This window comes from Ictalurus punctatus, chromosome 24, assembly GCF_001660625.3.
Source record: "Ictalurus punctatus breed USDA103 chromosome 24, Coco_2.0, whole genome shotgun sequence".
Classification (NCBI taxonomy): Eukaryota; Metazoa; Chordata; class Actinopteri; order Siluriformes; family Ictaluridae; genus Ictalurus; species Ictalurus punctatus.
The window spans coordinates 3,074,078-3,143,851 of record NC_030439.2 but is presented as its reverse complement, the minus strand read 5'-3'; the positions used below and the strand labels follow the sequence as shown (position 1 = coordinate 3,143,851).

General features: G+C 36.8%; 10 protein-coding genes, 1 long non-coding RNA gene and 1 pseudogene across 11 annotated transcripts in view; 6 read left to right on the top strand and 6 right to left on the bottom strand.

The window, feature by feature from the left end:
- The window catches only part of LOC108257036 (hemoglobin subunit beta), an 800-nt gene extending 543 nt beyond the window's left edge, over positions 1 to 257 (bottom strand). The window contains exons 1-2 of the mRNA XM_017454432.3: positions 120 to 257; positions 1 to 10 (exon numbers count right to left, since the gene is read on the bottom strand). The exon at positions 1 to 10 is cut by the window's left edge and continues 213 nt beyond it. Of these exons, the coding sequence (XP_017309921.1) occupies positions 1 to 10; positions 120 to 211 (102 nt within the window). The 5' untranslated portion in view covers positions 212 to 257. The remainder of the gene's footprint in view (positions 11 to 119) is intronic.
- A 928-nt stretch (positions 258 to 1,185) lies between these two features.
- On the top strand, positions 1,186 to 1,938 carry hba (hemoglobin subunit alpha; the record flags this gene model as incomplete). The annotated part of the gene is given in 3 exon segments (NM_001201272.1): positions 1,186 to 1,314; positions 1,419 to 1,626; positions 1,733 to 1,938. Coding segments are annotated over 3 exon segments (432 nt in total). The 3' UTR covers positions 1,862 to 1,938.
- A 3,996-nt stretch (positions 1,939 to 5,934) lies between these two features.
- Positions 5,935 to 7,755, bottom strand: LOC108257043 (uncharacterized). Its single transcript, XR_006980966.2, has 2 exons — positions 7,508 to 7,755; positions 5,935 to 6,413 (listed from the first exon to the last, which is right to left on the bottom strand). It is a non-coding gene; the product is annotated as an uncharacterized LOC108257043 (long non-coding RNA).
- Positions 7,756 to 27,596: 19,841 nt separating this feature from the next.
- On the top strand, positions 27,597 to 28,324 carry LOC108256962 (hemoglobin subunit beta-like; annotated as a pseudogene).
- A 6,044-nt stretch (positions 28,325 to 34,368) lies between these two features.
- Positions 34,369 to 36,413, bottom strand: LOC124626259 (hemoglobin embryonic subunit alpha-like). Its single transcript, XM_053675466.1, has 3 exons — positions 36,410 to 36,413; positions 35,891 to 36,042; positions 34,369 to 35,766 (listed from the first exon to the last, which is right to left on the bottom strand). The coding sequence occupies exons 1-3, from the start codon at positions 36,411 to 36,413 to the stop codon at positions 35,638 to 35,640; spliced, it is 285 nt and encodes a 94-aa protein (XP_053531441.1). The 3' UTR covers positions 34,369 to 35,637.
- Positions 36,414 to 36,464: 51 nt separating this feature from the next.
- On the top strand, positions 36,465 to 37,382 carry LOC128629067 (hemoglobin subunit beta-like). The gene is made up of 3 exons (XM_053675311.1): positions 36,465 to 36,665; positions 36,775 to 36,997; positions 37,135 to 37,382. Exons 1-3 carry the CDS (start codon positions 36,574 to 36,576, stop codon positions 37,261 to 37,263), a joined length of 444 nt encoding a protein of 147 aa, XP_053531286.1. The 5' UTR covers positions 36,465 to 36,573; the 3' UTR covers positions 37,264 to 37,382.
- A 2,994-nt stretch (positions 37,383 to 40,376) lies between these two features.
- LOC128629070 (hemoglobin embryonic subunit alpha-like) lies at positions 40,377 to 41,471 on the bottom strand. Its single transcript, XM_053675314.1, has 3 exons — positions 41,287 to 41,471; positions 40,988 to 41,195; positions 40,377 to 40,863 (listed from the first exon to the last, which is right to left on the bottom strand). Exons 1-3 carry the CDS (start codon positions 41,379 to 41,381, stop codon positions 40,735 to 40,737), a joined length of 432 nt encoding a protein of 143 aa, XP_053531289.1. The 5' UTR covers positions 41,382 to 41,471; the 3' UTR covers positions 40,377 to 40,734.
- Positions 41,472 to 44,158: 2,687 nt separating this feature from the next.
- On the top strand, positions 44,159 to 45,080 carry LOC128629066 (hemoglobin subunit beta-like). The gene is made up of 3 exons (XM_053675310.1): positions 44,159 to 44,363; positions 44,473 to 44,695; positions 44,833 to 45,080. The coding sequence occupies exons 1-3, from the start codon at positions 44,272 to 44,274 to the stop codon at positions 44,959 to 44,961; spliced, it is 444 nt and encodes a 147-aa protein (XP_053531285.1). The 5' UTR covers positions 44,159 to 44,271; the 3' UTR covers positions 44,962 to 45,080.
- A 2,962-nt stretch (positions 45,081 to 48,042) lies between these two features.
- Positions 48,043 to 49,157, bottom strand: hbae1.2 (hemoglobin, alpha embryonic 1.3). The gene is made up of 3 exons (XM_053675312.1): positions 48,968 to 49,157; positions 48,669 to 48,876; positions 48,043 to 48,544 (listed from the first exon to the last, which is right to left on the bottom strand). The coding sequence occupies exons 1-3, from the start codon at positions 49,060 to 49,062 to the stop codon at positions 48,416 to 48,418; spliced, it is 432 nt and encodes a 143-aa protein (XP_053531287.1). The 5' UTR covers positions 49,063 to 49,157; the 3' UTR covers positions 48,043 to 48,415.
- A 4,125-nt stretch (positions 49,158 to 53,282) lies between these two features.
- On the top strand, positions 53,283 to 54,219 carry LOC128629065 (hemoglobin subunit beta-like). Its single transcript, XM_053675309.1, has 3 exons — positions 53,283 to 53,502; positions 53,612 to 53,834; positions 53,972 to 54,219. Exons 1-3 carry the CDS (start codon positions 53,411 to 53,413, stop codon positions 54,098 to 54,100), a joined length of 444 nt encoding a protein of 147 aa, XP_053531284.1. The 5' UTR covers positions 53,283 to 53,410; the 3' UTR covers positions 54,101 to 54,219.
- A 3,013-nt stretch (positions 54,220 to 57,232) lies between these two features.
- On the bottom strand, positions 57,233 to 58,334 carry LOC128629069 (hemoglobin embryonic subunit alpha-like). The gene is made up of 3 exons (XM_053675313.1): positions 58,143 to 58,334; positions 57,844 to 58,051; positions 57,233 to 57,719 (listed from the first exon to the last, which is right to left on the bottom strand). Exons 1-3 carry the CDS (start codon positions 58,235 to 58,237, stop codon positions 57,591 to 57,593), a joined length of 432 nt encoding a protein of 143 aa, XP_053531288.1. The 5' UTR covers positions 58,238 to 58,334; the 3' UTR covers positions 57,233 to 57,590.
- A 7,663-nt stretch (positions 58,335 to 65,997) lies between these two features.
- Positions 65,998 to 67,005, top strand: LOC108256960 (hemoglobin subunit beta). The gene is made up of 3 exons (XM_053675467.1): positions 65,998 to 66,210; positions 66,320 to 66,542; positions 66,680 to 67,005. Exons 1-3 carry the CDS (start codon positions 66,119 to 66,121, stop codon positions 66,806 to 66,808), a joined length of 444 nt encoding a protein of 147 aa, XP_053531442.1. The 5' UTR covers positions 65,998 to 66,118; the 3' UTR covers positions 66,809 to 67,005.
- Positions 67,006 to 69,774: the final 2,769 nt, after the last annotated feature.

Below are 69,774 nucleotides of genomic sequence, written 5' to 3'. Positions count from 1 at the left end.
AATCAGAAGTCTAGACAACAAGACACACACGTATGTTATCTGCAGTCTGCACCGAAAGAGAAACATGCGAAACTGAAATTTTTGGAGGTATTTCGAATTTTCACATAGCATAAGACTACCTGGCCAGGGCCTGTCCTCCGATTTCGTCATGGTTGATCTTTCCCCACAGGTCAGCGATGATATGGCGCTCGGCGTCTGTCCAATGAACCATATTAATGTCTTAATGAATTTTTTAAATTCTTGAGCAAAACCTGTTCCGAACGAATCTTTACCTATTTTGCAGCGGGGCTCTTTTTATTGACGCTGAAAATGCCCTCCCTGGACTGAAGGAAAATACTGATTGGACGAGCTCCTGAAGTGGGCAAGCTCCAAATAGATCGGCGGTGCGCCAAGCATCCAACCCTTTTGGCTAATAGTAGGGTAATTAGGGCGTTTCCTTTTCTACTCACATGCACGATCAGATATTTTTAAAAACTGGATGGTGTAAAAAACAAACAAAAAAGTAAGCTGCATAAAAAATAACAGACCATCGAGCCATTTAATTTAACGAATAATAAAGCCTGATGTAACGTTTTAAGTTTTACATTTCACCTACTATACTACAACCTACTTAAAATACTTAATGTCTTTAAATATAAAATGTCAACATTAGGCCTATTAAAAAATAGGACTGAAAGAACAGTTTATCTAAAATTTCAGATGGCCACACCCTGTGGTTCCATTAGATTTTTTTTTAAATAACTGTAATAGCTTTCAGTATAGATAGAGAAACAAAACATTTTTATTATATTACACCTTTGATTAATTTAAGACTAATCCTAAATAATGCTTAAATAATACTGTGCTTCTTCTTCTTCATCTTCATCTTCTTTTAATAATAATAATAATAATAATAATAATAATAATAATAATAATAACCGCTGTTATTGTTCTAATGTATTGTTATGTGTTTTAGTCATCTTATGCATTTTCTTCTGTGTGTAGACTACATTTGTACAACTAAAAGTTATCTGAGGTTATTTTTCTATGCAGTGTATTTTTTTTTTTTTTTTTTTTTGGAGAAGTTCCAAAACTGACTAGTCCAAGAGGTGGAGCCTAGATTTGATATGGCAGGGTGTGCCTGCTATCAGACTCAATAAAAAGCGGCATGCAACACGAACATGCACAAAATTCTTTTCTTGACATATTTTTAGAAGTGAAAAACTGGACCAGGGCCGCAATGAGTCTCTCAGCTAAAGACAAAGCCGTCGTCAAAGACCTTTGGGCCAAGGTCGCTCCGAAGGCTGATGACATTGGCGCCGAGGCACTTGGCAGGTAAATTAATTGCTCTTACTGACTGGACAATAAATTGTTGTGGTAAGTATTAGCTCCTTCTGAAGGATATGTTTCTTATTTGCTTCATGTGTTTTTTTATGCAGGCTGTTTGAGGTCTACCCTCAGACAAAGACTTACTTCTCTCACTGGTCTGATCTTACTCCTGGATCAGCCCAAGTGAAAAAGCACGGAAGCGTAATTGTAAGGAAAATTGGAGAAGCCGTTGGCCACATTGACGATCTTACTGGAGCTCTAAGCTCACTAAGCGAGCTGCACGCTTTCAAGCTCCGTGTTGACCCTGTTAATTTCAAGGTATGGAAATTAATACGGATATGTTTTGCGTTTAAGTTAATACAGTTTGTATTGTAATAATGGCGTTAGACGGATTAAATCAACTGTTTGTGTTTCTCCGTGATAGCTCCTGTCCCACACCATCGAGGTGAGCATTGCCTTGTTCTTCCCCGCGGAGTTCACTCCTGAAGTTCATGTGTCTTTTGACAAGTTTCTTCAGAACCTGGCCCTTGCTCTGTCTGAGAAGTATCGCTAAATGAAGTAGCAGTTTCAGAAGACATCATTAAAATGACATCCATAAATGATCTTGACAATAAATATAATTGAACAATACACAACTGTCTCGTCTTATTTATACGGTTTAACAAATCTTTTATTAAATGTATAACAGTGTTGTGCACCTACACCATTAAAGCATATTACAGTGCACACACACACACAGTTATTTTTAATTGGGGTTCTTTGTAAAATTAAGGGTACAATTGCACTTTTTGCAGTACACGATTATAGAAAGGAATGATTTATAATCGTACTGTCCGTGGCGACGGTGGCGAGTAAAAACTCACTATGATGATATATGAGGAAGAAACCTTGAGAGGAACCCATCCTCATCTGGGTAACAACGGATAGTGTGAAAGTAAAGAGAAGTTCATTATGGTTTCAATATGACGTCTATCTCGTTGAACTAGTCCACTATTCACTAAAGGAGAAATATTTGTTAATTACTGTTGATACTTCCCATCTGTGTCCCTGTAATATATTTTTTGACCTTTCAGTAGCCTATAACAAACAAAATGGGCCTAGATATGAAAAGAAAATGTAAATGCCATTAAACATTTTAAAATGTGAAATTAAACATCAGAATGTCTTGTCAATCTGTAAGTGGCACTGTGAGAAGGTGTAGTATCATTCTGAGGTGAACGTGGTCTGTGGAATCAAGGAGTTTTCCTTTTACGGGTTTCTAAATGTAAAGACAAAACAGCGTATATATGAGTTTTGTTTGGCTCTTATTTTGTAATTCTGCATCAGACAGTCCAGAATTTGCAATCATTTATTTTATTTAACAACATCAATTTTCCAACTCAAATAGGGAACAATATTATGCATATGAAAATATACACAATTAACATGTGATTACATCTCCACACTGTAAAAAATATTACTTGACTTTAGTAAGTTCAACTTATTTTATTCAGTTGATCCAATTAATATGCAATTTAGTTGTATTGACATGCAGTATCTCACAAAAGTGAGTACACCCCTCACATTTTTGTAAATATTTGATTATATCTTTTCATGTGACAACACTGACACTTTGCTACAATGTAAAGTAGTGAGTGTACAGCTTGTATAACAGTGTAAATTTGCTGTCCCCTCAAAATAACTCAACACACAGCCATTAATGTCTAAACCGCTGGCAACAAAAGTGAGTACACCCCAGATTGGGCCCAATTAGCCATTTTCCCTCCCCAGTGTCATGTGACTTGTTAGTATTACAAGGTCTCAGGTGTGAATGGAGAACAGGTGTGTTAAATTTGGTGACATCGCCCTCACACTCCCTCATACTGCTCACTGGAAGTTCAACATGGCATGCCATGGCAAAGAACTCTCTGAGGATCTGAAAAAAAGAATGGTTGCTCTACATAAAGATGGCCAAGGCTATAAGAAGATTGCCAAGACCCTGACACAGCTGCAGCACAGTGGCCAAGACCATACAGCGGTTTAACAGGACAGGTTCTACTCAGAACAGGCCTCGCCATGGTCGACCAAAGAAGTTGAGTGCACGTGCTCAGCGTCATATCCAGAGGTTGTCTTTGGGAAATAGATGTATGAGTGCTGCCAGCATTGCTGCAGAGGTTGAAGGGGTGGGGGGTTGGCCTGTCAGTGCTCAGACCATACGCTGCACACTGCATCAAATTGGTCTGCATGACTGTCATCCCAGAAGGAAGCCTCTTCCAAAGATGATGCACAAGAAAGCCCGCAAACAGTTTGCTGAAGACAAGCAGACTAAGGACATGGATTACTGGAACCATGTCCTGTGGTCTGATGAGACCAAGATAAACTTATTTGGTTCAGATGGTGTCAAGCGTGTGTGGTGGCAACCAGGTGAGGAGTACAAAGACAAGTGTGTCTTGCCTACAGTGAAGCATGGTGGTGGGAGTGTCATGGTCTGGGGCTGCATGAGTGCTGCCAGCACTGGGTATCTACAGTTCATTGAGGGAACCATGAATGCCAACATGTACTGCATGGCTGCAGGGCAGTATTCCAGCATGATCACGACCCCAAACACACCTCCAAGATGACCACTGCTTTGCTAAAGAAGCTGAGGGTGAAGGTGATGGACTTTCCAAGCATGTCTCCAGACCTAAACCCTATTGAGCATCTGTGGGGCATCCTCAAACGGAAGGTGGAGGAGCACAAGGTCTCTAACATCCACCAGCTTCGTGATGTCGTTATGGAGGAGTGGAAGAGGACTCCAGTGGCAACCTATGAAGCTCTGGTGAACTCCATGCCCAAGAGGGTTAAAGCAGTGCTGGAAAATAATGGTGGCCAAACAAAATATTGACATTTGGGCCCAATTTGGACATTTTCACTTAGGGGTGTACTCAATTTTGTTGCCAGCGGTTTAGACATTAATGGCTGTGTGTTATTTTGAGGGGACAGCAAATTTACACTGTTACACAAGCTGTACACGCACTACTTTACACTGTAGCAAAGTGTCATTTCTTCAGTGTTGTCACATGAAAAGATATAAACAAATATTTACAGAAATGTGAGGGGTGTACTCACTTTTGTGAGATACTGTATTTAAACGAGTTGGCTCAACATTTAATTATTTATATGGAATCACAAATGAGTTCAACACTATCAACCAATTACATCACTGCTTACGTCACTTCCGCAAGCCTTTAAGTTTCCTGCACAAGCAGGATTGTGCTCTTTTTCGTCCGTGGACATCTTGGATCCAAGTCAAGGAATTTATTTTATTTGATATTACTCTCAATGTCTCTTGTTAAGTTTTTTTTTTTTTGACACTTTGCTGACGGATGAGGTGCATTGCGACCATAGAGGCATTTGTAGGCGGTAAACTGCTTCACAGATGGTATTTCTCCACAAAACATTTTGAGGTAATTTATGTCACGTTTTTAGGTAACATTTTTTTTAGCGAGTATTGTTCTTTTTCCGTGTGTGATTTGTGAATAAAATAATCCAGTTACATGCTGCCTACGTCACTTCTCAAACCGTTAATTTTCTCTCAATCCGTCCCTCATTTTTGTCTCTGAGCATTTGATGGTAATCAGACCGATTGCTGCAGCAGGATTCTTGTGAACGTCTTTGATATGCGGTGCATAATGTAGGTGTGTGTTTAAAATATCTGTATTGGAAGTGTGAATTCGTGTCCCATTCGTCTGAATGCATCAAAAATATTAAGTTTTAAAATAAATAAACCTGAAATTCGGTTGGCGTTGGCTTAATGAGCGATTTGGTTAAACGAAGAGTCTGTTCAACTGATTCAGTTCGTTCAAACCATCGAAAGAGGATAAGCGGCTTTGGTAGTTGTAAAATCATGTAGATTTGGGTGTGGCCTGTAGTGCCACCCATGGGCTCATGTGGGCCAATTTTTTTGTGGCAGCTACTCATGGCCTGTAGTATCAATGTGCCAAATTTCAAAACTTGCCCTTCAGATCTTGTGCTATTAGGCACTTTTCTATGTTACCTCAAATAATAATAAAAAAGAAAAGTTGCTTGGATTCTCTTCTCCCTCATGAAATAAGGTGGCCCTGAAGAACTCCTTCCCTATTCTTCTGATTAGAGATCTGCAGTTATTTAAAAACAAAATGATAAAAAGCAATATAAAAGCACCAACAGAAGACCCAGAAGCACAAAGGCAAGTAAGGATAATTGCAGAAACAAAGTCACATTAGAGATGCCCACAGTGTTCTCCATGACCACAGTAACATAGTAAGCTTCACCACAAACCAATCACCAATTGTTGTAGGAAGGTGAAAGTGGCTTCCTTAAAATGTTTTTACCTCAAAGTGATTTGTAGTGCACGTATACACAGTGGAAATGGTGATGCAACCATTGTGGAAAAAAAAGAAAAAGGACACACAAAACAAACACACCCTGGTACTTTGTAATTGATGAGTCATCTTATAATTGTGATTAATGGTCTTTTAAAAAAAAAAAAAGTAAATTATCCATGCATTACTTATTTGGCATACACTGAATCTTCATACTTTCCACATTTTAAGGCTATGTGGAACAATTTCCAAAATGCATTTAAAATGTAAGTTGTGTAAAATGAACCCGAGAGTACTAGACATGTAAAAGCAATACAAAGGCTTTATTCACACTGCAGGAGTTATTTTTAAATGTTTTCTTTCAGACTGACTGTTCAACTGTAAATTTGTTTGGGCGAATGACAGGCATTCAAAATCTTTCTGCAGAACTCTTGAAGATTCTGTACAATGTTATCTGAATTTCAACAAAAGATTTTACATTTATAGAGTCTTGTCTACAGTCAAGTAATCACATAAGTTTATCAATCACAACAGCTCTACTGTGCATGTCTATTACATAACAATCAGTGCTGTTATGCTGGATGTCGGCACATTTCTGGAGCAGAACAAACTGAAGTTCGTTAGACTTGCCTCTCTCAAGGCAAGTCATCACGTTTTGGATTTCTGGTATTTCACTGCCTCTCGGTGTTATACAACTGCAGGAGCCATGGGAGGTGCTGATCAAGCCCTTCAAATGATGCCTTCTTTAAGTCCAGTGACACAAGCCTGCACAACTCACACAACCTGTTGAAGATAACCAAGTTTAAAATAGTTAAGAGCCAAATCACCACCATTCTGAAGGCATAAAGCATGTATTCATGTGTAAGCAAACATTTGTTTTATCTTTGGAAAATAAATGAACATTAGAACATTAGGGTTTGTAACGCTATACTTCATCGCTTTCTTAAGAATGTTCTTTAATTAACAAAGATTTCCCGAAAACATTTGTGTTTAACATAGTAGGCTATGTAAATGCCTTCATAACTTAATGAGTTACCTAACCAATTTGTTATTCAATAAGTACTTTGTTATTTGGGGTTTGGGTGCAGTTTTATGTCAAAAAGTCAGAGTCCGCTAATTTCTATATAAAAATCCTCACAGGTAAATAGCGTGAATGTGATCCATTGCGCTAGCATTAATCTGATTAGCCAAGTTATCCACAGCACGGTGGTACAGTTGTACAGCCTGGATACCTCACGACGCTATAGTGTCTTAGTTTCTAACTTCTTTTCAAGTAATTATCTCTGCCGGGTTATATAGGTTAGTTCTTTTATTAGGGTGAGTTCAGCAAAATTGGTACATCAGGTAAAGTGGGGCAAATACATTTCATGCTAGCTAGCCCTTTAAATATCAGGAGAAAATACATTTATGTAGCCAAGAATAATTAGCACAAGGGTCTTTATTATTGCTCAAATGTTTTCATATAGGGGTTGTCCGGTTTCAAAATCTACCCAGTATCAGTAAGAAGTTGGTAAATCCACTGACAAATGAGACACCATAGCAACCAGCTGGGATTCCTTACCGACAACCTTGCAAACAACTGGGAATCAGAGGCGTAGTTTTCAATAATCAGAACTAGCAATTATAACCCCTCCCCCAATATGTAATCCATGTGGAAGTTATTTATTTTGTAGCATTATTGATTGAGTTTGTCATAATAAGTCAGATAAAATACTAAAAGCCCCACTCAGATGCACAAGTTGGTTGGAACCAGTTAATCTGGGCAAAATGAACCCCCCCCCCCCCCCCCCCAACGTCAGTGTATAATTCACACCCTGCATATATGTAGGCCACAAATTTTGGGACGTTTTTCGCATTTTAACATAGCATAAGCCTACCTGGCCAGGGACTGTGGTCCGATTTCGTAATGGTTGATCTTTCCCCACAGGTCACCGATGACATGACGCTCCGCGTCTGTCCAATGAGCCATATTGATGTCTTAGTGAATTCTTTTCATTCTTGAGCAAAACCTGTTCTGAACAAATCTTTATTTATTTATTTATTTATTTATTTATTTATTTACAAGAATATAGCTAGTTAAAACTGTACTGCTACCTATACAACATTTCATGTATCTTTAACTATCTTTAAGTATAAATATGTCAGAAATATGTCAAAGAAAATTTTATATAAAATTTCAGATAGCCACACCCGTGTTTATAATATAATGTAATGTAATATAATATAATATAATATATAATATTTCTGTTGTTATGAATTATTTATCTTACTTTTTTCGCATGTAGGCTATTTACCTAAAAGTTATCTGAGGTCACTTTTATATCCAATGTTTTAGTCCATTTTAGAAAAAAATCCAAAGCTGTCTGGATAGTCCAAGTAAGAGGTGGTGTCTAGATTTGATATGGCAGGGTGTGGCTGCTATCAGAAAAGAAGTGTACAACAGGAGCATACACAAAGTTCTTTTTCGGGAGTCAGTTCTCACTCCCACCGCATCAAATATTGAACCATGGCCAGAAGCCTTTAGCGCCACTGCACACACGCAGAGGGGCGCCTTTGGCTATACTATACTGACGCGTGCGTCCTGATGTTATCAATGAACTCTTAACTTGCTTCAGCTCCCAAACGAAAAAGTAAACGCTTTGCACTTTGAGGATGAACCTTGTGCTTCAACGGTCTAACGCGAAAAAAAGTAGGTGAATGAACAAAGCACAGTCCAAAATAAACGATAACACTTTCGCGAATGTTTTTATTGTTGTTCTTTAATGCAAAATCTGCATAAGTTATATTTTCAAAAGTGTATATATTATCCGTGCTTTATTATTTCTAAGTAATAAGATAGTGATAGAGTGCAACAGTGTTCGATTTTTCCCCCCAGTTTTATTGATTTATTACTGAAAAACCTAGAACAACATATTTAGGCTCTGTGTGTGTGTGTGTGTGTGTGTGTGTGTGTACGTGTACACTCTTAGAAGAGAAGCTTCTAAGCTATATTCTTATGCTATATTCTTGTGCTTATTAGTCTAAATTAAGTTATGTCTGCGTTAAATGTGAGATTTCAAATGTGTGATTTCATAAACCTTTGGAGTTTATGAAATTATGAACATTTAACTATCAAAAAGGTTCAACATGGAACTTAGAGCAAGGCTCTATAGCGATCCCTGGGTTATTTGGCATTTATCGTCAGTCCTTGTTAGAACGTTACTTGTGGCAAAATGGTTCATAATATAACCTGGCCTGTTGTCATGGTTCCTTTATGAACTTTTTCGAAGATGGACTGTAAAGATTTTGCTTTCAAGTCTGTAAAGATGTTAAGTTATTAGCTAAGGCCTGTGCGTTGCTTTTAGCCCTACATATTGATCATATTTTAAACATATATATATATATATTTTTAATTTTTACAGATTCAAATTCTTGCCTTTAATTACTTGAATAGTTAAAGACTGATCACCCCATAATTGTTCATATTTTAAACTAGACCTTTGACAAATGCAAACTGGTACTTTGTTTTATTTTAATAATTTCTTGTCTTTTGTTATTATTTTATTACTTTGTGTTTATGTTGTCTGTTTTGTTATTTTGTAAGAAATCCCTACTGGGTTACATGGCACATGCCACCCATATCATGTTTTTCCAGGGGGGGGCAATAACTACCTAGCTATGGCCTAGGCCAGTGGTTCCCAAACTTTTCCAGGGCAAGGCCCCTTAAATGGCATTACAATTTGACCGAGGCCGCCCTTTTGCAAGATGTCTTTAAAACACATTAAAAATACAGACTTCTGTATATATCCCCCTTTTTTAAATTAATAATTACATCTTACATCTTTACATTACATTAGGAATTTTTGTGTGTGTGTGTGTGTGTGTGTGTGTGTGTGTGTCAGAGCGAGAAAGAGAAAACATACATTTATTTATTTTTCACACCAAATTGTTGAGGCCCCCTGGTGGCCCCCACTTTGAAAACCACTGGCCTAGGCCATACCAAAGATTCAGATCACTCATCTGCAGTTAGTATCAAAAAGCCAGATTGGAATTTGCAAAGAAATACAGAGTTGAGCCACAAATGTTGTCGAACCAAAAATAACCTCTACCAAAGTGATGGAAACGCTAACACGTGGAGAAAGAAAGGATCTGCTCATAATCCAAAGCATACAAGCTCATCAGTCAAGCATGATGGAGGTAGTGTCGTGGCTTTGGCTTGCATGGCTGCTTCTGGAATGGACTCACTAATCTTCACTGATGGTAACAGAAGAATTAATTTAGAAGTTTATCGATACAATCTGTCTTCTAATTTACAGAGAAATACATCCAATCAGATTGGGAGGAACTTCATCATGCAGCAAGATAATGATTCCAAACACACTGCCAACTCAACAAACACCTTATTCAGGGGGGAAAAGTGGAAGGTTTTAGACTGGACAAGTCAATCAACAGACCAGTTGAGCAGCATTTCACCTCCTGAAGAGGAGACTGAAGGGAGAAACCCCCTGAAATAAACAACATGAGAGATAGATAGTTTGTATATAATGTACCCTTAGTTTTGACAGGTATAGGTCAAAGGTCAAAAAGATACACATTCTAACTCTCTATATCTAGATCAAAGGATCTAGATATAGAGGATCACATCCATTCGGGAAGGATCACATCCATTCGTTACCATACCTGGTACGGCCATGTGTTTTCCACCCCACACACGTTGCACACATGGTCCTTCTAACACTCTGTGGTAGGTCATAAAAATATATATAGTTATGTTAAATCTGGTTCACATCCATTCGTGACAGAAACGTTACCATACATGGTACGGCCATATGTTTTCCACCCCACACACGTTGCACACATGTTCTTTCTAACACTCTGTGGTAGGTCATAAAAATATATATAGTTATGTTAAATCTGGATCACATCCATTCGTGACACAAACGTTACCATACATGGTACGGCCATATGTATTCCAGACACCCCACACAAGTTGCACACACGTTCTTTCTTTTCACATAGAATATGAAACTCTCTGAGGTAGGTCATAAAATATATATAGTTATGTTAAATTGGGTTCCCATCTATTCCTGACACAAACGTTACTAGTTATGTTAAATCGGGTTCCCATCCATTCCTGACACAAATGTTACTATACATGGTACGGCCATGTGTATTACACATCCAAACAAAAATATGACACACACAAACGCACTTTATTTTCACATTATTTAAAAGGAATTTAAGTGTTATGTACTAAATTACCATAATTATGAACACAAGTTGTTAAGTTGACAATCATTTTTAAAATTACGTTTCTCCATTTAGATTGTCTGCAGTAGAATGCAGTCTTTTAAACCAGGAAAAATGACTGCCTTTAAGTTTTATAACAATAGTAAGTAAAATCCAGCGTGATTTACATTACAAATCTCATACGTAACATCTCTGCAGGATTTATAGATGTTAAAGCACTGAATGAAATGAGCAATATAGACAAAAAATAAACACTCTGTGTCTACTACTTTTATCTCTCTCATAGAACTATCCACAGTCCAAAGGCTGTGGAGCTAGAAGGCTACGTGTGCAAATGACAAAAGATTTTAAAAAATAAAATAAAAAATGTATCAATACATGAAATTAGATTACACAATGTAGTTGAGGTTTACATGAATAAGCAGAAATGTAATCATGCTTATCTTTCCTATAGCACAAATGAAAAGCCCTCTCTAGATGAACAGATTTGTCAAATGAAACTTTTTCCTTCTTATCCACTGCTATGGTAAACTAAAGTGTAGATATTCAAATTACACTGCTAAATATGACTAGCATTAGCTACGTGTACTAGTGCAAAATAGTCCATCAAATGTATTAGCAGGTGTAGCCTATACACGAGTCCACTATTGGTCATATCACAATTGAGAACATGCCCCCAAATTCATTGCTTTAGTAGAATTTAATTGTAAGTGAAATGATATTCAAATTGTAATGTCCTTAGTATTTGTTCAGTCTACAGGTCCTCTAACACTCTGTTAAATGAATAAATGTAAATGTACTACGACGTAAATTTTGTTTTAAATCAATTAACGCAGAAATTACACACAATATTAAGTTGATGTAATTATCAACATTATTATGTCAACACAACTCATCAAAATAATGTGTACAACTTTAAATATTTAATTAATTCAGTAAATTAGAATTTTTATCTTGCAACCACACATTAAATTTAGATTGTGGGGGTTTGTTTTGTATAGCTCCGCTGTTAGAAAATACATGATGGTTGAATGTGAAAATAAATTAGCAGAATGTAAGCTTATGAAATAAATTAAACTTTATTGATTGCACTTTTGAGAAAATGGCATGACTTTGAATAAAAATGTACTGAAATAAATACTCTAAAACATTGATATACCCGAAGAAATGTAAAAAAAAAAAAGAAAAAAAAAAGAAAAAAAAGTTTTTACATACCTTCTAAATAGGTCCCTTTAGGAGGTAAACGTTTTAAAGACGGTGTTTTATAAGAAACGCGCGTATTACATGCCTTCTAAACCTAACCCTTTAGGATGTAAAATGTTTAAAGTGCTGCTTAAAAGAATCGAGAGCTTTGTTTTACATTTATGAGCTCTGGTGACAGTGTCTGAAGTGTGTGTGTATGTGGGTGTGTGGGTGTGCGTGTGTGTGGGTGTGTTAGAGAGAGAGAGTCATGTGTTTCCTGGGGGTTTGCTGACCAGAATGCTTACAGTGTGTTTATGTTAATGAATTAAGGGACGAGTCATGTGTTTCAGGGTTTAACTATCCCTACCAATGTGTACATTTGTGGTTTAAGTGAATCTTTGTTTCTGAAATTACTTCTGTGGTAATTATCAGTTTGTGTAACTAATCTATCAGAAAATACTAGACCTGGTGACTGAATGTGGTAGATGTATTAGAATTTTGGACATGTTATGCATGTGTAGCTCCCTATGTGTATGATCTATGTGTAATCCTTCTGTCAAGAAAAGAACAGACTGAGGTTTGTGAAATAATTGAACTATTTATTGGCTACGTTGTTGAGAAAAACACTGTGATGTGTAAAACATTTCTACAGTCCTTCAAGGCTGTATGATGTCGTTGTTCTCTTTTACTGAAAGAAAGGTCAAAACCATCAGTGTTATTCGTTGTGGAGACTGAAGTGACAATATGTCTGAAGAAAATGAAAATATGTATTACATATCCTACCTTCTAACCAGGTTAATTTAAGGGTGAAAAAACCTTTTTTAAAGACGGTGTTTTAAAAGAGTCGTGCATTTTGTTTAAACTATAAACAAGATTTCAGAAAATGGTACGCCAACGAGGATACTTACACAGAACTATCGCTAAATACATGAGCTTTTGTCTATGCTTTGACATCCCATGTCCCAGCAGTACATTTATGACCTCTGATTACCATGTGGGTGTGCGGGGGTGGGTGTGTGAGAGAGAGAGAGAGAGACACAGGTGTTCTTTTGGGGGTTTTGCTGACCAGAATTCTTACAAATGTGCTTGTTAACGAATTAAAGGGAGTCGTGTGTCTCAGTGTTAAAATAATGGTTAAGACGTCGTAGTTAAAAAACAGAAGAAACTCTGCAACTATCTGTTACAATGTCTGCTCCGAGAAATCCTAATACCCTTAGAAGATTGCTGTGTATTCACCAACAAGAGGACCTGTTGAAATGAGAGAGGACCTGACTTTTGCTCCAATTTTTTTTAAAAAAAAACCAAGATGTTAGTTTGACAATTTATTAATGAAGGTATTGTAAATACGTTGTTGTTTAACCCTGAGCAGGGCGTCAACAACTCCAAAGATCGTGTCTTAAGTCCAAGGGTTTAGTTAGGAGGTAGAAAAACATTTAAAGATGGTGTTTTAAAAGAGTCGTGCATTTTGTTTAAACTATAAACAAGATTTCAGAAAATGGTTCGCCAACGAGGATACTTACACAGAACTATCGCTAAATACATGAGCTTTTGTCTATGCTTTGACATCCCATGTCCCAGCAGTACAATTATGACCTCTGATTACCATGTGGGTGTGCGGGGGTGGGTGTGTGAGAGAGAGAGAGAGACACAGCTGTTCTTTTGGGGTTTTTCTGACCAGAATTCTTACAAATGTGTTTGTTAACGAATTAAAGGGAGTCGTGTGTCAAAGTGTTAAAATAATGGTTAAGACGTTGTAGTTAAAACACAGAAGAAACTCTGCAACTATCTGTTACAATATCTGCTCCGAGAAATCCTAATACCCTTAGAAGATTGCTGTGTATTCAATAACAAGAGGACCTGTTGAAATGAGAGAGGACCTGACTTTTGCTCAAAAAAAACAAAAAACAAAAAAAACCAAGAGGTTAGATTGACAAATTATTAATGAAGGTAATGTAAAGACGTTGTTGTTTAACCCTGAGCAGGGCATCAACAACTCCAAAGATCGTGTCTTAAGTCCGAGGGTTTAGTTAGGAGGTAGAAAAACATTTAAAGATGGTGTTTTAAAAGAAACAAGTGTTTCATCCTTAATGGTAAAAAAAGAAAAGTGTTTGTACTCCAATATGAAATAAAACGGTGGAGACACACTGAGTACATTTCTGTTCCACCGTCTATAAGGATCCCCAAACTTCATGTAGTGTGGAAAAATATATACACCCTCCGTGACTATGTTACTTAAGGTTTAAACATTTTTATTTTGTGATGGCAGCAAGACAAAACGGTTGTGCATTTGGTATCGGTGATTTTAGAATTAGGCCCCAAATGTCAAATATGTTTTGTGTATGGCTTCGTCAGGCAAAGATCACGATGGTATGGAAAGAGTATACAAGAGTAATTGGGGTGATCTAATGCTTAGGACTTGTACAGTACTTCAACTCGGGAACGTCCCACCATGGCGTTCAGAGAGGCGTTATCTATGGTACACGTATATATAATATAGATCAGATCACCAGTCTGTCTTTACCCACTCCTGATCTGGGGGTTCGGGGTAGGGGGGGATTACAGTTCAGGCATATTTCCAACAGAACAGAATATTAGACATTTAGTGTAAACTAGTGAAAAAAAAAAAAATCTCTGAAATATTTCAGTGAAAATAGTGGTCCATATTTAATGCATTATATTAGAAATGATAGTACAGCCTTTGTTGATCAGTTACCAACTCATACTTTATAATAATTTGTTTAGGAGCATCTGAATCTGGCAAATAACTTTTATTGCATTTAGGCATACAATAAAAGTTAATAAAAAAATTAGGAAGAAATGACTTGTGCACTACTGCTGCGGATATTAAGTCAAACCATTTTGTTCAAACTTCAGCATGACCCATAGAGAAGCAGAAACTTATGGCACCTTATGAATACCATGTGAAGGATTAAGTTGACTCGTCCCTTACAGTTACAAAGACGTGTCCTTGTGCAGGATCACCTTCACACCAGCATCGATCCCCTCTTATCCCATTTCAACGTATAAGAAAGGCAAAAAGTAATATAAGATGTATTAGAATATATTTATAAAATATAACACATTATGAGGAAGAAACATAAAATATTATTTAACAAGGTCTGCCGTTCAGCCCTCTTAACTGTAAGAGCATCATCAGTATTGTACGGCAGTTGGGGAACAGTAGTTAGCTTTCAGATGTCAGATATAAAACAACTTTTTGAGTCACAGTGCCAAACTACTGGTATTATATTCGGATCCTTCTTTTTCAGCATGAAGGACTGGCATTTATTTAATAGACAGATGGTACAGCCATATACTTGGTCAGAGGATTTAGGAATTTCTTTGAGAAAGGTTCATTGTTTTTGTTCTTTTATCATAGCTTCAGTTTGTATACTTACTTTGGTTAGTGACTTAAACTGTTTTATTAGGTATGGACAGATTTCATTAACAGGGAACGATGTTAATAGGTGAAGATTAAGTTGGTATGCGTGTACAAAATAAAACTGTCTATATGTATATTTGTCTGCTATGTATCTGTTTAAACACTGCTGTAATGGCGATATAAAGAGAGAGAGATACCCATTTACTAATTCATAGAACCCCTTTCCACCTTTTCAAGTTCGTTATACATTTTTCTTTTCAAGCATCGTGTTCAGACATTGCAAATCATCAGTCTGAAGGTTAAGGGTTTCTTAGATTTTTGCTTCTTCAGCATCAAAAAAAAGTCCAAACATTAATCTTATTATTAAACTCAGAAACACTATAATAACTGTATGGTTGTGATCATAATAAAAGGCAACGTGAAAGGTGACTTAATTCCCAATGAGATTTCTCTATGTTCTCTATGACCTTTCTACAGTATATTCCATTAATTCCTAGTTTCCAGCCATCATTACAGCACGGGAGAGGAAATCTCGTTTATCAGATGTGTGATGTATGTCTAGACAATCTGATAACAAACCACACACACAACATTTATGTTGAGAAAATTCAGTTTGATCTTTGTTCCCAAATAACATTGGATCAGATCCATAGTTTACAGCATCTGTCCCACACGTATTTAATCTGTATTATGAGTACTGAACAAGTTAGAGGAGGAGAAAATGTAGATTTACTGTTCATTGGAACTTTATTGTTTATTTAGATCTGTCTTGATTCATTTTCATATTCAAAAAAAAAAAAAAAATACATTTTATTATTACATCATAAAAAGTCTAATATCTATTAAATATCATATCTATTTAACATATCTATTTAAATACTTATTAAGATTACTGTGCTAGTAAGTGTTCCTTACCAGCTCCTGACTATGGCTATCACAGATAGTTGTGTGTTCATGTAATTTTGTGTAGATCCATGTTGTAGAATTGCGTTTGTTGTCTATGAATGTGATAAATCTCTTATAGGATGCAATAGGGTGTGTTAATTAACCACTAATAAAGTGTTTTAGTTTACTGATTTTCATTCACTCAGCTCAAACAGGTCATTCCTTATGATATCTGTATTACTACTTTCCACAACGTGTCTTTATCTCCACCACCTTTGAAACAAAGTGATGCACATGTATTGCCTAACCCTATCCTTACTGAGTGTACCTATTCCTTGTGGACAGACTGAACTGCAGGAAAGAACTGTTAACAAGATGAGGTAATGGTCTGAATTACCAAGTGGGGTAGTGTAGTAACTCTGAGAGCTACAGTACATTAATGAGTTTATCTATATTTACTCAAACCCTATACAGGAATAGTAAATTGGTGTATGATTTTATGAAAAGAAAAGTAGGTTCTGTGTGCATAAGAAACAGAGAAAGACCATTTTCTGAAAAGAGTCGCATGGTGAAAATCCATGTTCCTACATTCATACGTTATGTTATGTTACATTATGTATTTTTTAAAAATTTGAATATGAAAATGAATCAAGACAGATCTAAATAAACAATAAAGTTCCAATGAACAGTAAATCTACATTTTCTCCTCCTCTAACTTGTTCAGTACTCGTAATACAGATTAAATACGTGTGGGACAGATGCTGTAAACTATGGATCTGATCCAATGTTATTTGGGAACAAAGATCAATCTGAATTTTCTCAACATAAATGTTATGTGTGTGGTTTGTTATCAGATTGTCTAGACGTACATCACACATCTGATAAACGAGATTTCCTCTCCCGTGCTGTAATGATGGCTGGAAACTAGGAATTAATGGAATATACTGTAGAAAGGTCATAGAGAACATAGAGAAATCTCATTGGGAATTAAGTCACCTTTCACGTTGCCTTTTATTATGATCACAACCATACAGTTATTATAGTGTTTCTGAGTTTAATAATAAGATTAATGTTTGGACTTTTTTTTGATGCTGAAGAAGCAAAAATCTAAGTAACCCTTAACCTTCAGACCGATGATTTGCAATGTCTGAACACGATGCTTGAAAAGAAAAATGTATAACGAACTTGAAAAGGTGGAAAGGGGTTCTATGAATTAGTAAATGGGTATCTCTCTCTCTTTATATCGCCATTACAGCAGTGTTTAAACAGATACATAGCAGACAAATATACATATAGACAGTTTTATTTTGTACACGCATACCAACTTAATCTTCACCTATTAACATCGTTCCCTGTTAATGAAATCTGTCCATACCTAATAAAACAGTTTAAGTCACTAACCAAAGTAAGTATACAAACTGAAGCTATGATAAAAGAACAAAAACAATGAACCTTTCTCAAAGAAATTCCTAAATCCTCTGACCAAGTATATGGCTGTACCATCTGTCTATTAAATAAATGCCAATCCTTCATGCTGAAAAAGAAGGATCCGAATATAATACCAGTAGTTTGGCACTGTGACTCAAAAAGTTGTTTTATATCTGACATCTGAAAGCTAACTACTGTTCCCCAACTACTGTACAATACTGATGATGCTCTTACAGTTAAGAGGGCTGAACGGCAGACCTTGTTAAATAATATTTTATGTTTCTTCCTCATAATGTGTTATATTTTATAAATATATTCTAATACATCTTATATTACTTTTTGCCTTTTCTTATACGTTGAAATGGGATAAGAGGGGATCGATGCTGGTGTGAAGGTGATCCTGCACAAGGACACGTCTTTGTAACTGTAAGGGACGAGTCAACTTAATCCTTCACATGGTATTCATAAGGTGCCATAAGTTTCTGCTTCTCTATGGGTCATGCTGAAGTTTGAACAAAATGGTTTGACTTAATATCCGCAGCAGTAGTGCACAAGTCATTTCTTCCTAATTTTTTTATTAACTTTTATTGTATGCCTAAATGCAATAAAAGTTATTTGCCAGATTCAGATGCTCCTAAACAAATTATTATAAAGTATGAGTTGGTAACTGATCAACAAAGGCTGTACTATCATTTCTAATATAATGCATTAAATATGGACCACTATTTTCACTGAAATATTTCAGAGATTTTTTTTTTTTTCACTAGTTTACACTAAATGTCTAATATTCTGTTCTGTTGGAAATATGCCTGAACTGTAATCCCCCCCTACCCCGAACCCCCAGATCAGGAGTGGGTAAAGACAGACTGGTGATCTGATCTATATTATATATACGTGTACCATAGATAACGCCTCTCTGAACGCCATGGTGGGACGTTCCCGAGTTGAAGTACTGTACAAGTCCTAAGCATTAGATCACCCCAATTACTCTTGTATACTCTTTCCATACCATCGTGATCTTTGCCTGACGAAGCCATACACAAAACATATTTGACATTTGGGGCCTAATTCTAAAATCACCGATACCAAATGCACAACCGTTTTGTCTTGCTGCCATCACAAAATAAAAATGTTTAAACCTTAAGTAACATAGTCACGGAGGGTGTATATATTTTTCCACACTACATGAAGTTTGGGGATCCTTATAGACGGTGGAACAGAAATGTACTCAGTGTGTCTCCACCGTTTTATTTCATATTGGAGTACAAACACTTTTCTTTTTTTACCATTAAGGATGAAACACTTGTTTCTTTTAAAACACCATCTTTAAATGTTTTTCTACCTCCTAACTAAACCCTTGGACTTAAGACACGATCTTTGGAGTTGTTGACGCCCTGCTCAGGGTTAAACAACAACGTATTTACAATACCTTCATTAATAAATTGTCAAACTAACATCTTGGTTTTTAAAAAAAAAAATTTGGAGCAAAAGTCAGGTCCTCTCTCATTTCAACAGGTCCTCTTGTTGGTGAATACACAGCAATCTTCTAAGGGTATTAGGATTTCTCGGAGCAGACATTGTAACAGATAGTTGCAGAGTTTCTTCTGTTTTTTAACTACGACGTCTTAACCATTATTTTAACACTGAGACACACTTTAATTCGTTAACAAACACATTTGTAAGAATTCTGGTCAGCAAAACCCCCAAAAGAACACCTGTGTCTCTCTCTCTCACACACCCACCCCCGCACACCCACATGGTCATCAGAGGTCATAAATGTACTGCTGGGACATGGGATGTCAAAGCATAGACAAAAGCTTATGTATTTAGCGATAGTTCTGTGTAAGTATCCTCGTTGGCGTACCATTTTCTGAAATCTTGTTTATAGTTTAAACAAAATGCACGACTCTTTTAAAACACCGTCTTTAAAAAAGGTTTTTCACCCTTAAATTAACCTGGTTAGAAGGTAGGATATGTAATACATATTTTCATTTTCTTCAGACATATTGTCACTTCAGTCTCCACAACGAATAACACTGATGGTTTTGACCTTTCTTTCAGTAAAAGAGAACAACGACATCATACAGCCTTGAAGGACTGTAGAAATGTTTTACACATCACAGTGTTTTTCTCAACAACGTAGCCAATAAATAGTTCAATTATTTCACAAACCTCAGTCTGTTCTTTTCTTGACAGAAGGATTACACATAGATCATACACATAGGGAGCTACACATGCATAACATGTCCAAAATTCTAATACATCTACCACATTCAGTCACCAGGTCTAGTATTTTCTGATAGATTAGTTACACAAACTGATAATTACCACAGAAGTAATTTCAGAAACAAAGATTCACTTAAACCACAAATGTACACATTGGTAGGGATAGTTAAACCCTGAAACACACGACTCGTCCCTTAATTCATTAACATAAACACACTGTAAGCATTCTGGTCAGCAAACCCCCAGGAAACACATGACTCTCTCTCTCTAACACACCCACACACACGCACGCACACCCACACACCCACATATACACACACACTTCAGACACTGTCACCAGAGCTCATAAATGTAAAACAAAGCTCTCGATTCTTTTAAGCAGCACTTTAAACATTTTACATCCTAAAGGGTTAGGTTTAGAAGGCATGTAATACGCGCGTTTCTTATAAAACACCGTCTTTAAAACGTTTACCTCCTAAAGGGACCTATTTAGAAGGTATGTAAAAACTTTTTTTTCTTTTTTTCTTTTTTTTTTTCTTTTTTTTTTTTTTTTTACATTTCTTCGGGTATATCAATGTTTTAGAGTATTTATTTCAGTACATTTTTATTCAAAGTCCTGCCATTTTCTCAAAAGTGCAATCAATAAAGTTTAATTTATTTCACAACTTACATTCTGCTAATTTATTTTCACATTCAACCATCATGTATTTTCTAACAGCGGAGCTATACAAAACAAACCCCCACAATCTAAATTTAATGTGTGGTTGCAAGATAAAAATTCTAATTTACTGAATTAATTAAATATTTAAAGTTGTACACATTATTTTGATGAGTTGTGTTGACATAATAATGTTGATAATTACATCAACTTAATATTGTGTGTAATTTCTGCGTTAATTGATTTAAAACAAAATTTACGTCGTAGTACATTTACATTTATTCATTTAACAGAGTGTTAGAGGACCTGTAGACTGAACAAATACTAAGGACATTACAATGTGATTATCATTTCACTTACAATTAAATTCTACTAAAGCAATGAATTTGGGGGCATGTTCTCAATTGTGATATGACCAATAGTGGACTCGTGTATAGGCTACACCTGCTAATACATTTGATGGACTATTTTGCACTAGTACACGTAGCTAATGCTAGTCATATTTAGCAGTGTAATTTGAATATCTACACTTTAGTTTACCATAGCAGTGGATAAGAAGGAAAAAGTTTCATTTGACAAATCTGTTCATCTAGAGAGGGCTTTTCATTTGTGCTATAGGAAAGATAAGCATGATTACATTTCTGCTTATTCATGTAAACCTCAACTACATTGTGTAATCTAATTTCATGTATTGATACATTTTTTATTTTATTTTTTAAAATCTTTTGTCATTTGCACACGTAGCCTTCTAGCTCCACAGCCTTTGAACTGTGGATAGTTCTATGAGAGAGATAAAAGTAGTAGACACAGAGTGTTTATTTTTTGTCTATATTGCTCATTTCATTCAGTGCTTTAACATCTATAAATCCTGCAGAGATGTTACGTATGAGATTTGTAATGTAAATCACGCTGGATTTTACTTACTATTGTTATAAAACTTAAAGGCAGTCATTTTTCCTGGTTTAAAAGACTGCATTCTACTGCAGACAATCTAAATGGAGAAACGTAATTTTAAAAATGATTGTCAACTTAACAACTTGTGTTCATAATTATGGTAATTTAGTACATAACACTTAAATTCCTTTTAAATAATGTGAAAATAAAGTGCGTTTGTGTGTGTCATATTTTTGTTTGGATGTGTAATACACATGGCCGTACCATGTATAGTAACATTTGTGTCAGGAATGGATGGGAACCCGATTTAACATAACTAGTAACGTTTGTGTCAGGAATAGATGGGAACCCGATTTAACATAACTATATATATTTTTATGACCTACCACAGAGTGTTAGAAGGACCATGTGTGCAACGTGTGTGGAGTGGAAAACACATGGCCGCACCATGTATGGTAACGAATGGATGTGATCCAGATTTAACATAACTATAAATATTTTTATGATCTTGACCTTTGATCTAGATATAGAGAGTTAAAATGTGTATCTTTTTGACCTTTGACCTATACCTGTCAAAACTAAGGGTACATTATATACAAACTATCTCTCTCTAACATGAGGCTGCAGTAAAAGCCTGGACATCACAAAAGCTGAATACAACAGTTTGGTGATGTCAGTGGGTCATCAACTTGATGCATTTATTGCAAGCAAGGGAAATGCATCCATCCATCCATCCATCTTCTATGCCGCTTATCCTTCCTTCAGGGTCACGGGGAAACCTGGAGCCTATCCCAGGGAGGGTACCTGGAAACTTGTAGAAACCCTGGACAGGGTGCCAATCCATCGCAGGGCAAAGGGAAATGCAATCAAATATTCAATATTTATTTTAATTTACTTTAAGACTACCTGTACCTATACTTTTTCTCACCTAAACATAGGGAGTTTGCTACCAAAGGTGCCATGTTTTATGTTGTTTAACACATCTAGAGGTGAATTTTAGGAAATGAAAGCTGGAATTCTGATCTCCTTCACTCGTATCCATCTTTTGATCTTAAACCCAAATGTCTTCAATATATATTGAAAACAATAGAATTGGCCTTGCTGTTCCCATACTCTCAGAGGTGAGTGTATATGTAGAACAAACTCCTGGACACCAAGCAGTCTGGCTTCAAGAGCAACCACTCCATGGAGACTGCTCTGCTTTCCGTCACTGAAGCCTTACGACTAGCAAGAGCAACCTCTAGATCATCTGTCCTCATTCTACTTGACCTCTCTGCTGCTTTTGACACTGTGAACCATCAGATCCTCCTGTCAACTCTCTCCAGCCTGGGCATCACTGGAACGGTTCTGTGCTGGTGGAATCCTATCTCTCTGACAGATCCTTCAAGGTATCATGGAGGGGAGGTATTTCTGAAACTCAGCAACTCACAACTGGCGTTCCACAGAGGTCAGTTCTGGGTCCACTCTTCTTTTCTATCTACACTATATCTCTAGGGCAGGTGATTGAGTCTCATGGCTTCTCATATCATTGCTATGCTGATGACGCCCAGCTCCATTTGTCCTTCCAGCCTGATGATCCATCCGTCTCTGCACGCATCTCTGCTTGCCTGTCGGACATCTCGGTCTGGATGAAGGAAAACCATCTTAAGCTTAACCTGGCAAAATCTGAGCTTCTCGTCATCCCAGCCTGTCCCTCAATCAACCTCAACCACAACCTCACTGTACAGCTCAGCTTACTCACACTCATGCCAACCAGGACGGCCAGGAACCTTGGGGTGATTCTTGATGACAGCTTGACCTTTACAGACCATATCTCAGCAAATGCAAGGTCCTGTAGGTTCATCCTGTACAACATCAAGAAAATCCGACCCTACATCACCGAACAGGCTACACAGATACTAGTCCAGGCTCTTGTTATCTCTAAACTGGACTACTGCAACTCACTGCTTTCAGGCCTCCCAGCCAGCTCCATCAAACTCCTTCAGATGATTCAGAATGCTGCAGCGCGCCTCGTCTTCAACCAGCCCAAGAGAACCCATGTCACACCCCTCTTCTTCATCTCCCTCCACTGGCTTCCTGTAGCTGCCCGTATCAAGTTCAAGGCCTTGATGCTCACCTACAAGACCTTGTCAGGAACAGCACCCTCCTACCTCAACACTCTCCTGAAGGCCTACGTTCCCTCTCGCAATCTGCGCTCGATTAGCAACCGACGTTTAGTAGTTCCCACTCAGCGTGGTGCAAGGTCCCTTTCCAGAACCTTCACGCTAACTGTTCCTCAGTGGAGGAATGAACTTCCAATCTCAATCCGGACCGCAGAATCTCTCACCATCTTCAAAAAACAGCTAATGACCCACCTGTTCCGTGAATACCTAACCAACTCATAATAATAATAATAATAATAATAATAATAATAATAATAATAATAAAATAAATAAAAAAATTGCACTTACACCTCTACTCTGTGCACTTTGCTTCCTCTGCAACTCAATTAATGGATCTTGTATGGTAGCACTACTTGTATTGTTCTCTGCTTGATATATCGCTTTACTTGTATTTTTCTCATTTGTAAGTCGCTTTGGATAAAAGCGTCTGCTAAATGAATAAATGTAAATGTAATGTAAATGTATGAACATATTCATCAAGTTAAACAAAAATTGCCCATTTTATTCACTGTAGGTGGCATTTTGGTTTTGGCATTGTGACAATTCTTTTTAATGAATGTCAAGTTGTTTCTTGTCTTTGAAGCATATTCAGTGGTGAAGAAGTAAATTGTGAGATAAATTTTGAAATGTAGGGATGAACTCCTGGAAATTGTTTGCAGTCAACCTATCAGCCACATCCTGGATTTTCAAATGATTATTCCTTATGTAACACACAACGTAATGTTATGACATTAAGTTCATGTTATTATCATAGCTTATCAAAAAGCTCATAGTTATTTTGATAAGTTATGTTGTCTTACTCCCCGTGCAGAGTCCAAAGACATGTCCCCAGTCCAAAAACATGCATGGTAGGTTGATTGGCATGTCCAAAGTGTCCGTAATGTATGAATGGATGTGTGAATGTGATTGTGCCCTGTGATGGATTGGCACCCTGTCCAGGGTGTACCCCGCCTTGTGCCCGATGCTCTGGGATAGGCTCCAGGTTCCCTGGGACCCAGTGGGATGAGCGGTATAGAAAATGGATGGATGGATGGATGGACGGATGGATGGCTGTTGTCTTACCTCAGATATTCGCGCCACTCCACTGTCCTGCTGCTCGTGCTTCAAAGTTTGTAACGGTTTTTGCGCAAGACAGTCATTTGAAGATTTACGTTGCGCACCACTTCCACCTGGCTTAAATATTTTTATCCATTCCCAAAATCGAAACAATATGATTAATCACGTTTACTTAAGTGAAAACAAAGTACTAGTGAAATGTTATAATTTTGCCCAATTTAACTAGTTGGTTTGAACATTGAGGGGGTTTAAGTTTGAATGGGTATGCTTCCAATATTTTTTAATTGAATAAAAATACATGAATAAATAAATTGGGGGGAAATATGGGCTGCACTGGAATACATACCTAGTTTATTTATATATATATTTTTTTTATTGTGCTGTTTTATAACTCAAGCCTTTACATTTCTTCACCCAATGGATAAGGAACACTTCCTACTGGTAGAATATAGTTTAACTTGACGATTTGATCAGGTACAGTAAATTTGAACGGCAGCGGGCGATAAGAGTCTTTTGTTTGTTTGTTTTCGGTATGAAGTACCACATTTTAAGGTCCAACGTAAAGTTTCTGCTTTATTTATTTACATTTATACCATTTACAATGTGCTACTTTTTAAAGTTAATTTATGAAATTCATTTCCATTTATTAAATAAAAATGAATTTACATTGGAAAAGTTTTTGAATTTTCACCTTTATTAATTACCCCCCAAAAAACCAAAAGCAAATAAAAAAGATAAACATGATTTTTGAAATCCTCAAGATGTTTAATTATTTAAATGTAAAGGAAAAATGTCTAAAGCTGCATGGCTTATCCATTTGTGAAAACCATTTTAATCGCATGTCTGGAAATTTGGTGCACATATTTTTTGCTGCTTTAGGCCTTTAATTTCATCCTAAATTACATGTTAAAATGCTATTTATTTGTAAAGCAATTATTCATGACATGAATACATCAAATTTCATTGACATGACTGACAGAAAATAATTTATCCAAATATATTATTAAGTCATTCTAATATTGTATGAACATTGCATACTAAGCAAAAATGTCTACATATCAAGATGTTGGCCTAAATAACATAACTAACTATTAAATAGCAACATTACAAATATAAAAGCAGCATAAATCTCTAAAATTCTATGAACACAGTACACTTAAGACAAAACCTCTGCATACTCAATGGTATGCCTATATGTAATGGTCTATATTTTCCAACTTGTTCCCCTGCTTATTTTCAGTAAGTCAGGTTTGTATTTTCCATCCTTCCTTCTTCACCTGCTGCTAAGTTATATTTTCCCAATTAACCTGATGACCCATTAATCCTACTTCTATAATATATTGAAAAAGAAAAGGCACGTCTGGGATTAGTTTATGCAGAGTACAGCACTTTAAATTTTAAAACAGAAAAATGAATGTTCTCTCAGAGGGAAAAATCAGTTTAAATCCGAACAACAGGGGGTGCAAATGCACCATTTACACCATATAACCTCGCCTCCACTCTAAAAATGTAAGTATTTAATGAATTTAACATAAACCTACCATTATTTAACTATTTACGTTTAATGAACTTACATATTTTTTTTTTACATAAGTGGAAATTATACTGTGGAAGTTAAACCTTGCAACTTTGAATTTTAGTTTTAAAATGTTGCAGGTAAATAAAAAAAGTGATATGATATTACACTTTTAAATTAATATAGATGTGGGCCACCATGCCCATGTATTACCATATATGATATTTGTGGTGGGCTGTGGGGTCCACATCAATCATTTTTCAGGGGGCCCAGAACTCCCTGGCTACGGCCCTGGTCTGAAATATTGGCATTCACTATAAATAGCAAAGTAACAGTTTTGCTGTGCTATATGTTCATTACTTCTTTTTGGTATGCTGAGTGTTGAGTGACAACGTATGGGCTACATGGAAACTTTGTGTCAGATAAAGGCACCTTATTGTGAACAGCTCAGTCTGCAACTGATGTGAGATCAATGTCACTTATTGTGCTAGAATTAGAATGCATTTTCAGCCGTTGGTTCGGATCTGACCTATTGTGGGGCCACGTTAGCTTTTGTGGTCGGTTGTGTGGGCAGCAAACTGTGAAGGTTAAGGAATGTCTATCGGACATTTTGTCTAAATCAAATATTGATTGTTGAAACATGTTGAACAGACTTTATGGCTTTCCAATGAACAGATGCACAGAAGAGTGGGCAGTATTTCTGAAACGTAGCCTACATTTAAAATAAAATACATGAAAATCATGTTTTAAAAACAACAAGAACAGCACCTGGGAATTTGAAAATAAACAGTTTAATTTTCTACAGCTTTAGAAGCATTTTGCTTGCAAGCTGATTTATGATTTGCTTGCACTAACAAACTAGGTTTATAACTATGCACTGTAGTTATTAACCTAAGTAATGTACAAACTTAAGGAAAAAAATACATCCAAACTTCTGGGGGAACCCTTAAAGCAGTAGTTCTTAAACTTCTGTATTAGTTTTCTCAGATAAATGACTATGTCCTCTATCTAAAAACTTATCCATTTTAAATAGTCTTAGGCTTTTATCAGCATGTGGCTAGCAGTACTGCAAACTGTTGGTTTGTGTCATAGTGTGGTGTGTATAATTAATTTTATTTATTAATATTTCTGTTTTTTATGTACATCATAGTGTAAAGGTTCACAATCCCGGCTTACATACAGCTAAATGAATTAATTAAAAAAAAATAAAAAACAATGTTCTAGAATTTATATGTGGCCCCCAGTAGAGAACCACTGCCTCAAATGTTATAGAACACTTCAGAACATTTCTGATAGAACAGATTTAGAAAGGCTAACTATCCGAATAACCTTTTTTTTTCTTCTAATAATGTACTACAGCTTTAGTAAGTACTGTTAGGGTACTACATATACTTGAATGAATTCTATGAACACCGTTTTGTAAGAGATATGCACATATCTGATATGACCCCATGAATGAACCCATCTTCAAGGATTAACATTTATAAGTACTTTTTAATGCTACTCAGGTGTGTACCCATGTACCCAGAGGTATTTCAGTAAATTTGGAAACTTGTAAAACGCCGCTGCCATCTTGGGAAATCCCAAAGTTGCTGCCCACGGCTTGACGGTAATGCGTGGTCTGGAGAAAGCTGTGAAGAACATGGACAACATTAAGAGCACTTACGCCGACTTGAGTGTGCTGCACTCTGAACAACTGCACTCTGAACAACTGCACGTGGATCCCCAAAACTTCAGGGTGCGTCGTACTTGATTTATTTGTAAGCCATTACTTCTGTTACTTAATTCACTGCCAGTTTAACATTTAGCCCACATTAATCTCTCGTTCTATAACTTAACCTGTGTTCATTCTTTATCCTCCGTTTCCTCCTATAGCTGTTGGCTGACTGCATTACCATTGTAGTTGCCTCTGTCCTGGGTGCTAACTTCACAGCTGAAGTGCAGGCAGCTCTGCAGAAGTTCCTGGTGGTCATAGTCTCCGCACTCGGGAAACAGTACTATTAGATGCTGAATGTGCTTTTATGGCCAGAGACTTATCAGAAATTATAGGAAACTTTCTGCGTTTTCTGCGTTGAAGCGGAACTTTTGTTGTTTAAAACAAATAAATGTTATAATAATCAGTACTCAGTCATGTCTTGTGGTTCTTAATAAACCGTTTATTTGTAAGGTGGACGATTACAACCAACTTCCAAAGTGATTTCAAATAAATACATTTTGTAATTGATATGATGATAATTATCCAACTGCTGCAAAAAGACAAAATTTTCACCCTCTGAAAATTGTTGATGATATTACTATTATTATTATTATTATTATTATTATTATTAGTAGTAGTAGTAGTAGTAGTAGTTTAGCTATGGTAAAATGGAGTCAGTTCTCTGAGTTTTTGCTTGAAAGACAAAAATCTCATTGACATAAGCCTTAAAAATAACCCTTAAACCATTGAACTTATGAAATATGTATTTATTACCTATAGTTGCACTGCATTGTGCCGCATTGTAAACAAATACAAAAAAATATTTATAAACGTTTTTGGAATTTGTGGTGTTTTACACCTGAAAAAAAAAAAAAAAACATTTCAGTGGTTCAGTAAATATGATAAATGCACGCTAAGAAGAAAAGGTTCAAAAGTGAACCTTTAGCGGTTCCTAGAGATTGCAGCTGTGGGGGGAACCTTAAAAGGTTCATTTAAAAAAAAAAAAAAAAAAACACCTTTTGGCACGTTCTCTTTAATTGGAAGCATATCTTAAAGATGCATTGATGCCCCATTAGAGATCCTTTTTGAACCTGTTTTTAGACATCCTTACCATAGAATAATAATAATAATAATAATAATAATAATAATAATAATTCTTCCCATTTCACAACATAGACAACACGCTGGTTGTCCATAAAATGTTTAATACATAAATATACATTTTAGCACAATACAGCACAGAACAAATAGATATAAAGGAAATAATTAACTTCAGACCGTTCAATTTTAGAATTATTTTCGTGGCCGCATTATCACGTCTTGTGTACCTTATTTTTCAGTTCCTTACATAACACACACCTTAATTAAAATTTAGTTAGGAAAACTTAAGTTAAGTCATCTCGACTTCTTTATTTAACTGCAGTCCAAGTTGGCTCAACTAGCATTTAAGTTAGATGTACTCATTAATAGTGCATTCAAGTTAGATGTACTCAATATTAGTACATTAAATAAATAAAATTGTATCCAAAATGAGAATAAAAGTATAACTATCAGAAAACACAGCATTATCACACTTCAAAGGCTCAGTACATTTATTGTCTACAAACACACAGTATAAGCCTTGTACACAAGTTGACCATTAAAATATTGCCGAAGCACACAAACCAGTGTGTGATTATGATTAGAAGCCGTTTAAAGTGTTAGTTCGCCCAAAAATAATGATTTACTGATAATTTACCCCAGGTCATCCATGATTTGTATGCCTGTGTCTTCATCGGAACACATAGGTCCATAAAATGTAAATGAATGGGTGCCAGAACTTTCAGTCCAAACAGCAGATAAAGGCCGCAAAGTATTCCATGCAATTCCACCGTGCAAATGAATGTGTTCTGAATCCAAACGTAAGATCTATGTAAAACAATGGAAAAATATTTAAAACTTAATTAGTTATAATAGTACGCATTTGTATTGGAGCCTACCGTGGTCGCACTTCCTTTCAAGTAACGCAAGTTCGCTTGCGAAACTGCACGAGGACTGATGTCATTGTTGTTTAGACACCCAGGATAAGAACAAGTAAGCACCATTTTGAAAAGAATATAAATGTGATTTCGCAAGCAAGATTATATTAAATAGGAAAGTGCAACCACGATCGGATCCAATATAAACGTGTACAACCACTGACGGAAAGGTCAAAGCTCACTTGCTTGTGAAGGAAACTTAACGGCTTGCGGAAGTGACGTAAACAGTAATGTAATTGGTTGATGGTGAATACATTGTGTTGAACTCATTTGTGATTTCATATAAATAATTAAATGTTGAGCCAGATCGCTTAAATATGTTAATATAACGAAATCGGCTATTAACTGGATCAACTGAATAAAATAAGTTGAACTTACTAAAGTCAAGAAATATTTTTTACAGTGTGGATTTAAATGTTTGTGAAAAAATTTCATTCTCAAAATCGAAACAATATGAATAATCACGTTTACCTACTGGTGTAATTATTTATTTGTCAATACTGGCAGAAAGTGAAGGAAAAATAAAGATGAGAATATTCTGGGCATTAATCAATAATAAATAAATAAATAAATAAATAAATAAATAAATAAATAAATAAATAAATAAATCAAAATAAAATAAAATAAAATAAAATAAAAGATACTTTCCCTGATGAAACCTTACACTACACACACTTAATCCTACCAAAAGTATTTCCTGATAAGAAACGTTATCTAAAAACATTAAAGCAGAACAGTCCAAATGGATATGTTTCACAGTTAAAGGAGTGTTGCAGAAGGGGTTTTAATAAAAAAAAACAATGTTTCAATCTGTGATCGCTATGTCTAAAAAAAAAAAATTGACAACAAGATTAATTTAAAATCATTTATTGTCACATTTTTCACATTCAATGTGCCATTTTCTGTAGCTGAATAAAGGCTTGCAGTCTGAAGGTGCAATCTGGCATTCTATGGGTCTTTAGCAGCAATGTCTGCTTGTTCATTGAAAACAAAGAAAGGTTCTTAGAAAGGTTTCATCTTAGAAAAGTTTCATAGAGTAACCTTGACAACAGCCCAGGTTCTAATATGAACCCTTCCGCCACAACAAAGGTTTTTAAAAAGAACTGATAACATTTGCCAAATAACCAAGGGATCGTTATAGGACTAAAAGCTCCATGTTGAACCTTTTTGATAGTTACACGTTCATACTTTCAAGGGTATTTTTTGAACTGTAAAGGTTCAATCCCTTCTAAGAGTGTGGGTAAATGTGATTTTGACTTAAATGCTTTAAGTTCTAAATGAATTCATATAAATGTGTGGCTAAAACCTAAAGTCTATATTTCATTATTTCTAAATTCAGATGTCTGGCTGCAGTATTCAGGTATGTTTTGGTCCATTCTTCTAAACATATCGTCTTTAAATCTTGTTCAATTGGATTCGAGTCAGGTGATTGACTGGGCCATTCTAGCACCTTGATTTATTTACTCTGAAACCAATAGAGAGTTTGCTTTGCTGATTGTTGTCCTGCTGGAAGGTCCACCCGCGTCTCATCTTCAGCATCCTGGTGGATGGCAGCAGATTCTTCTCAAGAATCTCCTGGTAAAGGGCTCCATTGATCGTTCCTTCAATTATATGAAGTCTGCCAGTACCTGGCACTCTTTCCAAGTGGTCCTTGGCTCTTGGGCTACTCTTCTGACTATTCTTCTGACTCCCTGGTCAGAAATCTTGCGAGGAGATCCTGTGCGTGGCCGGTTGATGACGGGGTGATGTTGCTTCCACTTGTTGATAATGGCCCCAGTGGAGCTTACTGGAGGATTCCGAAGTTTTGAAATACACCTGTATCCGATTCCATCAATATGTTTTGCAAGAAATTTAATTTGCACAGATAGGGGGTATAATTACTTACAGATTTCAGCTGGTTCCAGGTCTTACCTTGCCTTGGAGAACTGCTTTTTCTTAGCGTGTTCAATACTTTTTTCCTGTGTCATTCCACTTTATTACACATGAATTGATTTATGGACTTTAATATTGTGAATTCTTTATATTTCCAGATTTCTTGAGTTAATACTGATGTCTGGTGAAGATTTTTTTGTGTGAAAACTGTTGCCACACTTCTTGAGTAAATTTCACTTCAGTATGTTTTTGCACTGCATAGCTGAAGCAAACAGGATTTCATTGATAACCAGGATTACCAAGTGAAGCCAAAGTCACCCTTCTGCATCTGTGCAGTGATGCTAAAGGCTTCTGGCCATGCTTCAGTAGGCCTATTTGACATGTTGACATGATCCAAAAAACGTAATCCACAAACATGCAAGAGGTCAGGCGATCGGCAAACAGGTATACACGGGGCTAGGCAGGAATCAAGGTCGCGTTCACGGGATACAGGGTCGAGACACAAAATAGGAAACATGAACAATGACGAGATACTGGGAGCGGAGAAACCAGCGTGAACTAAACTGACTATGACTATGAATATGAATATGAATATCGTAACGACTCTAAACTAACGTATTCTATTATATCTAATATTCCGCGCCGTGTGTTTGGAGGCGCGCAGTATTTATACAAACATAATCAGCGCCGTAATAGCTGATGGCTGAGGGCAATTCAGACACACGTGAAACAACAACCAATGACAGAACTGGGAGGAGACATAACAGAAACAAACAAATGCACGTGTTGAAATGTCACGATTGTCAACAAGGGAAAAGCAGGTGCTCGTGCACCTTGCTCGTGCTCGCGCACCTTGCTCGTGCACGCGCGCTCATATGCTCCACAGCGTGCTGCTTAAAGGGGAAGTCGTGACAGAAACCCCCCCCAAAAGGGCACTCCTCCCAGAATGCCATGAAACATCCATCTCCATTGGCGGCCCCGTGTCCCAAGCAGAATCAGGGGACCGCACGGCATTCTTAACGAAACAAAAAAGCAGAGCGATGTTCACGGCAGGGCAGGAAAGCAGAGTGACGTCTTCCGCGGAACATGAAAGCGGAGCGACGTCCCCGGCTGAACAGGAAATCGGAGCGACGTCCCCGGCTGAACAGGAAATTGGAGCGACGTCCTCGTCGGAGCAGGGAAGCAGAGCGACGTCCTCGTCGGAGCAGGGAAGCAGAGCGACGTCCTCGTCGGAGCAGGGAAGCAGAGCGACGTCCTCGTCGGAGCAGGGAAGCAGAGCAACATTCATAGCAGAGCAGGAAAGCAGAAGCGACGTCCTCGGTGGTGCATGAAAGCATAGTGACGTCCTCGGCGCTGCACGAAGGCATAGTGACATCCTTGGCGGAACATGAAAGCAGAGTGACGTCCTCAGTGGAACAGGAAAGCAGAGCGACGTCCTCGGGGGAACAGGAAAGCAGAGCGACGTCCTCGGTGGAACAGGAAAGCAGAGGGACATCCTCGGCATTGCAGAAAAACATAGTGAAGTCCTCGGTGGTGCAGAAAAGCATAGTGACGTCCTCAGCAGAACAGGAGGGCAGAGCGACATCCTCGGTTGAACAGGAAGGCAGAGCGACGTCCTTGGTGGGGCAGGGAAACAGAGCGACATACGCAGCAGTGCAGGGAAACAGAGGGACGTCTGCAGTGGAACAGGAAAGCGGAGCGAAGTTCTCAGCAGAACAGGAAAGCAGAGTGACGTCCTCGGCTGAGCAGGAAAGCAGAGTGACGTACTCAGCGAACCTGCAGGCTGAACTTGGCTGGTCATGTCAGCAGACTGGGACGTGAGCAGAGCTTGGTTGTCCGTGTCAACAGATACTTGGTTGTGCATGTCAGCAGACGTGGACATGAGCAGAGACTCGGGAGTGAGCAAAACTTGGCTGTCCTTGTCGGCAGACTCGGACGTGAGCAGAATTTGGCTGTCCTTGTCGGCAGACTCGGGCGTGAGCAGAACTTGGCTGTCCGTGTTGGTAGACTCGGGCGTGAGCAGAGCGTGGTCGGCCGTGTCGGCAGACTCGGGCGTGAGCAGAGCGTGGTCGGCCGTGTCAGCAGACTCGGGCGTGAGCAGAACTTGGTCGGCTGTGTCGGTACACTCGGGCTTGAGCAGAACTTGGTCAGCAGTGTCGGTACACTCGGGCTTGAGCAGAACTTGGTCGGCCGTGTCGGTAGACTTGGGCTTGAGCAGAACTTGGATCTGTGGACCTGAGACCCCCTCCTGAACCTTAGGCTGGTGTTCTGGTGCTGGAGCCTCCATGTTGACCTCTAGCTGGAGCTCGGCAGGTGAGCCCACCTCATGGGTCTCCGGTTCGAGCTCTGAGGTTGCTAGGTTAACCTCAGGCTGGAGCTCCAGGGCTGAGACCTCCACATAGGTCTCAGACTGTGGCTCTGCATGAGTTTGCCTGTAGTAGTGGGTAAACGGCAGGGCAGGTTTGCCTGCCAGACTTACCCCCCAAAAAAGTTGTTCTAGCTCGACCCTCGCCTCTGGACTCCCAAACCGCATCATGAACTCCCCTGCAAACTGTTCTACACTGTCCAGGTTCCTACAGTGCTTATCCAGTAGGAGCTGCACCCACTGATGGGCCGGTCCAAAGAACACGAATCGGATGTCAAATGGATCAGGAAGCTCCATAAATGTCCATTGTGGGAATTGGACTGAGTCTATAGGGGACGGTTGACGGTGACTTCAGGATTCTGCGTTTTCTCCGTTCTCCTGCTGCATCCATGTTTCAGCGGAATATTCTGTCACATTTCGTGACGTAACGGAGATAGGACGGATACAAACGCAGTTTGAACAGGTTTTATTTAAGAGACGCACAGACAGGTAAATCCAAAACGTGATCCAAAAAACCTAATCCACAAACATGTAAGAGGTCAGGCGATCGGCAAACAGGCATACAGGCTAGGCAGGAATCAAGGTCGCGGTCACGGGATACAGGGTCGAGACACAAAACAGGAAACATAAACAATGGCGAGGGACTCGGACTCGGACGTATTCTACTATATCTAATATTCCGCGTTGTGTGCTGGGAGGCGCCCAATATTTATACAAACATAATTAGCGCCGTAATAGCTGACGGCTGAGGGCAATTCAGACACACGTGAAACAACAACCAATGACAGAACGGGGAGAAGACATAACATAAACAAATACACGTGTCGAAATGTCACGATTGTCAACAAGGGAAAAGCAGGTGCTCGTGCACCTTGCTCGTGCACGCGCGCTCACATGCTCCACAGCATGCTGCTTAAAGGGGAAGTCCTGACAGTTGGGAGTGAGACCGTGTTGTTAAAGTTATTTGTTCAGTTTAAATCATTATCATCTTGGCGGAACTCAAGGGGTTTCAATTAATGTGTGCTGAAGCAGGCTGTGTTTGGACTATAATAAAATGTGAATTTGGATTAAAGGTCAGTTATATCCAAGTTTAATAATAAATGTAAATCACAATGGGATGACAACACCTCTTTTAACTGAACACGCTTCACATTTGTTAGTCCTGTGTGTGTTAAACCTATGGCATTCGTGTTACATAAAAATATTATATGTTCGTTTACTTTTCCCTCCACTACCACTATCAACTTGTTTTTGTTGTGAATCTAATACAACCACACATTAATACTTAAATACAAAGTTTCATAGAAGACACATAACATGTTTAATGACAGGCAAAAATCATATTGTTTTTTATTTAGATCAAACGAGGACAATTACTAGATCTGAGAAAGAAATATTGTGCGTGTGGGTGTCTCTGTTCTTTGGCCTGCAGAACTTCTTATCTGTACTTCTCGGAGAGAGCCAGGGACACGGCAGCGAGAAACTTATCCATAGCCACATGTATCTCAGGAGTAAAGTCAGCGGGGAACAGGAGGGCCAGAATCACAAGCAAATTGTGGGATAGGATCTACAAGGAAAGGGAAAAAACATCAAGATTTAACAAGCATGTTGTTGCACAGGATCTACCTGTACAGGTAAAACAAGATGTAAATATTACAGAGCAAATGAAGATGGGATTAAGATGAACTTGCCTTGAAGTTGGCCGGGTCAACACGCAGCTGGAAAGCATGCAGCTGGCTTAGGTTGAGCAACCCATTTGTCAGGTCATCGATTTTGTCGACAGCCTCTCCAACGCCAGACAGAACCATCTTTCCGTGCTTCTTCGTTCTTGTTGCTTTTAAAACTTAACATGTATTCTGTAACGTTCATGTATTGTTTTTCAAATATATTCTATATATTCAATTCAATTCAATTCTTCGTGTGTGTGTGTGTGTGTGTGTGTGTGTAGTTATTAAGCGAAATCGAGTTGCAAACTACACACTTAGGAAATAAAATTGCATCCAAAATCCCGGGGGAACATTTAAAGGTTCCATGTAGAACTCTTCAGAACATTTCTGATAGTACCCTTTTAGAAAGACAGGAACCCCTAAATATCCGAATAACCTTTTTTTTCTAATAATGTACTCACGTACTACAGGGTTAGTAAGTAGTGTTATTGTATTACATATTCTTGAATGAATTCTATGAAAACCGTTTTGTAAGAGACATACACATATCTGATATGACCCCATGAATGAACCCATCCCAAACTGTGCGCCCAATCGCCTGAATCTGGGAGGAGTAGTCAAATGAATATATAAGCTGGGGACCAAGGCTGTTTGCGTCTATTACTCTTTGTTCAATAAGACATTCAGAAACCCCAAAAGCCAGCAACATGGTTCAGTGGACAGACTTCGAGCGCACTACCATCCAGGACATCTTTTCCAAGATCGATTACGAGTCTGTCGGTCACCAGGCACTGACAAGGTACATTTATGCAAATATGTATTATCAGACCCAAAGAAATATTTCAATAAATGACTTGAGAAGACTTTAGGAATTAACAATTATAAGTACTTTTTTTAATGCTACTCAGGTGTCTGGTCGTGTACCCATGGACCCAGAGGTATTTCAGTAAATTCGGAAACTTGTATAACGCCGCTGCCATCTTGGGAAATCCCAAAGTTGCTGCCCACGGCTTGACGGTAATGCGTGGTCTGGAGAAAGCTGTGAAGAACATGGACAACATTAAGAGCACTTACGCCGACTTGAGTGTGCTGCACTCTGAACAACTGCACGTGGATCCCCAAAACTTCAGGGTGCGTCTTATTTCGTTTATTTGTAAGCCATTACTTCTGTTACTTAATTCACTGCCAGTTTAACATTTATCCCACATTAATCTCTCGTTCTATAACTTAACCTGTGTTCATTCTTTATCCTCTGTTTCCTCCTGTAGCTGTTGGCTGACTGCATTACCATTGTAGTTGCCTCTGTCCTGGGTGCTAACTTCACAGCTGAAGTGCAGGCAGCTCTGCAGAAGTTCCTGGCGGTCATAGTCTCCGCACTCGGGAAACAGTACTATTAGATGCTGAATGTGCTTTTATGGCCAGAGATTTATCAGAAATTATCGGAAACTTTCTGCGTTTTCTGCGTTGAAGTGGAACTTTTGTTGTTTAAAGCAAATAAATGTTATAATAATCAGTACTCAGTCATGTCTTGTGGTTCTTAATAAACCGTTTATTTGTATGGTGGACGATTACAACCAACTTCCAAAGTGATTTCAAATAAATGCATTTTGTAACTGATATGATGATAATTATCCCACTGCTGCAAAAAGACAACATTTTCACCCTCTGAAAGCCTCTGAAAATTATGTTGATGATGATGATATTATTACTATTATTATTATTATTATTATTATTATTAGTAGTAGTAGTAGTAGTAGTAGTAGTTTAGCTATGGTAAAATGGAGGCAGTTCTCTGAGTTTTTGCGTGAGAGACAAAAATCTCATTAACATAAGCCTTAAAAATAACCCTTAAACCACTGAACTTATGAAATATGTATTTATTACCTATAGTTGCACTGCATTGTGCCGCATTGTAAACAAATGCAAAAAAAAAATATATAAACTTTTTTTTTGAATTTGTGGTGTTTTACACCTGAAGAAAACATTTCAGTGGTTCAGTAAATATGATAAATGCACGCTAAGAAGAAAAGGTTCAAAATTGAACCTTTAGCGGTTCCTAGAGATTGCAGCTGTGGGGGAACCTTAAAAGGTTCATTTAAAAAAAAAAATCCTTTTGGAACGTTCTCTTTAATTGGAAGCCTCTCTTAAAGGTGCATTGATGACCCATTAGAGATCCTTTTTGAACCTGTTTTTAGACATCCTTCATATAATAATAATAATAATAATAATAATAATAATAATAATAATAATAATAATAATAACAATAATTCCCATTTCACAACATAGACACAACACGCTGGTTCTCCATAAAATGTTTAATACATAAATATACATTTGAGCACAATACAGCACTGAACAATTAGATATAAAGGAAATAATTAACTTTAGACTGTTGAATTTTTAAATTATTTTCGTGGCCGCATTACCACGTCTTGTGTAGCTTATTTTTCAGTTCCTTACGTAACACACACCTTAATGTTATTATGACATTAAGTTCATATTATTTTCATAGCGTATCAAAAAGCTCATAGTAATTATGACAGGTTATGTTGTCTTACCTCAGATATTATCGCCGCTCCACTCACGCCTGTTTGTGCGCGAGACAGATATTTGGAGATTCAGTACTTTGCGGGGTGTACCACTTCCACCTGCACTGTAAAAAAAAAAATTGACTCAATATATGGAGTGACCTTTTTCCACTGTTTTTATTTTTTATTTTTTGAGTTTTGTGAACTTCAATAGAAAAGTTCACTTAACAAATAAAAAAGTAATTGTAACTTATCAAATTTAGTTAGGAAAACTTAAGTTAAGTCATCTCGACTTCTTTATTTAACTGCAGTCTAAGTTGGCTCAACTAGCATTTAAGTTAGACTTACTCATATTAATAGTGCATTCAAGTTAGATGTACTCAATATTAGTACATTAAATAAATAAAATTGTATCCAAAATGAGAATAAAAGTATAACATTATCAAAAAACACAGCATTATCACACTTCAAAGGCTCAGTACATTTATTGTCTACAAACACACAGTATAAGCCTTGTACACAAGTTGACCATTAAAATATTTCTGAAGCACACAAATCAGTGTGTAATTATGATCAGAATCCGTTTAAAGTATTAGTTCACCCAAAAATAATAATTTACTGATAATTTACCACAGGTCATCCATGCCTGTGTCTTCATCGGAACACATAGGTCCATAAAACGTAAATGAATGGGTGCCAGAACTTTCAGTCCAAACAGCAGATAAAGGCCGCATCAAAGTATTCCATGCAATTCCACCGTGCAAATGAATGTGTTCTGAAGCCAAACGTAAGATCTATGCAAAACAATGGGGAAAAAAATTAAACTTAATTAGTTATAAAGTCATAAAATTTGTGGATAAAACCTAAATTGTATATTACATTATTTCTAAATTCAGATGTCTGGCCGCAGTATTCAGGTGTGTTTTGGTCCGTTGTTCTAAACATATCGTCTTTAAATCTTATTAAATTGGATTCGAGTCAGGTGATTGACTGGGCCATTCTAACACCTTGATTTATTTACTCTGAAACCAATGGTCAGTTTCCATTGCTGATTGTTGTCCTGCTGGAAGGTCCACCCGCGTCTCATCTTCATCATCCTGGTGGATGGCAGCAGATTCTTTTCAAGAATCTCCTGGTAAAGGGCTCCATTCATCGTTCCTTCAATTATTTGAAGTCTGCCAGTACCTGGAGCTCTTTCTGAGTGGTCCTTGGTTCTTGGGCTACTCTTCTGACTATTCTTCTGACTCCCTGGTCAGATATCTTGTGAGGAGATCCTGTGCGTGGCCGTTTGATGACGGGGTGATGTTGCTTCCACTTGTGGATAATGGCCCCAATGGAGCTTACTGGAGTATTCGGAAGTTTTGAAATACGTCTGTATCCAATTCCATCAATATGTTTTGCGACAAATTTAAGTTGCACAGATAGGGGGTATAATTACTTACAGATTTCAGCTGGTTCCAGGTCTTACCTTGCCTTGGAGAACTGCTTTTTCTTAGAGTGTTCAATACTTTTTTCCTGTGTCATTCCACTTTATTACACATGAACTGATTTATGGACTTCAATATTGTGAATTCTTTATATTTCCAGATTTCTTGAGTTAATACTGATGTCTGGTGAAAATTCCATTTCAGAATTGAACTAAGATTTTTTTGAGTGAAAACTGTTGCCACACTTCTTGAGTAAATTTCACTTCAGTATGTTTTTGTATTGGATAGCTGAAGCAAACAGGAGTTCATTGATAAGCAGGATTACCAAGTGAAGCCAAAGTCATCCTTCTGCATCTGTGCAGTGACACTAAAGGCTTCTGGCCATGCTTCAGTAGGCCTATTTGACATGTTGGGAGTGAGACTGTGTTGTTAAAGTTATTTGTTCAGTTTAAATCATTATCATCTTGGCGGAACTCAAGGGGTTTCAATTAATGTGTGCTGAAGCAGGCTGTGTTTGGAATATAATAAAATGTGGATTTGGATTAAAGGTCAGTTATATCCAAGTTTAATAATAAATGTAAATCACAATGGGATGACAACACCTCTTTTAACTGAACACGCTTCACATTTGTTAGTCCTGTGTGTGTTAAACCTATGGCATTCGTGTTACATAAAAATATTATATGTTCGTTTACTTTTCCCTCCACTACCACTATCAGCTTGTTTTTGTTGTGAATCTAATACAACCACACATTAATACTTAAATACAAAGTTTCACAGAAGACACATAACATGTTTAATGACAGGCAAAAATCATATTGTTTTATATTTAGATCAAATGAGGACAATTACTAGATCTGAGAAAGAAATATTGTGCGTGTGGGTGTCTCTGTTCTTTGGCCTGCAGAACTTCTTATCTGTACTTCTCGGAGAGAGCCAGGGACACGGCAGCGAGAAACTTATCCATAGCCACATGTATCTCAGGAGTAAAGTCAGCGGGGAACAGGAGGGCCAGAACCACAAGCAAATTGTGGGATAGGATCTACAAGGAAAGGGAAAAAACATCAAGATTTAACAAGCATGTTGTTGCACAGGATCTACCTGTACAGGTAAAACAAGATGTAAATATTACAGAGCAAATGAAGATGGGATTAAGATGAACTTGCCTTGAAGTTGGCCGGGTCAACACGCAGCTGGAAAGCATGCAGCTGGCTTAGGTTGAGCAACCCATTTGTCAGGTCATCGATTTTGTCGACAGCCTCTCCAACGCCAGACAGAACCATCTTTCCGTGCTTCTTTATTTGCTCAGAGCCAAGGCTAAAGTCATTCCAGTGGGAAAAATAGGTCTTGGTCTGCGGGTAGACAGTCAGCATCCTGCATAGACACATTACATAGAGTTAGTCCTCGGTATCGGAAGAGGAATCGAAATGGATTGCAAAAGGAGAAAGGTTACTCAAGCACCTACCTGAACAGAGCTTGGCCACCGATGTCTTCAGCTTTTGGGGCGATCGTGGCCCAGAAGGCTTTGACGGCGGCTTTGTCCTTGGCAGACAGACTCATGGTTTTGGAGTGGTTTTGAAGAAGACTTTTGTAAACTGCCTCAAAAACAAATCACCCTTTTATACAAGGACTCGGAGCTGTCACACCCATGACCCACCTCAAAAACCTAACAACTTGGGTTCATTTTAAAAGTCAAAGATTAGACTACGCTTCTGCTGCTTGAAATAGATAACTTTCACGCCTGATCGGAAACAAAGTGCTCATTCAACTAGGATATTTTACCCCCCCCCCCCCCCCCCCCCCCCCCCCAAAAAAAAATGTAAATAGTCTAATCAGCCCAGAGAAAAAATTACACAAAATTAAAGAAAGATCAATGTTAATCTGAGCTGCATTTTTAAAATAATTTAATTTGTTTTAATTTATATTTGACCCATTGTTAAAATACACCAGTATTTTTATTGAAAAGATATAAGTGGGCTGAATTAAAAATATCAAACATATATTATTTGTTGGCGTATGGTTATAAAGGTGCATGTTATTAATTGCACAATTAAATCTATGAATTAATTCATATATTTCTTTAATCTTTCACATTCTTTGTTTTTCCGCTACAGTCCAAACGCTGCAGTCAAACTGGGCAAGCAATGATTTACTTATGATCAGTTTAATGCTGCATATTTTTTCTTGGCAATTAAATGTGTGTGATCTTATGAAGGCTGGCAAGAAAATTTGGGTATTTCAGTCTAAATACGTTAAGAGCAAAAGGTTTCCATGGGTGTGACTGTCAAAGATTGCAGTCTCTTCCTATTCACTCAATACAGCTAGTTTCAGTAGATTACACTGCACTGTGGTTACCATGATAATTCATAACCTAGTACTAATAGCCTATAATCTAAACTTTTAAAACGGTCTTAAATTCCGATGAAGTTCAGTCCTGTTTGGTAAATTTTCACAGCAAGAATTTGGGAGAAATGTCTGAATTCGTCTAGAGGTGTTTCATCACTGAAAAAAGTGATTAAAATGAATTACATTAACACAATTTGTTTTCCTATCATGGTCATTTTGATCATGTATTTTCAAAGCCATGAATATATTCCAACCCAATACTCTTCCCGAAGCGGAGGATCAAACCTGGCTCACCTGCTGTTCTGTGACAGACATTTGACCATGCAGGCTTATAGCTCAAAACATCTCTGCATACTCAGTAGTATGCCTATGTGACGTTCTGTAGTCTATTTCCCACCTTTTCTCCCTGCTTATTCTTTATTTCCCAGTCTACCTTATTCACCTGCTGCTAAGTTATGCTTTCCCATTTAACCCGATGACCCGTTAGTCCTACTTCCACAGTACATGTCAAAAAAGGCACGTCTGTGAATAGTTTGTGCAGAGAGCACTTTAACATTTAAAACAGAAATAACAACGTTTTGTCTTAGAGGGAAAAATAAGTTTTAATCCGAACAACATAATAATATGTTAATACACCTTTTACACCCACATTAACTCGCCTCCACTCTAAAAAGTGATTATGACCTTAGGTAGCTTTTACATATTGATATAATATCCATGTTAATACAAAAAGTTAAGTTCGTAAATGTACGAATTACTATTTCATTAATTTAACGTAAGCCTACAACTATTTAACTATTTACGTTTTACTAACTTATATTTGACTTAAGAGGAAATTCTGCTGTGGAAGTTAAACTTTGCACGAAGTTTGAACTTTAACCAACACCAGTGTGCACTGGTAGACCTACAGTTTGAAATATTGGCATTCAGTGCAAATAGTACTGAAAAGTTTTGCTGTGCTTTATGTTCATTAATTGTCTTCCATATGCTGATGTGTTGAGGGACAACGTACACATGGAAAATGATGGTTGTGTGAGCCACAAGTAGTAAAGGTTTAGGGCTTTAGGCTTTTGGGTTTGTTTCAGTTAGATATTGAACAGCATATTTTCCGTGAAAAAAAAAATGCACTTACACCTCTACTCTGTGCACTTTGCTTCTTCTGGAACTCAATTAATGGATCTTGTATGGTAGCACTACTTGTATTGTTCTCTGCTTGATAGATCGCTTTGCTCGTATTTTTCTAATTTGTAAGTCGCTTTGGATAAAAGAGTCTCCTAAGTGAATAATGTAAATGTAAATGTAATATTGAACAGACTATATCTTTCCACTGAACAGCTGCTTACAAGGGTGAGTAGTATTTCTGACATACTATATAGAATATATTTGAAAAACAATACATGAACGTTACAGAATACATGTTAAGTTTTAAAAGCAACAAGAACAACATCATGGGGATTTGAAAAGTACCAATTTCATCTTCTTCAGCTTTAGAAGCACTTTGCGCGCACATCCGATTGATTTTGCTTGCACTAATAAAATATATTATAATTATTATCGTTTATATATATATATATATATATATATATATATATATATATATATATATATATATATATATATGTGTGTGTGTGTGTGTGTGTGTGTGTGTGTGTGTGTGTGTGTGTGTGTGTGTGTGTAGTTATTAAGCGAAATTGAGTTGCAATCTACACACTTAGGAAATAAAATTGCATCCAAAATCCCGGGGGAACATTTAAAGGTTCCATGTAGAACTCTTCAGAACATTTCTGATAGTACCCTTTTAGAAAGACAGGAACCCCTAAATATCCGAATAACCTTTTTTTTCTAATAATGTACTCACGTACTACAGGGTTAGTAAGTAGTGTTATTGTATTACATATTCTTGAATGAATTCTATGAAAACCGTTTTGTAAGAGACATACACATATCTGATATGACCCCATGAATGAACCCATCCCAAACTGTGCGCCCAATCGCCTGAATCTGGGAGGAGTAGTCAAATGAATATATAAGCTGGGGACCAAGGCTGTTTGCGTCTATTACTCTTTGTTCAATAAGACATTCAGAAACCCCAAAAGCCAGCAACATGGTTCAGTGGACAGACTTCGAGCGCACTACCATCCAGGACATCTTTTCCAAGATCGATTACGAGTCTGTCGGTCACCAGGCACTGACAAGGTACATTTATGCAAATATGTATTATCAGACCCAAAGAAATATTTCAATAAATGACTTGAGAAGACTTCAGGAATTAACAATTATAAGTACTTTTTTTAATGCTACTCAGGTGTCTGGTCGTGTACCCATGGACCCAGAGGTATTTCAGTAAATTCGGAAACTTGTATAACGCCGCTGCCATCTTGGGAAATCCCAAAGTTGCTGCCCACGGCTTGACGGTAATGCGTGGTCTGGAGAAAGCTGTGAAGAACATGGACAACATTAAGAGCACTTACGCCGACTTGAGTGTGCTGCACTCTGAACAACTGCACGTGGATCCCCAAAACTTCAGGGTGCGTCTTATTTCATTTATTTGTAAGCCATTACTTCTGTTACTTAATTCACTGCCAGTTTAACATTTAGCCCACATTAATCTCTCGTTCTATAACTTAACCTGTGTTCATTCTTTATCCTCTGTTTCCTCCTGTAGCTGTTGGCTGACTGCATTACCATTGTAGTTGCCTCTGTCCTGGGTGCTAACTTCACAGCTGAAGTGCAGGCAGCTCTGCAGAAGTTCCTGGCGGTCATAGTCTCCGCACTCGGGAAACAGTACTATTAGATGCTGAATGTGCTTTTATGGCCAGAGATTTATCAGAAATTATCGGAAACTTTCTGCGTTTTCTGCGTTGAAGTGGAACTTTTGTTGTTTAAAGCAAATAAATGTTATAATAATCAGTACTCAGTCATGTCTTGTGGTTCTTAATAAACCGTTTATTTGTAAGGTGGACGATTACAACCAACTTCCAAAGTGATTTCAAATAAATGCATTTTGTAAGTGATATGATGATAATTATCCAACTGCTGCAAAAACACATTTTCACCCTCTGAAAGCCTCTGAAAATTATGTTGATGATATTATTACTATTATTATTATTATTATTAGTAGTAGTAGTAGTAGTAGTAGTAGTAGTAGTTTAGCTATGGTAAAATGGAGGCAGTTCTCTGAGTTTTTGCGTGAGAGACAAAAATCTCATTAACATAAGCCTTAAAAATAACCCTTAAACCACTGAACTTATGAAATATGTATTTATTACCTATAGTTGCACTGCATTGTGCCGCATTGTAAACAAATACAAAAAAAAAAGTATAAACTTTTTTTGGAATTTGTGGTGTTTACACCTGAAGAAAACATTTCAGTGGTTCAGTAAATATGATAAATGCACGCTAAGAAGAAGCGGTTCCTAGAGATTGCAGCTGTGGGGGAACCTTAAAAGGTTCATTTAAAAAAAAAATCCTTTTGGAACGTTCTCTTTAATTGGAAGCCTCTCTTAAAGGTGCATTGATGACCCATTAGAGATCCTTTTTGAAAATGTTTTTAGACATCCTTCATATAATAATAATAATAATAATAATAATAATAATAATAATAATAATAATAATAATAATAATAATTCCCATTTCACAACATAGACACAACACGCTGGTTCTCCATAAAATGTTTAATACATAAATATACATTTGAGCACAATACAGCACTGAACAATTAGATATAAAGGAAATAATTAACTTTAGACCGTTGAATTTTTAAATTATTTTCGTGGCCGCATTACCACGTCTTGTGTAGCTTATTTTTCAGTTCCTTACGTAACACACACCTTAATGTTATTATGACATTAAGTTCATATTATTTTCATAGCGTATCAAAAAGCTCATAGTAATTATGACAGGTTATGTTGTCTTACCTCAGATATTATCGCCGCTCCACTCACGCCTGTTTGTGCGCGAGACAGATATTTGGAGATTCAGTACTTTGCGGGGTGTACCACTTCCACCTGCACTGTAAAAAAAAAAATTGACTCAATATATGGAGTGACCTTTTTCCACTGTTTTTTTTTTTTTTTTTTTTTTTTTTGAGTTTTGAGTTTTGAGTTTTGTGAACTTCAATAGAAAAGTTCACTTAACAAATAAAAAAGTAATTGTAACTTATCAAATTTAGTTAGGAAAACTTAAGTTAAGTCATCTCGACTTCTTTATTTAACTGCAGTCTAAGTTGGCTCAACTAGCATTTAAGTTAGACTTACTCATATTAATAGTGCATTCAAGTTAGATGTACTCAATATTAGTACATTAAATAAATAAAATTGTATCCAAAATGAGAATAAAAGTATAATATTATCAAAAAACACAGCATTATCACACTTCAAAGGCTCAGTACATTTATTGTCTACAAACACACAGTATAAGCCTTGTACACAAGTTGACCATTAAAATATTTCTGAAGCACACAAACCAGTGTGTAATTATGATCAGAATCCATTTAAAGTATTAGTTCACCCAAAAATAATAATTTACTGATAATTTACCCCAGGTCATCCATGCCTGTGTCTTCATCGGAACACATAGGTCCATAAAACGTAAATGAATGGGTGCCAGAACTTTCAGTCCAAACAGCAGATAAAGGCCGCATCAAAGTATTCCATGCAATTCCACCGTGCAAATGAATGTGTTCTGAAGCCAAACGTAAGATCTATGCAAAACAATGGGAAAAAAAATTAAACTTAATTAGTTATAAAGTCATAAAATTTGTGGCTAAAACCTAAATTGTATATTACATTATTTCTAAATTCAGATGTCTGGCCGCAGTATTCAGGTGTGTTTTGGTCCGTTGTTCTAAACATATCGTCTTTAAATCTTATTAAATTGGATTCGAGTCAGGTGATTGACTGGGCCATTCTAACACCTTGATTTATTTACTCTGAAACCAATGGTCAGTTTCCTTTGCTGATTGTTGTCCTGCTGGAAGGTCCACCCGCGTCTCATCTTCATCATCCTGGTGGATGGCAGCAGATTCTTCTCAAGAATCTCCTGGTAAAGGGCTCCATTCATCGTTCCTTCAATTATATGAAGTCTGCCAGTACCTGGAGCTCTTTCTGAGTGGTCCTTGGTTCTTGGGCTACTCTTCTGACTATTCTTCTGACTCCCTGGTCAGATATCTTGTGAGGAGATCCTGTGCGTGGCCGTTTGATGACGGGGTGATGTTGCTTCCACTTGTGGATAATGGCCCCAATGGAGCTTACTGGAGTATTCGGAAGTTTTGAAATACGTCTGTATCCAATTCCATCAATATGTTTTGCGACAAATTTAAGTTGCACAGATAGGGGGTATAATTACTTACAGATTTCAGCTGGTTCCAGGTCTTACCTTGCCTTGGAGAACTGCTTTTTCTTAGAGTGTTCAATACTTTTTTCCTGTGTCATTCCACTTTATTACACATGAACTGATTTATGGACTTCAATATTGTGAATTCTTTATATTTCCAGATTTCTTGAGTTAATACTGATGTCTGGTGAAAATTCCATTTCAGAATTGAACTAAGATTTTTTTGAGTGAAAACTGTTGCCACACTTCTTGAGTAAATTTCACTTCAGTATGTTTTTGCATTGGATAGCTGAAGCAAACAGGAGTTCATTGATAAGCAGGATTACCAAGTGAAGCCAAAGTCATCCTTCTGCATCTGTGCAGTGACACTAAAGGCTTCTGGCCATGCTTCAGTAGGCCTATTTGACATGTTGGGAGTGAGACTGTGTTGTTAAAGTTATTTGTTCAGTTTAAATCATTATCATCTTGGCGGAACTCAAGGGGTTTCAATTAATGTGTGCTGAAGCAGGCTGTGTTTGGAATATAATAAAATGTGGATTTGGATTAAAGGTCAGTTATATCCAAGTTTAATAATAAATGTAAATCACAATGGGATGACAACACCTCTTTTAACTGAACACGCTTCACATTTGTTAGTCCTGTGTGTGTTAAACCTATGGCATTCGTGTTACATAAAAATATTATATGTTCGTTTACTTTTCCCTCCACTACCACTATCAACTTGTTTTTGTTGTGAATCTAATACAACCACACATTAATACTTAAATACAAAGTTTCACAGAAGACACATAACATGTTTAATGACAGGCAAAAATCATATTGTTTTTTATTTAGATCAAACGAGGACAATTACTAGATCTGAGAAAGAAATATTGTGCGTGTGGGTGTCTCTGTTCTTTGGCCTGCAGAACTTCTTATCTGTACTTCTCGGAGAGAGCCAGGGACACGGCAGCGAGAAACTTATCCATAGCCACATGTATCTCAGGAGTAAAGTCAGCGGGGAACAGGAGGGCCAGAACCACAAGCAAATTGTGGGATAGGATCTACAAGGAAAGGGAAAAAACATCAAGATTTAACAAGCATGTTGTTGCACAGGATCTACCTGTACAGGTAAAACAAGATGTAAATATTACAGAGCAAATGAAGATGGGATTAAGATGAACTTGCCTTGAAGTTGGCCGGGTCAACACGCAGCTGGAAAGCATGCAGCTGGCTTAGGTTGAGCAACCCATTTGTCAGGTCATCGATTTTGTCGACAGCCTCTCCAACGCCAGACAGAACCATCTTTCCGTGCTTCTTTATTTGCTCAGAGCCAAGGCTAAAGTCATTCCAGTGGGAAAAATAGGTCTTGGTCTGCGGGTAGACAGTCAGCATCCTGCATAGACACATTACATAGAGTTAGTCCTCGGTATCGGAAGAGGAATCGAAATGGATTGCAAAAGGAGAAAGGTTACTCAAGCACCTACCTGAACAGAGCTTGGCCACCGATGTCTTCAGCCTTTGGGGCGATCGTGGCCCAGAAGGCTTTGACGGCGGCTTTGTCCTTGGCAGACAGACTCATGGTTTTGGAGTGGTTTTGAAGAAGACTTTTGTAAACTGCCTCAAAAACAAATCACCCTTTTATACAAGGACTCGGAGCTGTCACACCCATGACCCACCTCAAAAACCTAACAACTTGGGTTCATTTTAAAAGTCAAAGATTAGACTACGCTTCTGCTGCTTGAAATAGATAACTTTCACGCCTGATCGGAAACAAAGTGCTCATTCAACTAGGATATTTTACCCCCCCCCCCCCCCCCCCAAAAAAAAAAAAATTACACAAAATTAAAGAAAGATCAATGTTAATCTGAGCTGCATTTTTAAAATAATTTAATTTGTTTTAATTTATATTTGACCCATTGTTAAAATACACCAGTATTTTTATTGAAAAGATATAAGTGGGCTGAATTAAAAATATCAAACATATATTATTTGTTGGCGTATGGTTATAAAGGTGCATGTTATTAATTGCACAATTAAATCTATGAATTAATTCATATATTTCTTTAATCTTTCACATTCTTTGTTTTTCCGCTACAGTCCAAACGCTGCAGTCAAACTGGGCAAGCAATGATTTACTTATGATCAGTTTAATGCTGCATATTTTTTCTTGGCAATTAAATGTGTGTGATCTTATGAAGGCTGGCAAGAAAATTTGGGTATTTCAGTCTAAATACGTTAAGAGCAAAAGGTTTCCATGGGTGTGACTGTCAAAGATTGCAGTCTCTTCCTATTCACTCAATACAGCTAGTTTCAGTAGATTACACTGCACTGTGGTTACCATGATAATTCATAACCTAGTACTAATAGCCTATAATCTAAACTTTTAAAACGGTCTTAAATTCCGATGAAGTTCAGTCCTGTTTGGTAAATTTTCACAGCAAGAATTTGGGAGAAATGTCTGAATTCGTCTAGAGGTGTTTCATCACTGAAAAAAGTGATTAAAATGAATTACATTAACACAATTTGTTTTCCTATCATGGTCATTTTGATCATGTATTTTCAAAGCCATGAATATATTCCAACCCAATACTCTTCCCGAAGCGGAGGATCAAACCTGGCTCACCTGCTGTTCTGTGACAGACATTTGACCATGCAGGCTTATAGCTCAGGTCAATTTAATGCTATAGCCTATAATTATTTATTCCCGTCAGCACTAACATCCTCGCAAGCTTTTAAAATATAATTGGTTTTTATTAATACTACATGAATTGATCACGCTCACTCTACATAAATCAATCTAGCTATAAGAAATTTGTTTACGTTAAGTTGAGTGTAAACAACGAAAATCAGTTTGAATGTGAAACTTGTTGATATATGTTTATGTACACTATACATTATATATTCTCTTAAATCTGACCGACCATATATTCATTTTTTTTCAGTGATGGCATCAGTAAATCATATTTCACTTATAGAAATAAAATTTTTAAAAAGCTCTCCAAATTCATCAATATAATACAAATACAGTAGGCCAAGTGATTACTACATATTAAGATGAAGTTCTATAATATTCTATAATTAATTTCTTACATAGCAATATAACAACAGGGAATAGAACATCTTCAATATTTTCAAAATAGCCAGTATTTTCTAAAACTCAGTATGAACAGATTAAGTAAAAATCACAATAAAAAAACAACACTATAGCATTGATTAATTTCCTGCAGTAGGAGCATAACAAATGATTTTAAATAATAAACAAACATGGATATCAATTTGTAAAATTACATGAATACAGTACAGCAAGCAAAAAATATCTTCATACTAAGTCGTAAGTGCTATATTTCCCAGTCTACTTATTTCCTTGCTTCTTAAGGTACTTCATGAAAAAATAGGCCTACATACATTCCCACAGGCTCCATCAGTGCGTCATTTAACCAGCTGGGTCTGCCCCCTACATCTATATGTACAGTTAATGTTCATGCGTATACACATATCTATATCTATATCTATATATATAAAAGTATAAAACTGTATCATAAATAGATTTGTCAACTTTCCACACTTCAAATTACTCCCAGTATTTTGACTGTTTTTTTAGTGGACCTCATACCTCTCCTCTCTATATTCACCTATGATGCCATTAGTAAAAACAAGAGATTGCAAAACAATCATTTCCTCTGTTGACACTGTATTAACAGTTGAATTGACTTTATTTCAAGTTTTACAGACTTTTGAATATAATATTTTTTTTTATTTACGGACACAATCACCTCCGACTTTCACCAACATGTGTTTTTCCCCACTCAAATGAATTCTTTCCTCAGATTGAATGCCATAGAAATGTCCTTACTTCCACATTAGATTTTGCCATGTACTGGCTCAATGCTTTTCTAATATAGACTCTGTCTCCATACACAGCTAATTTATTTCTTTATTATTGTTTAATTGTGTTATTTTATAACTCAAGCCTTTACATTTCTTGCACCGTCTTTTTGACCCCATAAATCAGGAGCACCTCCTACTGGTAGAAAGGCAAAATGCTTTGATCAGGCACAGTACATTTGAACATAACTACATTTCTTACAGCATTAACAACAGAGAAGAAATATTTTATCCTTCATGTTTTGCAAGTAAAAAGGGGCATTAAAAATAAACATCAGCATAAATCACTAAAATTATATGAACACTGAACAATAAAAAAATCTCTGCATACTCAGTAGTATGCCTATGTGACGTTCTGTAGTCTATTTCCCACCTTTTCTCCCTGCTTATTCTTTATTTCCCAGTCTACCTTATTCACCTGCTGCTAAGTTATGCTTTCCCATTTTACCTGATGACCCGTTAGTCCTACTCCCACAGTACATGTCAAAAAAGGCACGTCTGTGAATAGTTTGTGCAGAGAGCACTTTAACATTTAAAACAGAAATAACAACGTTTTGTCTTAGAGGGAAAAATAAGTTTTAATCCGAACAACATAATAATATGTTAATACACCTTTTACACCCACATTAACTCGCCTCCACTCTAAAAAGTGATTATGACCTTAGGTAGCTTTTACATATTGATATAATATCCATGTTAAAACAAAAAGTTAAGTTCGTAAATGTACGAATTACTATTTCATTAATTTAACGTAAGCCTACAACTATTTAACTATTTACGTTTTACTAACTTATATTTGACTTAAGGGGAAATTCTGCTGTGGAAGTTAAACTTTGCACGAAGTTTGAACTTTAACCGACACCAGTGTGCACTGGTAGACCTACAGTTTGAAATATTGGCATTCAGTGCAAATAGTACTGAAAAGTTTTGCTGTGCTTTATGTTCATTAATTGTCTTCCATATGCTGATGTGTTGAGGGACAAGGTACACATGGAAAATGATGGTTGTGTGAGCCACAAGTAGTAAAGGTTTAGGGCTTTAGGCTTTTGGGTTTGTTTCAGTTAGATATTGAACAGCATATTTTCCGTGAAAAAAAAATGCACTTACACCTCTACTCTGTGCACTTTGCTTCTTCTGGAACTCAATTAATGGATCTTGTATGGTAGCACTACTTGTATTGTTCTCTGCTTGATAGATCGCTTTGCTCGTATTTTTCTAATTTGTAAGTCGCTTTGGATAAAAGAGTCTCCTAAGTGAATAATGTAAATGTAATATTGAACAGACTATATCTTTCCACTGAACAGCTGCTTACAAGGGTGAGTAGTATTTCTGACATACTATATAGAATATATTTGAAAAACAATACATGACCGTTACAGAATACATGTTAAGTTTTAAAAGCAACAAGAACAACATCATGGGGATTTGAAACGTACCAATTTCATCTTCTTCAGCTTTAGAAGCACTTTGCGTGCACATCCGATTGATTTTGCTTGCACTAATAAAATATATTATAATTATTATCGTTTATATATATATATATATATATATATGTGTGTGTGTGTGTGTGTGTGTGTGTGTGTGTGTGTGTGTGTGTGTGTGTGTGTGTGTGTGTAGTTATTAAGCGAAATCGAGTTGCAATCTACACACTTAGGAAATAAAATTGCATCCAAAATCCCGGGGGAACATTTAAAGGTTCCATGTAGAACTCTTCAGAACATTTCTGATAGTACCCTTTTAGAAAGACAGGAACCCCTAAATATCCGAATAACCTTTTTTTCTAATAATGTACTCACGTACTACAGGGTTAGTAAGTAGTGTTATTGTATTACATATTCTTGAATGAATTCTTTGAAAACCGTTTTGTAAGAGACATACACATATCTGATATGACCCCATGAATGAACCCATCCCAAACTGTGCGCCCAATCGCCTGAATCTGGGAGGAGTAGTCAAATGAATATATAAGCTGGGGACCAAGGCTGTTTGCGTCTATTACTCTTTGTTCAATAAGACATTCAGAAACCCCAAAAGCCAGCAACATGGTTCAGTGGACAGACTTCGAGCGCACTACCATCCAGGACATCTTTTCCAAGATCGATTACGAGTCTGTCGGTCACCAGGCACTGACAAGGTACATTTATGCAAATATGTATTATCAGACCCAAAGAAATATTTCAATAAATAACTTGAGAAGACTTCAGGAATTAACAATTATAAGTACTTTTTTTAATGCTACTCAGGTGTCTGGTCGTGTACCCATGGACCCAGAGGTATTTCAGTAAATTCGGAAACTTGTATAACGCCGCTGCCATCTTGGGAAATCCCAAAGTTGCTGCCCACGGCTTGACGGTAATGCGTGGTCTGGAGAAAGCTGTGAAGAACATGGACAACATTAAGAGCACTTACGCCGACTTGAGTGTGCTGCACTCTGAACAACTGCACGTGGATCCCCAAAACTTCAGGGTGCGTCTTATTTCATTTATTTGTAAGCCATTACTTCTGTTACTTAATTCACTGCCAGTTTAACATTTAGCTCACATTAATCTCTCGTTCTATAACTTAACCTGTGTTCATTCTTTATCCTCTGTTTCCTCCTGTAGCTGTTGGCTGACTGCATTACCATTGTAGTTGCCTCTGTCCTGGGTGCTAACTTCACAGCTGAAGTGCAGGCAGCTCTGCAGAAGTTCCTGGCGGTCATAGTCTCCGCACTCGGGAAACAGTACTATTAGATGCTGAATGTGCTTTTATGGCCAGAGATTTATCAGAAATTATCGGAAACTTTCTGCGTTTTCTGCGTTGAAGTGGAACTTTTGTTGTTTAAAGCAAATAAATGTTATAATAATCAGTACTCAGTCATGTCTTGTGGTTCTTAATAAACCGTTTATTTGTATGGTGGACGATTACAACCAACTTCCAAAGTGATTTCAAATAAATGCATTTTGTAACTGATATGATGATAATTATCCAACTGCTGCAAAAAGACAACATTTTCACCCTCTGAAAGCCTCTGAAAATTATGTTGATGATGATGATATTATTACTATTATTATTATTATTATTATTAGTAGTAGTAGTAGTAGTAGTAGTAGTTTAGCTATGGTAAAATGGAGGCAGTTCTCTGAGTTTTTGCGTGAGAGACAAAAATCTCATTAACATAAGCCTTAAAAATAACCCTTAAACCACTGAACTTATGAAATATGTATTTATTACCTATAGTTGCACTGCATTGTGCCGCATTGTAAACAAATACAAAAAAAAAAATTATAAACTTTTTTTGGAATTTGTGGTGTTTTACACCTGAAGAAAACATTTCAGTGGTTCAGTAAATATGATAAATGCACGCTAAGAAGAAAAGGTTCAAAATTGAACCTTTAGCGGTTCCTAGAGATTGCAGCTGTGGGGGAACCTTAAAAGGTTCATTTAAAAAAAAAATCCTTTTGGAACGTTCTCTTTAATTGGAAGCCTCTCTTAAAGGTGCATTGATGACCCATTAGAGATCCTTTTTGAACCTGTTTTTAAACATCCTTCATATAATAATAATAATAATAATAATAATAATAATAATAATAATAATAATAATAATAATAATAATAATTCCCATTTCACAACATAGACACAACACGCTGGTTCTCCATAAAATGTTTAATACATAAATATACATTTGAGCACAATACAGCACTGAACAATTAGATATAAAGGAAATAATTAACTTTAGACCGTTGAATTTTTAAATTATTTTCGTGGCCGCATTACCACGTCTTGTGTAGCTTATTTTTCAGTTCCTTACGTAACACACACCTTAATGTTATTATGACATTAAGTTCATATTATTTTCATAGCGTATCAAAAAGCTCATAGTAATTATGACAGGTTATGTTGTCTTACCTCAGATATTATCGCCGCTCCACTCACGCCTGTTTGTGCGCGAGACAGATATTTGGAGATTCAGTACTTTGCGGGGTGTACCACTTCCACCTGCACTGTAAAAAAAAAAATTGACTCAATATATGGAGTGACCTTTTTCCACTGTTTTTTTTTTTTTTTTTTTTTTTTTTTTTGAGTTTTGAGTTTTGAGTTTTGTGAACTTCAATAGAAAAGTTCACTTAACAAATAAAAAAGTAATTGTAACTTATCAAATTTAGTTAGGAAAACTTAAGTTAAGTCATCTCGACTTCTTTATTTAACTGCAGTCTAAGTTGGCTCAACTAGCATTTAAGTTAGACTTACTCATATTAATAGTGCATTCAAGTTAGATGTACTCAATATTAGTACATTAAATAAATAAAATTGTATCCAAAATGAGAATAAAAGTATAACATTATCAAAAAACACAGCATTATCACACTTCAAAGGCTCAGTACATTTATTGTCTACAAACACATAGTATAAGCCTTGTACACAAGTTGACCATTAAAATATTTCTGAAGCACACAAATCAGTGTGTAATTATGATCAGAATCCGTTTAAAGTATTAGTTCACCCAAAAATAATAATTTACTGATAATTTACCACAGGTCATCCATGCCTGTGTCTTCATCGGAACACATAGGTCCATAAAACGTAAATGAATGGGTGCCAGAACTTTCAGTCCAAACAGCAGATAAAGGCCGCATCAAAGTATTCCATGCAATTCCACCGTGCAAATGAATGTGTTCTGAAGCCAAACGTAAGATCTATGCAAAACAATGGGAAAAAAAATTAAACTTAATTAGTTATAAAGTCATAAAATTTGTGGCTAAAACCTAAATTGTATATTACATTATTTCTAAATTCAGATGTCTGGCCGCAGTATTCAGGTGTGTTTTGGTCCGTTGTTCTAAACATATCGTCTTTAAATCTTATTAAATTGGATTCGAGTCAGGTGATTGACTGGGCCATTCTAACACCTTGATTTATTTACTCTGAAACCAATGGTCAGTTTCCTTTGCTGATTGTTGTCCTGCTGGAAGGTCCACCCGCGTCTCATCTTCATCATCCTGGTGGATGGCAGCAGATTCTTTTCAAGAATCTCCTGGTAAAGGGCTCCATTCATCGTTCCTTCAATTATTTGAAGTCTGCCAGTACCTGGAGCTCTTTCTGAGTGGTCCTTGGTTCTTGGGCTACTCTTCTGACTATTCTTCTGACTCCCTGGTCAGATATCTTGTGAGGAGATCCTGTGCGTGGCCGTTTGATGACGGGGTGATGTTGCTTCCACTTGTGGATAATGGCCCCAATGGAGCTTACTGGAGTATTCGGAAGTTTTGAAATACGTCTGTATCCAATTCCATCAATATGTTTTGCGACAAATTTAAGTTGCACAGATAGGGGGTATAATTACTTACAGATTTCAGCTGGTTCCAGGTCTTACCTTGCCTTGGAGAACTGCTTTTTCTTAGAGTGTTCAATACTTTTTTCCTGTGTCATTCCAATTTATTACACATGAACTGATTTATGGACTTCAATATTGTGAATTCTTTATATTTCCAGATTTCTTGAGTTAATACTGATGTCTGGTGAAAATTCCATTTCAGAATTGAACTAAGATTTTTTTGAGTGAAAACTGTTGCCACACTTCTTGAGTAAATTTCACTTCAGTATGTTTTTGCATTGGATAGCTGAAGCAAACAGGAGTTCATTGATAAGCAGGATTACCAAGTGAAGCCAAAGTCATCCTTCTGCATCTGTGCAGTGACACTAAAGGCTTCTGGCCATGCTTCAGTAGGCCTATTTGACATGTTGGGAGTGAGACTGTGTTGTTAAAGTTATTTGTTCAGTTTAAATCATTATCATCTTGGCGGAACTCAAGGGGTTTCAATTAATGTGTGCTGAAGCAGGCTGTGTTTGGAATATAATAAAATGTGGATTTGGATTAAAGGTCAGTTATATCCAAGTTTAATAATAAATGTAAATCACAATGGGATGACAACACCTCTTTTAACTGAACACGCTTCACATTTGTTAGTCCTGTGTGTGTTAAACCTATGGCATTCGTGTTACATAAAAATATTATATGTTCGTTTACTTTTCCCTCCACTACCACTATCAACTTGTTTTTGTTGTGAATCTAATACAACCACACATTAATACTTAAATACAAAGTTTCACAGAAGACACATAACATGTTTAATGACAGGCAAAAATCATATTGTTTTATATTTAGATCAAACGAGGACAATTACTAGATCTGAGAAAGAAATATTGTGCGTGTGGGTGTCTCTGTTCTTTGGCCTGCAGAACTTCTTATCTGTACTTCTCGGAGAGAGCCAGGGACACGGCAGCGAGAAACTTATCCATAGCCACATGTATCTCAGGAGTAAAGTCAGCGGGGAACAGGAGGGCCAGAACCACAAGCAAATTGTGGGAAAGGATCTACAAGGAAAGGGAAAAAACATCAAGATTTAACAAGCATGTTGTTGCACAGGATCTACCTGTACAGGTAAAACAAGATGTAAATATTACAGAGCAAATGAAGATGGGATTAAGATGAACTTGCCTTGAAGTTGGCCGGGTCAACACGCAGCTGGAAAGCATGCAGCTGGCTTAGGTTGAGCAACCCATTTGTCAGGTCATCGATTTTGTCGACAGCCTCTCCAACGCCAGACAGAACCATCTTTCCGTGCTTCTTTATTTGCTCAGAGCCAAGGCTAAAGTCATTCCAGTGGGAAAAATAGGTCTTGGTCTGCGGGTAGACAGTCAGCATCCTGCATAGACACATTACATAGAGTTAGTCCTCGGTATCGGAAGAGGAATCGAAATGGATTGCAAAAGGAGAAAGGTTACTCAAGCACCTACCTGAACAGAGCTTGGCCACCGATGTCTTCAGCCTTTGGGGCGATCGTGGCCCAGAAGGCTTTGACGGCGGCTTTGTCCTTGGCAGACAGACTCATGGTTTTGGAGTGGTTTTGAAGAAGACTTTTGTAAACTGCCTCAAAAACAAATCACCCTTTTATACAAGGACTCGGAGCTGTCACACCCATGACCCACCTCAAAAACCTAACAACTTGGGTTCATTTTAAAAGTCAAAGATTAGACTACGCTTCTGCTGCTTGAAATAGATAACTTTCACGCCTGATCGGAAACAAAGTGCTCATTCAACTAGGATATTTTACCCCCCCCCCAAAAAAAAAATTACACAAAATTAAAGAAAGATCAATGTTAATCTGAGCTGCATTTTTAAAATAATTTAATTTGTTTTAATTTATATTTGACCCATTGTTAAAATACACCAGTATTTTTATTGAAAAGATATAAGTGGGCTGAATTAAAAATATCAAACATATATTATTTGTTGGCGTATGGTTATAAAGGTGCATGTTATTAATTGCACAATTAAATCTATGAATTAATTCATATATTTCTTTAATCTTTCACATTCTTTGTTTTTCCGCTACAGTCCAAACGCTGCAGTCAAACTGGGCAAGCAATGATTTACTTATGATCAGTTTAATGCTGCATATTTTTTCTTGGCAATTAAATGTGTGTGATCTTATGAAGGCTGGCAAGAAAATTTGGGTATTTCAGTCTAAATACGTTAAGAGCAAAAGGTTTCCATGGGTGTGACTGTCAAAGATTGCAGTCTCTTCCTATTCACTCAATACAGCTAGTTTCAGTAGATTACACTGCACTGTGGTTACCATGATAATTCATAACCTAGTACTAATAGCCTATAATCTAAACTTTTAAAACGGTCTTAAATTCCGATGAAGTTCAGTCCTGTTTGGTAAATTTTCACAGCAAGAATTTGGGACAAATGTCTGAATTCGTCTAGAGGTGTTTCATCACTGAAAAAAGTGATTAAAATGAATTACATTAACACAATTTGTTTTCCTATCATGGTCATTTTGATCATGTATTTTCAAAGCCATGAATATATTCCAACCCAATACTCTTCCCGAAGCGGAGGATCAAACCTGGCTCACCTGCTGTTCTGTGACAGACATTTGACCATGCAGGCTTATAGCTCAGGTCAATTTAATGCTATAGCCTATAATTATTTATTCCCGTCAGCACTAACATCCTCGCAAGCTTTTAAAATATAATTGGTTTTTATTAATACTACATGAATTGATCACGCTCACTCTACATAAATCAATCTAGCTATAAGAAATTTGTTTACGTTAAGTTGAGTGTAAACAACGAAAATCAGTTTGAATGTGAAACTTGTTGATATATGTTTATGTACACTATACATTATATATTCTCTTAAATCTGACCGACCATATATTCATTTTTTTTCAGTGATGGCATCAGTAAATCATATTTCACTTATAGAAATAAAATTTTTAAAAAGCTCTCCAAATTCATCAATATAATACAAATACAGTAGGCCAAGTGATTACTACATATTAAGATGAAGTTCTATAATATTCTATAATTAATTTCTTACATAGCAATATAACAACAGGGAATAGAACATCTTCAATATTTTCAAAATAGCCAGTATTTTCTAAAACTCAGTATGAACAGATTAAGTAAAAATCACAATAAAAAAACAACACTATAGCATTGATTAATTTCCTGCAGTAGGAGCATAACAAATGATTTTAAATAATAAACAAACATGGATATCAATTTGTAAAATTACATGAATACAGTACAGCAAGCAAAAAATATCTTCATACTAAGTCGTAAGTGCTATATTTCCCAGTCTACTTATTTCCTTGCTTCTTAAGGTACTTCATGAAAAAATAGGCCTACATACATTCCCACAGGCTCCATCAGTGCGTCATTTAACCAGCTGGGTCTGCCCCCTACATCTATATGTACAGTTAATGTTCATGCGTATACACATATCTATATCTATATCTATATATATAAAAGTATAAAACTGTATCATAAATAGATTTGTCAACTTTCCACACTTCAAATTACTCCCAGTATTTTGACTGTTTTTTTAGTGGACCTCATACCTCTCCTCTCTATATTCACCTATGATGCCATTAGTAAAAACAAGAGATTGCAAAACAATCATTTCCTCTGTTGACACTGTATTAACAGTTGAATTGACTTTATTTCAAGTTTTACAGACTTTTGAATATAATATTTTTTTTTATTTACGGACACAATCACCTCCGACTTTCACCAACATGTGTTTTTCCCCACTCAAATGAATTCTTTCCTCAGATTGAATGCCATAGAAATGTCCTTACTTCCACATTAGATTTTGCCATGTACTGGCTCAATGCTTTTCTAATATAGACTCTGTCTCCATACACAGCTAATTTATTTCTTTATTATTGTTTAATTGTGTTATTTTATAACTCAAGCCTTTACATTTCTTGCACCGTCTTTTTGACCCCATAAATCAGGAGCACCTCCTACTGGTAGAAAGGCAAAATGCTTTGATCAGGCACAGTACATTTGAACATAACTACATTTCTTACAGCATTAACAACAGAGAAGAAATATTTTATCCTTCATGTTTTGCAAGTAAAAAGGGGCATTAAAAATAAACATCAGCATAAATCACTAAAATTATATGAACACTGAACAATAAAAAAATCTCTGCATACTCAGTAGTATGCCTATGTGACGTTCTGTAGTCTATTTCCCACCTTTTCTCCCTGCTTATTCTTTATTTCCCAGTCTACCTTATTCACCTGCTGCTAAGTTATGCTTTCCCATTTTACCTGATGACCCGTTAGTCCTACTCCCACAGTACATGTCAAAAAAGGCACGTCTGTGAATAGTTTGTGCAGAGAGCACTTTAACATTTAAAACAGAAATAACAACGTTTTGTCTTAGAGGGAAAAATAAGTTTTAATCCGAACAACATAATAATATGTTAATACACCTTTTACACCCACATTAACTCGCCTCCACTCTAAAAAGTGATTATGACCTTAGGTAGCTTTTACATATTGATATAATATCCATGTTAATACAAAAAGTTAAGTTCGTAAATGTACGAATTACTATTTCATTAATTTAACGTAAGCCTACAACTATTTAACTATTTACGTTTTACTAACTTATATTTGACTTAAGGGGAAATTCTGCTGTGGAAGTTAAACTTTGCACGAAGTTTGAACTTTAACCGACACCAGTGTGCACTGGTAGACCTACAGTTTGAAATATTGGCATTCAGTGCAAATAGTACTGAAAAGTTTTGCTGTGCTTTATGTTCATTAATTGTCTTCCATATGCTGATGTGTTGAGGGACAAGGTACACATGGAAAATGATGGTTGTGTGAGCCACAAGTAGTAAAGGTTTAGGGCTTTAGGCTTTTGGGTTTGTTTCAGTTAGATATTGAACAGCATATTTTCCGTGAAAAAAAAATGCACTTACACCTCTACTCTGTGCACTTTGCTTCTTCTGGAACTCAATTAATGGATCTTGTATGGTAGCACTACTTGTATTGTTCTCTGCTTGATAGATCGCTTTGCTCGTATTTTTCTAATTTGTAAGTCGCTTTGGATAAAAGAGTCTCCTAAGTGAATAATGTAAATGTAATATTGAACAGACTATATCTTTCCACTGAACAGCTGCTTACAAGGGTGAGTAGTATTTCTGACATACTATATTTCATACTATATTATATACTACATTTCCAAGGCGCTACACTCCAAGTGACTGCCTATCGTAAGTACATCTTCCAATAATAACATTCAGTATAATCAATGTTCAACTAAAAATTCGGAAAAGGTAATACATACTATAGAGACTGTGTCTGTTCCCCGAGCTATTCAAATATATAGAAAATCTCGGAAAGTCGATCTTCGTAACCTAATTAACATAAAATTAAATCATATTGAATGCACAGCCAGCACTTTTGATCTGAGGCTAGGACTATTAAACATTAGATCTCTTGCGTCTAAGGCTCTTATTGTTAACGACATCATTACTGATCAGGAATGTAATTTAATGTGTTTAACGGAAACTTGGATTAAACCAAATGAGTACATAGCATTAAATGAAGCCAGTCCTCCTGGATACAGTTATGTACATCAGCCTCGTTCAGCTGGTAGAGGAGGAGGTGTTGGATTCATCCATAGTCAAAATCTAGTCGTCACACAAAAACCTAAGCATAAATTTAATTCTTTTGAAATTCTTTATACCAGTATAAGTTATGTAGCCACAAAAAATAAGTCAATTCCTCTAATTATTATTTACAGACCCCCAGGGCCATATACTGAATTTCTTAGTGAATTTGCAGACTTTGTCTCAAACCTGGTTGTGTCTGTAGATAAAGCATTAATCGTCGGAGACTTTAATATTCATTTTGATAACCTGGAAGACCCTCTAAGAATAGCGGTTGTGTCCATCTTAGATTCAGTAGGGATTAATCAGAATGTAATCGGGCCTACTCATAATGGTGGTCACACTCTTGACCTCATACTAACATACGGACTAAGTATAGAAAATATTATCATTTTTCCGCAGTCTGGAGTTGTCTCAGACCATTATCTTATCTCGTTCATAATACGTATTGATCATAATATTTCCACCTCGTCTCGCTACCGTGTAAAACGTACCTACACTTCAGCTACTGCACCAAGCTTCATAAATAACCTCGCAGAAACATCAATTAGATTTGGATCACCGTCAGATCACACAGAACTCGATCAGGCGACTGAAAGCTTGGAGTCAACACTCCGCTACACTCTATCTAGAGTGGCTCCACTCAAAAGGAAAATAATTAGAGAAAAAAAATTAGCACCCTGGTATAACGATCAAACGCGAACCTTAAAACAGACAACTCGGCAATTAGAACGTAAATGGCGTCAAACCAAACTGGTGATATTTCAAATAGCATGGAAGGAGAGCCTACTGAAATATAGGAAATCTCTTGGCGATGCTAGAAAAATCTATTTCTCCACCTTAATAGGAGACAACAAAAACAATTCTAGATTCCTTTTCAACACAGTAGCAAAATTAACTAGGAATAAAACCACTACAGAGAGAAACACTCAATCATTACATAGCAGTGAAGATTTCATGAAATTTTTCAATGATAAGGTTGAAAATATTAGACGTGAAATACAGGCCATTAAATTAAAACTGGACAGTACTGTAACAAACCCATTACATGACAGTGTAGCAATATCAGATCAATGTTTAGAGTGTTTTGCTCCGCTTAGAGAGACCGAACTAGCTACATTAATCTCTTCAGCAAATTCATCAACTTGCATACTAGATCCCGTACCTACATGTTTGTTTAAACAGATTGGTCCAGTAGTAATTGAGCCACTTCTAAATATAATCAATTCTTCCCTAAGCAGTGGCTATGTACCTAAATCACTTAAATTAGCAGTTATTAAACCCTTGATTAAAAAACCTGATCTTGACCCGTCTCAATTGTCCAGCTATAGACCAATATCAAATCTCCCCTTCATCTCTAAGATTTTAGAAAAGGTTGTAGCAAAGCAGTTATGCTCGTACTTAGATAGGAATAACATTCATGAAATGTATCAGTCAGGATTTAGACCTCATCATAGCACAGAGACAGCGTTAGTTAAAGTAGTAAATGACCTTCTACTGACTTACGATCAGGGTTGTGTCTCGCTGCTTGTGTTACTCGACCTTACTGCAGCTTTTGATACTATAGATCACACTATTCTCCTTGATAGATTAGAAAATGTTGTTGGTATTAAGGGAACAGTCCTCTCCTGGCTCAGGTCTTATCTGACCGATCGTTATCAGTTCGTAGATGTAAATGGTGAATTCTCCATGCGTACTGAGGTTACTTTTGGAGTTCCACAGGGTTCTGTTTTAGGCCCACTGCTCTTTACTTTATATATGCTACCCCTAGGTCAAATTATTCGTAAACATGGAATTAGCTTCCACTGTTATGCTGATGATACACAGTTGTATGTTTCAGCGAAGCCAGAGGACAGACATAAGCTTAGTAAAGTTGAGGATTGTGTAAAGGACATTAGACATTGGATGTTAATTAACTTCCTTCTGCTTAATTCTGATAAAACAGAAATACTTTTATTAGGCCCACGTGTAGCTAGAAGTATCCTTTCTGATCACATGGTTACTCTGGATGGTCTTTCTGTTTCATCATGTGCAGCAGTTAAAGACCTTGGAGTGATTATTGACTCCAGCCTATCATTTGATGCTCATGTAGATAATATTGATAGGATAGCCTTCTTTCATCTCAGAAATATTTCTAAAATAAGAAACATATTGTCACTACATGATGCGGAAATACTAGTTCATGCATTCGTCACCTCTAGATTAGATTACTGTAATGCCATACTGTCTGGATGTTCCAGTAGGAATATAAATAAGCTCCAATTAGTCCAGAATGCAGCTGCTAGAGTCCTAACTAGAACTAGAAGATACGACCATATCACACCGATATTATCCACACTGCATTGGCTCCCAGTAAAATCTCGCATTAATTATAAAATACTCTTATTAACCTATAAAGCACTAAACGGTCTCGCGCCACAATATCTAAGCGACCTTTTGGTTTTATATGATCCGCCACGCCTACTTAGATCAAAAGATGCAGGCTATCTGACGGTACCTCGAATAGTGAAGGCTACAGCAGGGGGAAGAGCTTTCTCTTATAGGGCCCCACAGTTATGGAACAGTCTTCCTATTAGTGTTCGGGACTCAGACACAGTCTCAGTGTTTAAGTCTAAGCTTAAAACGTATTTGTTTACTCAAGCCTACCCTGACTAGATTCTGTTCTACTTTCTCCCTCTCTCCTTTCGCCGAGCCCCACACGAATTTATGGAGATACTAGAGATCCTGATCCTTTCAGCCTCTGGATGGAGCTCAAATCTTCTTTAATTCCAGACTGCTGGGACTACGGCTGCTCTTAACACCATACAGACTTCATATAAATCCATAATGAACTTTTTCACAATATCTGTTGTTACCCAGATGAGGATGGGTTCCCTTCTGAGTCGGGTTCCTCTCAAGGTTTCTTCCTCTTAAAACATCTTAGGGAGTTTTTCCTTGCCACCGTCGCCACTCAGTGGCTTGCTCAGTTGGGATAAATTCGCACCTTTAATATCTGTATACCGTGTTGATATTTCTGTAAAGCTGCTTTGAGACAATGTCTATTGTAAAAAGCGCTATACAAATAAAATTGAATTGAATTGAATTGAATATATAGAATATATTTGAAAAACAATACATGAACGTTACAGAATACATGTTAAGTTTTAAAAGCAACAAGAACAACATCATGGGGATTTGAAACGTACCAATTTCATCTTCTTCAGCTTTAGAAGCACTTTGCGTGCACATCCGATTGATTTTGCTTGCACTAATAAAATATATTATAATTATTATCGTTTATATATATATATGTGTGTGTGTGTGTGTGTGTGTGTGTGTGTGTGTGTGTGTGTGTGTGTGTGTGTGTGTGTGTGTGTGTGTAGTTATTAAGCGAAATCGAGTTGCAAACTACACACTTAGGAAATAAAATTGCATCCAAAATCCCGGGGGAACATTTAAAGGTTCCATGTAGAACTCTTCAGAACATTTCTGATAGTACCCTTTTAGAAAGACAGGAACCCCTAAATATCCGAATAACCTTTTTTTCAAATAATGTACTCACGTACTACAGGGTTAGTAAGTAGTGTTATTGTATTACATATTCTTGAATGAATTCTTTGAAAACCGTTTTGTAAGAGACATACACATATCTGATATGACCCCATGAATGAACCCATCCCAAACTGTGCGCCCAATCGCCTGAATCTGGGAGGAGTAGTCAAATGAATATATAAGCTGGGGACCAAGGCTGTTTGCGTCTATTACTCTTTGTTCAATAAGACATTCAGAAACCCCAAAAGCCAGCAACATGGTTCAGTGGACAGACTTCGAGCGCACTACCATCCAGGACATCTTTTCCAAGATCGATTACGAGTCTGTCGGTCACCAGGCACTGACAAGGTACATTTATGCAAATATGTATTATCAGACCCAAAGAAATATTTCAATAAATGACTTGAGAAGACTTCAGGAATTAACAATTATAAGTACTTTTTTTAATGCTACTCAGGTGTCTGGTCGTGTACCCATGGACCCAGAGGTATTTCAGTAAATTCGGAAACTTGTATAACGCCGCTGCCATCTTGGGAAATCCCAAAGTTGCTGCCCACGGCTTGACGGTAATGCGTGGTCTGGAGAAAGCTGTGAAGAACATGGACAACATTAAGAGCACTTACGCCGACTTGAGTGTGCTGCACTCTGAACAACTGCACGTGGATCCCCAAAACTTCAGGGTGCGTCTTATTTCATTTATTTGTAAGCCATTACTTCTGTTACTTAATTCACTGCCAGTTTAACATTTAGCCCACATTAATCTCTCGTTCTATAACTTAACCTGTGTTCATTCTTTATCCTCTGTTTCCTCCTGTAGCTGTTGGCTGACTGCATTACCATTGTAGTTGCCTCTGTCCTGGGTGCTAACTTCACAGCTGAAGTGCAGGCAGCTCTGCAGAAGTTCCTGGCGGTCATAGTCTCCGCACTCGGGAAACAGTACTATTAGATGCTGAATGTGCTTTTGACGGAGAGGACCAACAAAACATTTGCGTTTTTAAAAACGACCCTGTACTTGTAAAAGAAAATAAACGTCTAAATAAAACAACCAATATTAATTTGAGAGTTGTGTGGCCGATTCGTTGTACGTTTAGGAATTTTTCTACCCAAAAATAACTATCTAAAATAAGACAGGCATTTATTTCCATGCAAATAAAAACTGTTTCCATTTGGATTACTGTATGCTGATATATTTCAACTCGTGACAGACAAACTAGAGAATATCAATTTAAATGATGAATGAATGAATAAGGGAAATATGTTTTTCTTTTATTTGTCCTAAAAACATGTCATCAGAAGACGGTTGAATGAAAAGACCAAGACAAAATGCTCCCTATATAATAATAAATAATTATATAATATTATAAGTTAATTATTTTCCTTCTTAGGACAAGGTTAACATTCTCTGAGGCAAAATGCAGAGCAGGCCCAGTTCACCTCGATTAGTCCGTTAACAACTACATAGAGAAGATGCTACACCCCTCACTGTGTCAGTTCTGTGTTGCAAGTGGTTAGGGAATGGGGTGAATTCAGATGTACTGGGAGTTTTTGAAATGGTCTAAGCATTCTTGTTATTATTTTGAAAACAAAACAACAACAAATGAAACATTTCTGAAATCCAGTAGGTGTTGACTAATTCCATGTGAAGGAAAACAAATGTTTGGGTTATATTTAAAAAAGCATGGCTTATTCTTTTTGTCAAAACTGAATGAAAAGCATTTTTTGTAATGTTTGGTAAATTATGATAGCACGTTTGGGATTCTGAGACACATTTTCATTGTCCTACTGTCATTAGCAATTACAAATTCAAAATAGTTACTTTTTTGTATCATACCTGGTCAATCAAATTTCAACATGAGTTGAAAAAAAAAATTCTCCAATTAACATATTGCAATATTGTAGACTAAGTAAAATTGACTAGCTGCATATTAAGATGTTGACGTCTTTATTTCATTTTGACAATTCTTGGTGCAAGTGGGAGTTTTTGATATCATTTAAGCTTTTTTTTATCATTAATAAAGCAAAAAAACATATTAAACATTTCTGAAATTCACAAGGTGTTAACTATTTACACTCATGAGGTAAAAGAAAGTACTTCTACCTTCAATTCTGTCTTTTTATTTATCAGAGCCTAAATAAGAAGGCTCTTATTTGGTGCTTATTTGTTATATTACGGTGCTTAATTTATTTATTTTTTTTAATAAATTTGCAAACTTCTTTCACGTTTTTTACATTTTCAAACTTCTTTCAATTATGGGGTATTGTTTGTAGAATTTTGAGGAAAATAATGAATTTAATCCATTTTGTGATAAGGCTGTAACATAACAAAATGTGGAAAAAGTGAAGCGCTGTGAATACTGAATCCGGATGCACTGTATATAAACACGGTATACAGATATTAAAAGTGCTAATTCATCCTTATTGAGCGAGCCGGTGGCGACGATGGCAAGGAAAAACTCCCTAAGATGTTAAGAGGAAGAAACCTTGAGAGGAACCAGACTCAGAAGGGAACCCATCCTCATCTGGGTAACATTAAGGTCTGCACTTTGTCTTGGCCATTCCAACACCTTGATTTTTCAGCTTTTTTAGCCATTCAGATTTTTGCTGGTGTGCTTGGGATTATTTTCCTGTTGCAAGACCTAATTTTGAGCCAGTTTAATATGCTGGACAAATCAGAAGCTTCACATCACCTGAAAAATTCTTCTCCAAATTCATCATTAACATTCCAGTACTGCACTAACACAATACACAAGTAAAACGGATAAGCTACATATTAAGATGTTAGCATCTGTATTTCCCAGTCTACCTAATTCAACTGCTTTGTAAAAAACATAATTTAATGCACATAAAAACCACTGAACCATATTTGTGAGGTGTTTCAGGGATCCAGTATATCTCTTCACATGTCCTCACTCCACTAATTTGATATTTTATGACTGTCCTAATTAACCTGAATAAGTTTTCCTATCCTAAGGTAGTAACAATACACAATAACTTTGCGTGCAATATTTGTTTGCAATAATTCTTCCCTGTTATAATAATTCTTCTTTTGAACTACAGTGCAATATTTGTACACAGCAATTCATAGCAGTTGCTATACCACTAGGTTTGCTGATGTCCTTGTCTTTTGTTATTGCTCATATGTTCTTGTAAACACAATGAGAGCTAGACTAGCATGTCAGATTCCCTGTATACACCAATTCACCAATGCTTAATAAAGACCAATAAAACATTATTCTGATTCTGATATTTGTTTGTTATCAAACAATATCACATACCATATCAGCATCACATTAAAAAAATTAAATAACTGCAAAGAAAGCAAGGTGGTATATAGTATATGTGCACGGACAAGTACAGTAAACATTCCTGTATTAATATTATTGTGTTTCTGTACTGTCTGTATAGTTTCCTGTCCCCATTCATCCTGGTGCTATCCTTCCCATTATGCTGTACTGCACAGCCTACATTTTAACAAACAGCAGTGCAGCCAGAACCTCATGTTGTGCTCAGATGCATTTTGATGACAGATGCAGTGTTGCAGTGTTGCAGTGGATGAATAGCAAATCATTATACTGTTAGATTTCCACCTTACAGGGATCTCAGATTATGCTTTATGCCTGTCAGATCGTCCGTCATGCCTTCCAGCCTGTTTTACCATTAACTTCTTTTAAAATCTATTAACTTTTAGAAAGTGTGGTTTACCGTGGAGCGTTCAGGCCTGGGGGGTCTAAAATGAACACACACTGACTTCTTGCATGCTCATAAAGACATCCCACTTTATTCATGCAAAAAAAGTATTTATACACTGATAACAGCAGTGAGTGGACGGGTTCTACTGGTCCAGGTGTCAGACAGATTTAAACAAAACACACAGCACATAGTCATAATACAAAATAAGTCCTGTGTCATGTT

Coding starts and splice junctions, on each gene's coding strand:
- LOC124626259 (XM_053675466.1), bottom strand. Junction 35,767..35,890: donor TTGACCCGGCCAACTTCAAG/GCAAGTTCATCT, acceptor CTTTCCTTGTAG/ATCCTATCCCACAATTTGCT.
- LOC128629067 (XM_053675311.1), top strand. CDS start 36,574: ATGGTTCAGTGGACAGACTTCGAGCGCACTACCATCCAGGACATCTTT. Junction 36,666..36,774: donor GGTCACCAGGCACTGACAAG/GTACATTTATGC, acceptor AATGCTACTCAG/GTGTCTGGTCGTGTACCCAT. Junction 36,998..37,134: donor TGGATCCCCAAAACTTCAGG/GTGCGTCTTATT, acceptor TTCCTCCTGTAG/CTGTTGGCTGACTGCATTAC.
- LOC128629070 (XM_053675314.1), bottom strand. CDS start 41,381: ATGAGTCTGTCTGCCAAGGACAAAGCCGCCGTCAAAGCCTTCTGGGCC. Junction 41,196..41,286: donor GGTGGCCAAGCTCTGTTCAG/GTAGGTGCTTGA, acceptor GTGTCTATGCAG/GATGCTGACTGTCTACCCGC. Junction 40,864..40,987: donor TTGACCCGGCCAACTTCAAG/GCAAGTTCATCT, acceptor CTTTCCTTGTAG/ATCCTATCCCACAATTTGCT.
- LOC128629066 (XM_053675310.1), top strand. CDS start 44,272: ATGGTTCAGTGGACAGACTTCGAGCGCACTACCATCCAGGACATCTTT. Junction 44,364..44,472: donor GGTCACCAGGCACTGACAAG/GTACATTTATGC, acceptor AATGCTACTCAG/GTGTCTGGTCGTGTACCCAT. Junction 44,696..44,832: donor TGGATCCCCAAAACTTCAGG/GTGCGTCTTATT, acceptor TTCCTCCTGTAG/CTGTTGGCTGACTGCATTAC.
- hbae1.2 (XM_053675312.1), bottom strand. CDS start 49,062: ATGAGTCTGTCTGCCAAGGACAAAGCCGCCGTCAAAGCCTTCTGGGCC. Junction 48,877..48,967: donor GGTGGCCAAGCTCTGTTCAG/GTAGGTGCTTGA, acceptor GTGTCTATGCAG/GATGCTGACTGTCTACCCGC. Junction 48,545..48,668: donor TTGACCCGGCCAACTTCAAG/GCAAGTTCATCT, acceptor CTTTCCTTGTAG/ATCCTATCCCACAATTTGCT.
- LOC128629065 (XM_053675309.1), top strand. CDS start 53,411: ATGGTTCAGTGGACAGACTTCGAGCGCACTACCATCCAGGACATCTTT. Junction 53,503..53,611: donor GGTCACCAGGCACTGACAAG/GTACATTTATGC, acceptor AATGCTACTCAG/GTGTCTGGTCGTGTACCCAT. Junction 53,835..53,971: donor TGGATCCCCAAAACTTCAGG/GTGCGTCTTATT, acceptor TTCCTCCTGTAG/CTGTTGGCTGACTGCATTAC.
- LOC128629069 (XM_053675313.1), bottom strand. CDS start 58,237: ATGAGTCTGTCTGCCAAGGACAAAGCCGCCGTCAAAGCCTTCTGGGCC. Junction 58,052..58,142: donor GGTGGCCAAGCTCTGTTCAG/GTAGGTGCTTGA, acceptor GTGTCTATGCAG/GATGCTGACTGTCTACCCGC. Junction 57,720..57,843: donor TTGACCCGGCCAACTTCAAG/GCAAGTTCATCT, acceptor CTTTCCTTGTAG/ATCCTTTCCCACAATTTGCT.
- LOC108256960 (XM_053675467.1), top strand. CDS start 66,119: ATGGTTCAGTGGACAGACTTCGAGCGCACTACCATCCAGGACATCTTT. Junction 66,211..66,319: donor GGTCACCAGGCACTGACAAG/GTACATTTATGC, acceptor AATGCTACTCAG/GTGTCTGGTCGTGTACCCAT. Junction 66,543..66,679: donor TGGATCCCCAAAACTTCAGG/GTGCGTCTTATT, acceptor TTCCTCCTGTAG/CTGTTGGCTGACTGCATTAC.